The sequence below is a fragment of the Diorhabda sublineata genome, chromosome 9, assembly GCF_026230105.1.
Source record: "Diorhabda sublineata isolate icDioSubl1.1 chromosome 9, icDioSubl1.1, whole genome shotgun sequence".
Taxonomy (NCBI): domain Eukaryota; kingdom Metazoa; phylum Arthropoda; class Insecta; order Coleoptera; family Chrysomelidae; genus Diorhabda; species Diorhabda sublineata.
Window position 1 is genome coordinate 19,658,252 of NC_079482.1, and position 58,041 is coordinate 19,716,292.

Sequence of the window (58,041 nt, forward strand, 5' to 3'; positions counted from 1 at the left end):
TTGATAAAAGCCGGAACATTGAAGACCTATTAAAATCAAACAGAACATTTATTCCGAGAAATGAAATTTAAAAGGTCCAAGAACTGAGAAACCGAAAAATTTCACTAAAATTTTTAATGTATAGTTTAGAAATTATGTGTAGACATAAATTTTAATTTTGGAAACACATTATATTAAAGCAAAGTTTCTTATAATAATTTATTTGAACTTCTTATATTATTATATAATTTTAATATAATAAAACATATATCCTCTAGTTCTCCAGTTCCTTTGTAAATTTAATAGAATATTTGTGGAAAAATTACCTATACACTTATTTTATTTCAACTTCTTTTGTGGTGCTAAAAACTTAAGGATTCAACTTGTTTTTAGTATATGAAAAACTGGATTCCAAATGGCCGTTTGTGAGTAATATAGTAAATCAATAATTTATAACAAGTAATATCTGATTGGATTAATTTCGAAATTAGTTGGCTTGGTGTTTTTGTTATCATAGTATTAATTTAAATATTATGCCTATGAGTTATAATATTTATAAAAAGAAGTGAGTAGTATTTAAACGTTTAATTAGAATGGGAAAATTTGATAAAAATTCTTCAAAAATGAACAATTGATGATATTACTAAAATCCATACGAATTTAGTGAACGTTAACCTTTGTGTATAACACTAGAATAGACGAAAATTAACCTTGGGGTCTCGTGGACCACAATATAATTTTCTTTTTTCTGTTCATAAGGTTTTAAAAATGCTTATTAAGGTATATTCAAACAGGCTGAAATCATTTTTAATCAGTAACACATATTTTTAGAGAATTTTTGAAAAAGTTTTATATTTTGATTTGAAATACATCGATTAATTAATCCCGATTTAATTTTGAGATTTTTTAAACGGAATTAAAACTAATTATATATATTTTGGAAATGGAAATCCTTTAAATATTTGTAAACAGGAAGGTATTTAAGTGTTTTCTTATAAAACATCCTCAAAAATGTGAAACTTACTTACTTACTTACTGATATACCATTGACTCTGGCAATGAAAAAATATGTATAAAATGAGAATTAGTGAAATCTGTAATAAAAGTTTTTATGTACATGCTCTACACTACATTTATTTCATAAATATGATAGTAATTGAATTGTAAAACACATGACAGTAAATTTTTTAAATTCATAACAGAAAAATTGCTTTCACGTGGTTTATTCTATGCAGTATATTTGCATTCCCTTGAATAATTTTCTTCACACATTGTAGCCTTACTAATGAACAGCAGAGCTTTATTTTTTGATCCTTTGCTCGAGGACAGAAAGACCAACGCCGTTTCTTTGGAGGCTTGTCGCCTTGCTCAGCTGGCCAGAGATCTGCAGTATTTCTCTGATTACCAGTTTGATTCCTCTTCTCTTCATATTATTGTTATTTTTCATATTTATTCTGTCTGTTTGCGTTGTTTTGATATATTTTTTTAACAATTTCTATTCATTTTGTATTTTTGAAAATTGGTGTAAATTGTAACTCTCCAAAAAATAAATTTTCCTCCAGATACATGATACACAATAACCTTTTGGTTTCAGATTAATATGGCGTTGAATACTCACACCTATATATTCATTTTACAAGCTACTGTGAATTTGGTAACTGCTATTCATCCTTCATACAATATTTTCTTTCAGCGGCCAGGAAATAGAGTTCAAAATATACCTGGAGTGATCGGGTAAGTTTTAAAAAATATTAAAATCAGTTAGTTTACGTATGTTGAAAATTTTTCAGGAGATTGAATTACATACACCTTTAATCAAATTCAACGTTGACATCATATAAAAAAAACACTAAACGTTATGTTGAACGAAGTGACTACTTTTACTTTTAAGTCGTGGCTTAAATATTCTCTATGTTTAATAGTTTCACAACAGCTTTCTTGTGGAGGATTGAGGTAGAAGATGCCAGCTAGATTATGAGCGTTTTAATAGTGGGAATGTGGCAAAAATGAACTTTAATATATCGAATACTTATGTATTCATCATCTGGGAAATAATTATCTAAGATTTGCGGCGGTTTTAAAAAGTGTTATTTTGTGTAACAAGCATTGATTTCATGGGTTTCATGAATTAATCTTCAAATTTACATATATTTGACATAAAATAAAGTCGCTTCATCAATATCCATCCCTGTAACCACCAGCTTTGGAGACAAGAGAATATATGGAAGTGCTTTCTTGTATATTTACACCCTTACTCTTCCCACGTTTTTAATTACATCATTAACCAGTGAAAACTGATTTTTCATTTCCTACTAATAAATTACATCATTTGTTTTAACTAACTTTTTCTCGGCAACAAAACAAGCTTCATTGAAAAATGTTTAGTCAGAAAACCTATTAGTAAAATTGCTCTCTATTTAAATATTGAAAAATAATATATGTTCTATTTGTTAAAAACTGCCTACCACTTTACACTTTTCCTCCAGATAGGATCAAATTCAAACTCTTTCACATATACGTAAAATATCTATTATTGTGAAAATCTGTTTTGCGAAACCGTTCAAAGGAATTAGGACCGGCAGAGAATGGAACTAAGTTGTAGGGAAACTTGAAATTTCCAACTACTGATTTATAAGGATAAAAGATACCTGGCATGTCGTGCTATAAGCTTGAGAAACAAATTTAAACTGAGAAATATCATAAATATTTATAAATTTGAGTAACTATATTCAAAAACTAGAAAAAAAAGTACAAAAATTACTATTTTGACAAAATATGCCGTTAAATTTGAATAAATACGTCTGAATATGCAGGGCACTATAAATAAATGAAAAAATCTACAATATGAATACGTAAAATATACACCTTCATTTAATCATGATGCAGCAGTTTTTGGACAATAACGTCTGACCTAACGTAAACAAAGAAGCGAGTTTTTGTTTATTAATGTAACCATTCAACCATCCAAGTGAATATTCTCGTCTAAGAACTATACATTATTCAAGAAATCTGGGTGGTCTTCGTACAGCATAGCCAAAAATTGTCTAAAATACATAACCCTCTCATTTGTTCAAACGGTGTCCAACTTACATTCGGTACAGAAACCCAAGTACGTCTCTGAACAAAAGTTTAATCGACTATTCCTGTTATCCAACTTCAGTTACGTTGAAGGAAGACTTGAGTTTTGTGGACGACATGGTTTTCATCTGTTCTTACAGTTAATGGTATAACAGATCTGCCAGTCCGTTCCCGATACCTATTTTTACAAGTTACTAACTTCAAATTTGGTTCACCTTGCACCCAATTTTTGTAGGAGCGAAAATAATCCTCAACAAAAAACACTTTTTCCTCAATTGTAAGACTCATCATCCAACAGTGGTCCGCAATTGGGTATTGTATGTTCAGGGGTATAAATTTGAAGTTATTCTCCAAATAATTTCGAAAAAAATTGGATCGTGTAAAAGAACCGATTGCAAATGAAAAAATGTTAGTCTGAATGTTGCTAATATCCAATTTTGGTTTCGTTAGTTTACTTTTCCAATTGTCACCACTCTATTTCGGTGATCAATTTTCGTGGGAATTATCTTTATCTCAATTATTAATGTGTATCAATATATACCCTGTACCTAGGACAACTTCATAAAAAAGTGGGATTGCAAGAAGATATTAGGAAACCACAGTTCTGAAACAGTTGCTGTGATTTCTGTTTAATTCTACCAATTGGTTCCTAAGAGCCTTTTCATTGAGCACAAACAAGCTAAGAAGAATTAATGGTATGCTAACTATACACTGTCCGGTGAATTATTATCTGAACAACATCGAAAAAACTACCAGCAGCCCTCGTTGTTTCTGCAAAGAACCAAAGGCAACAGCTGAACACCTCCTCTGTGATTGCGAGGCTGTCCGTAGATAAAGGCTACGATTGTTACATTCAACCTTATTTAAGCCAGAATAGGTAAATTACATAGCCCTTATACAGGTAGCTCACGTTGCAAAGTTCTTACTACCTAGCTGGTAAACAGTCCGGGGTACCAAATAGATAAAAAGGTCAAAATGTTAGCGAGGTAGATTCTCGGCATGTACCTACTCATGTACCTCCAATTTGATTCGTTATGATACCTTCATAAATGGATATTTATTTTAGAGGCGACAGCTTTTTTAGAAGTTTCTCACCTTCTGGATCTCCATTCCAACCAACTATAGATCCTTCTACTCTAGGATGTGGAACCCCACCAGCTGATTGTCCTAACACAAGGTATAGATCTTTTGATGGTTCCTGTAACAATTTAATTAACCCGGTTTGGGGAACTCCGAATACTCCTTATACCAGGTTGCTGCCGCATAACTATGGAGACGGTGAGTAATTTTTACTTAGTTCTCGATCAGTCTTTGTGAATTTTACTTTTTATTATTTCTTGCAAAGTTTGGAGAAGTGGGATCATTTTTTCCATGCGTTTTACACCCGGTTACTATTTTTTTCACTTTCTTATTATGTCAACTATTTCGTTTTTTTTTTAGAAAATTTGAAAAAAGAAGAAACCAGTTAATATATAATTAAGATATATACACAAATTTTAAAATAATGTTATTCTAACAAGAAACTTTTACGAGTGTTTCAAACTATATATTAACTACATATTTGTTTCATAATATCTTATGCAAAGTAGCGGATAATCCGTATAATTAGATCAATATGTAGAAACACTGATATAGTTATATTTCGATGTCTTTTATTAACTATTAATTTTCATTGGGATGATAAAGAATGTATGCGCAATTTAAATTCATAGTTAATTTAATCTAATAGTTGTATAAAACTAAACAATCAACTATAAACATAAACGTTACTTATCGAAAATATAATTGTTTTATTAACGAGGTGATGAATTTTTTGCATTCTCGATTTGAAGGTATGTGATCGGATAAAGGTCGTTCAAACATTGAAAATGTGTGATAAGATAATATGTAGTTTCTCTAAGCTGTTCTTCTTTTCTTCTTCTTTTAGTACCGTGTTGGCGACCATCATTTGATAGACTCCTCTATTTTGCGCCGCATTAATTATATTCGAAGCTTCTGGTACTTGGAATCATTCGCGTTGGTTTTTCATCCTGGATTTTTTCTTTCTACCTAACCCTCTCCTACCTGCTATCTTGCCTTTCACGATAAGCTGTAGCAAACCGTATTTTTCATTCCGCAATATATGGCCTAGGTAGGACGCTTTTCTTTTATTAATAATTACAAGCAATTTTAAATCTTTAGCCATTCTTCACAGTACCTCCGTATTGGTTACTATATCATTCCAAGGTATTCTTATCTGTACAGCCACATTTAAAAATCTTCTAATTTTTGCATTGTTGCTACTTTTAGTGTCCACCCTTCCACACCGTACCAATGCTCAGGATGCGGTTGCTCAAGAGCTTTCTCATTTTAATGAATGCGGATCGCGCCATTTCAATTCTAATCTTAATCTCTAAGCCAGAGTTCCATTGATCATTTATTGTATATCTCAAGTATTTCAAGCGATGGGATCCGTTTCTATATACAGATCTACATTTTGTATTTTTCTCTTACTAATCAACATAAATTTGGTTTTCTTTCTGTTGATCTTAAGACCAGTTTTGTCGCCTATTGTAGTTACTCTATTGAGAAGAATCTGTCGATCTTCGACGTTATCTGCCAATAAGATAGTATCATCTGCATATCGTTGATAGAATGTAGCCCTGCCTAATTCCCCTAGCAAAGCTTATGTCCTGACTCTTAATTCCAATACAGATTTTTTATATTATACTTGGTGTCGAGGCCTGAACGATATAATAATATAATACTAATACTATAAGTTTGTCGTGGTTGATAGTGTCAAATGCTTTCTCGTAATCGATAAAGCAAGCATAAACATCTTTTTGTTGATCTAGGCATTTTTGAATCAAGATCTGTATCGCACCAATTACAATCTTTCACAACTAGAGATCTTGCTATTATTAGAACCTGGTCTGACTCTAACAGAACATGTCTATTATAATTAATTTTCAGGTATAAGTAATCCATCTACAGCCAAAAGCGGAAATGACTTACCTTTATCGAGATTAGTTAGTTTGGCTTTATATCCAGACGTTCCTGTTGAAGATCCACTGTTCACTTTGAATACTATGCAGTATGGTCAAATTATCACCCATGACATGAGTATGATTCTTGGAAGTACCCAAGCACGTAAGTTACAAAGTTTATGAAGAATATTTCATCAGTTACCAAAGCCATAGATTAAAGTAAATTATAGTAAATTAAAGTTACTTCTTAAGATATCAATAAAAAAGTATTTTCAATTCATGTTACTGATACATTTTGACCTATTAAAGAGCCCCACAGTACAAGATGCTGTTCAAGCGATGGACAGTTGTTGGAATTAGCCAATATTCCGGAACACTGCTTTCCAATTGTGCTACCCGATAATGATCTACAACATTCTAAAACCAATACCAGATGCCTTAACTTTGTAAGAACTATTACTAACCGTGATCGTAATTGTGTAGGAGGGAATCAACCAGCAGAACAAGTAAGTATTTACAATTATTATTAAATCACATGGTGTAATATTACATCAGTAGAACTAAATTTCTTATAATTATTTAAATGAACTATAAAATATTGTTATTGAATATTATAATTTTGTTATTGCTAATAGTTGCGCTGTTCTCATTCACTCACCATTCATTAATAAGTTTTTTATATTTGGAGAAACGGCGAAGAAATTTTTTGTTATTAAACGAAACCATGTCGATGAAATAGATGATAATTTACATCAACAATTTCATCATCAAAATTTATTTTTATTAGAATTCATTATAATTTTTTAGCCACGCATTATTGATTTGCGAAATATCAATACAGGATGGGTATCTATATACAGAGTGTATATAAAATAACCAAGATATAAATCTCGAAAATTTTGTTTCTAGATTCAACTATTTTTTAAAATAATATTAACAATTGAAAGATGATGCAAGCAAAATGACAAAACTTCACCGACGATAGCGCACAGATCATCATCATCCATACCGATCTTGAAAACATTCTGGAGTAGGGTGGAAGTAATAATGCAGCCAGGACGCAAGCTGCTGTTTTTTACAAAGAAGACTGGCACTACAGCTTAGGATTCGGTTTTGTCTGGACATAAAATATCACCAACACCGCAAATTAGCTTGGTGTTGAGGTTGGGAGCAATATGTCCTAGCATATTCCTGTAGCCAAATTAACTAAGGCAGCTTTACAAAAACTTGAAACCCGTTTAAGACCAAAAGCTATATACTTCGCAACAGCTAGCTTCTAAGCCTCTTCAAAGCCCAGATTCGTCTCTCTTTGGAACATTGCTCCCAATCATACTGAGCTGTTCAGCTTAGTTCCATCTAGAGCAGGATTTGCAAGACTTACTTGACTGGTAGACGTGGCGCATGAACACCGTATTTGCCTACAGACTCCCAGAACGTCACTTTTTTTGAACTCCTTTCTTTGGAGAAGTGCAAGCCTGTGGAATCAGCTACCAGAACAGTCTTTCCCGAATAATAGAGCCTACAGTAGCTCAAGATCAATATCCACAGTTTACCCTGTTGTGCTTGTTGATTACATAAAAAAAGAAATACCTCCATCTCTGGAATTGCGGATTTTAATTACCAAGTCCAAAATTCCTAGATGGAGAACGTAAAATTTGCTTTAAAAATCTATCATTCATAAAATAATAGAAAGAAAGTTGAATAAGAAAGAATTTCTTGATCTGTTAAGACTATTCACACTGATCTCTACCATTACACCAATTTCAAATACACTGTATGGTCTTTCGAGTCGGATATGATCCAACGATTAATACATACGATAACCACGTATTCCATTCTTAATAACATATTCAACTGCTCCGTAAATTTTGTTAGGGTCTTCAATGATTATGTTGCGTAATTAAACCGGTTTTTATATGGTTTTGAAGTTTGAGAATGGTAGTTTCTTTAATTCCTGTGATCTTGGTACATTTAGTAACTACCTTTGGTTCATTTATTCAAGTGTAAAAAATATCTCGTTACATTTTCAGTTAACTGCTGTGAATCATTATTTGGATCTATCGATTGTTTATGGAAATAATAATGAAGTTAGTCAACAAGTTAGAGAATTCCAAGGTGGTAGGCTGAGGGCCGATATCAGAAGAGGTCAGGAATGGCCTCCAAGATCATTAAACGCATCTGCAGTATGTACAACTAAGAATCCTTATGAAGCTTGTTATCTTGCGGGTAAGTGGAATTTACAATTTTGAAACATAATTGGATTAAATTATGAATAGTAAGAGATAAATGATAGAAAAATGATATGTGAAAACAATCTTCTCATATTCATAGAGCTGGATAACTAAGTGGAATTATTATAATCATCTGTCTTATATTCTATCATTTTATCGTATTTTTCCTCAGAAATTTACTCTTTGATTGTTTTTGTTGCATGTGATTTTTATTCCTACGGAATCTAGGATAGTTCAATTCCAATTTAAGTAGGTTTTACAAATTGATAAGGTATAAAATTTGGTTGTTGATAGATAGAACAAGGTACGTTATTTTTAGAACCAAAAAAGTAATAGAAAGGTGGATAATATAACAAAAAGGGAAGGAAAAATAATTTTCCGGCGATCTGAGGACGAGATTCACCGTAAAACTACATTTTCTTAGGAAGAGAAAAAGTTTCATAGCAAAGCCATAGGTGATAAAACGGTTTAGATTTTTTGTATTTAAACTTTTTTTACATAACCTCTAAATTTATGTTAAAAATTCGACCAAGCAAGTTTTTTATCACCTTATTTTGACTGGATTTTTATAAAGCACCTTAGTTATCAATCGAAATGCTCCACATCAACATAACTGCTTTAAAAAAAGTATTTTTGGTTTGTTGAAATCTCCTCTTTCTGATGGTGTGAAAAAAAATTTCATATATAATGGATAATGATTGTAAATTTTCTCAGAAAATACTAAAAGAGCGAAAATAGCTCGAATCCGAAAGATTTGTTTTCAATGATTATAAACAATTTTCGGCTATTTATTAAAATTTTACACTGTAATTAGTTATGTTTATAAATATAAAATGGAATCTCACATTTTTCCAGTAATTGAAGTATAATAAGGTACCTAATCAAAGTGCCAAATAAACAGCTAAAAATTGTATATAATTATTAACAATTTATATAATAGAGATTCCAACGAATAAAAAGTCTACCAATTTAAAAAACTATATTTTGACGTAAGAATTTTCTATATACTGAGTCAAAATAAGGTAAAAAAATAAATGTTTAAAAAAATACAGTATGTTTGGGACACGAAAAGGTAAGTTTTCACCGAATTTCACAAAAAGATAGAAATAAAATACCAAAAACTTGGTTATTTGAATTTTTCAAATATATATTTGAGGTTATATGAAAAATAATGAATACAATAGATTTTTTAATACCTACAACTTTCAGTTTAACTTTTTTTCAGAGGACGTGCAGCTTTGCTGCAAATTGAGATAAAACTTTTTTTCCCTTAAAACACACCCCTTTCACTTCTTGCCACCAGATCGTCCGTAAATTATTTTTTCTTCCGTTTTTGTTATAATCCCTTTCTTTTTCAATGGGGTTCATCATATTATATTCTTTCAGACAGATGAGATGATTTTTTGTATTTATAGACGTTTATTTAATTGTTTGATATACTTTGAGTGGTTAATATTATCATACCGAAAAAGAGTAATGTCTATATCTGATGATTATTTAGGCGAGCGGATCACCCCCAAAAAGTCGCTTAGGAAACGTGAAACCAACATCGTTCTAGTTGTTAAAAACCATTGATCTTTATATTTTCGAGAGTGCTGACATTTATTTTTTTCCCAAAGTTGGGGGAACATGGTCAAAGGCGAATTTTAAGTCGAAAATCTGGAAAAAATGAATTCGTGATTTTTGCTGTTCTACACGCTGTATTTTGGCGAATAATGAATATTTTTTCATGAAATTTTTTTGGCATACCCTTGAACCAATTCAAAAAGTAAATAAATACATCCGAATCCCCCCCAAAAATTTTCCCACTGTATAGAAAATTCCGGAAAATTTTTTTATGCTCTCCCGACTTTGTGCATGCGATTGACAAAGTTGAGTGAGGAAATTTAAAATTTATGGTATGAATAAGTTTTTGGGAATGTCTCACATCTTAATATGTAGAAGAAAAAAAGATGCAGCGATTTCAAGATGCGAGTTTCGACTCCGCGTCGCGACGCCACTCGAGTAGCGCATGCGGGAATTCTCTCATAGCGAATTATTTTATTTTGTTGACATACATGAAAGTTTATAATTTTCAATGTTGAATATTCATATAAAGTTTACTGAACGTATTTTAAATAACATTTATGCAATAAATTGAAATAGTTTTTTTAACATTAAACACAAAATATGATTTTTAAATGATACATCTGTTGAAAAATAACTCGAAATAGTTTCGAAATATACTTCCAAATAAAAATTCGAGGCATGTCGCTAGAAGGAATCGTTTTCTATATATGTTATGATTTGTGTGTTCACTTGTTTTCTTACGACAATGCCAACAATCGGCTGAGTGGAAGTTTAGAAAGTGAATGAAAGGTAAAAATGTCTTTAAGTTTGAATACGTTATAAACTTGTCTACAACTTACTTGTTGTCATAAAGTTACCAATAATTCGAAAACATATATTGAAATTTCAACTTGCAATGATGCGTGTGGTAAGTAAACTACTTTTTGCAGAAACTAACCTCTAAAAAATTTGTAAACATTGGCATAGAAAGACTGTTGTGTTTTTTCCAGATATTGATCATAAAAAATATATTTTTTGCTGTATTCTCACAAATGTCTGTGATGGCAAATTGTTTCATTCAATTTCGGGAGTATATCAAACATTGAAGAACGAAATGGAAAGCTCTCTCAAACGGAGCTCGGAAGCAAACGATGATGCGCCTCCGAAGAAAAAGATTCTCCGTTCGGAAACGTCACTGTCCTTTGATTGGTATACGAATTGTTTTTTCTGTGGGAAAGGAGCAAATCCGAAAAAAGGTATTATTTGTTTCCGCAGACAAAAGTAGTACAATTAAAACAACGACGCAGCAAAAATTAGAAAAGATACTGTCGTTGAAAATCGATTTAACTCTGAAGGTTTGAATTTTGATTTGCACACAGTATCACATAAACTGCTATCAAGATTATATTTCGGCAAAAGCACTCAATGCCTTCCAAAATAAATCGAATACAGACATGGGAGATTATGCTAGCTTAGCTCGCGAGACTTTTTCCTATTATGGAAAAAAATTGGATGACGGTCATTTGATTTTATTACCTAATATTTGTGATAAATTTCGCCAAAAAATTATCGAGAAAGGGCTAAAAAGTTACGAAGAAACACTGAATATTCGTTCAACGTTCTTCAAAGACAAACTGCGTGAAGTAGCAGGTGAAAAAATAAATTTTTATTCGCATACTGGTAAGCCAGACATTGTAGCTCCTTCCAAGTGGACTGTAGGATTGATTTTGCATAATTTTTTGGATGCTGAGAAAAATCACGCTGACACATACATTTCTCAAAGTACTGAACGTAATGAAATGAGTATTATTCATGAAGCGGTCGGCATCGTTCGAAAACGAATAAAAGAAATACCTAAATCAGTAGATTATCCTCTACCCGACGAAGTATCGCAACAACATTCTTCACATTTCGTTCCAGATATCTTGAAAAAATTAGTTTCGTGGCTAATTCATGATAAAACTTTTGCGAGAGCAGTTGAAATTCCCGAAACTCGCATCTTGAAATCGCTGTATCTTCTTTTCTTCTACATATTAAGATCTGAGACTTTCCCAAAAACTTATTCACATCATAAATTTTAGTACCATGCATTCAAAAGTAGTAAATTTTAAACTTCCATACTCAACTTTGTCAATCGCATGCACAAAGTCGAGAGAGCATAAAAAAAATTTTCGGGAATTTTCTATACAGCCCGAAAATTTTTGGGGGGATTCGGATGTATTTATTCACTTTCTGGATTGGTCAAGGGTATGCCAAAAAAAATTCATGAAAAAATATTCATTATTTGCGAAAATACGTAGAACAGCAAAAATCACGATTTAATTTTTTCTGGACTTTCGACTTAAAACTCGATTTAGATCATGTTCCTCCAACTTTGGAAGAAAATAAATGTCATATTCGTATTCAGCACCCTCGAAAATATAAATATCAATGGTTTTTAGCGACTAGAACGCTAAAATTGGTCGGTACATGAAAAAAATGCGGGTGATCCGCTCGCCTATTTGGTTTATCTAACCTAACCTATATTCAAATTTTGACTTATGTAATAAATTTATTTATCCACGACTGTTGTATAATGTAACAATTATATATCTGCTTGCTCGACTTTAATAAATCCTATTAATCACGGATGTATTTAATGAATCCATTAATCAATGCTCTCAGATGTTCTTGATTTAGCTGTATTATATTACCAAAAAATTGTTTTTATGATTTTAACATGTCAAACACTATTGAATATTTCTAATTCTAATTTAGTTCGGTACACTTGAAAAAGTGAATTTTCTTAAACTAGATTCGAGCCTGGAACCTTCAGTTTGAAGGCATGGAGCATTAACATTGAACTATCAGCGACATTAACGCGTTCGTCGTATATCTGTTTCTTAACTATGGTTTTTTGAAACAATTTATCAATTGAAGTAACTTTTGAAACAATATAAATTTGACTCAAACCTGTCAATATTATTGAGTGCTCAGATATCTCAATGTTTCAATATATTATGTTAAGTTATGTTAAAAAAAAAACAACTAAAAAGGATATAGAAAATAAAAGCGTCTTTTTTAATACAACCAGAAATTAGACAAGCTGCTGAAAGTACCATCCGTTTGTAACATTACATACCCAATAATTGTTTAACTAGTAAATAGCTTTTTAAATAGATTTTTATTATACGATGCCTAAAATATTTGTTAGAATATAATAATAGTGTCTCTAATAATGTAACAAAATTTTCCAATAAAAAAGCTTTCAACAAAAATATTTATTAGTCGTGGATACAGTTTAAAGAGTTTTTATTCACTCATTCTAATCAATTTTCTAGGTGATGCTCGAGTTAATCAGAATCCTCAGCTAACTCTTCTTCAGATTATTCTTCTTAGAGAACACAATAGAATCGCTGGAATTTTAGCAAAATTGAACCCTCATTGGGATGATGAAACGATTTTCCAAGAAGCAAGAATAATCAACATAGCACAACATCAACAAATCTCATATTACGAATGGTTGCCTCTCTTCATTGGCTTACATAATTCTTTGAAAAACAAAATCATATATAAAACGAACACATTTGTAAATGATTATGAGCCCACTGTGAATCCCACCGTTTTAAATGAACACGCAACAGCAGCTTTTCGGTATTTCCATTCTCAAATTGCTGGACGCTTAGAGTAAGTATTAAATTTTCCCGTGATTAAATTGGTTTTTTAAAACAAAAGGAATATTAGGACGGGTCAATAAATACTTGATAAAAAACACATGATTTTGGATAGAAAGTCATTTGGTTTTCCAACGCTTTATCCAACATATCTACTATATTTGTTTTATCTCTTCCAGAAAAATTAGATTTACCAAAGTCGTCTGAATATCTATTTGTTTAGCATGATTCCATCGTTTGAGTCAATTACATTCCGTAGCGTCATTTTTAAATGTCTGGATATAAAAGTTAGTTTTTCAGGGATATATGTGGACAAAGAAGAAAATGGAAGTTTAATTTCTACCATGGAAACTGCACTTTGCTCATTAACTTTTTTATCATTGTAATTGATAGCGTAGAGTTCTCAAGTTTTTTGTCATTTTCATAAGATACTCTGCATCAATTGCTGTGAAACATAAACTAAATGACGCAGCTCATAACAATAATCAAATGACAGATCCCAGAATCATTGCTGCCGTATCATTTAAGATGGAAGATTTATTAAAAATTAACCCCGTCTCAAAGTGTATTTATATGATTGATAAGTCTTGAGGAAATCAATATATTGCTGGTCAAAAGAATAAAAATAATAAGGAAATAATAAAACTGTATTAATTCATGACTTTACATTCAACCTAAGATTAGTGAATAGTAGTAGTTTATGCCTACTCAATTTAATTACTTATCCACAACCTTTTCTATCATACATGTAGAGATAATTTTTTTCTCCGATTGAATCTATAATTTCTTCCTCAAAGGAAAATCCACCAATATCACTTCTTTGTTATTGAGAGGTGAAAATCTAGACAAAAATCATCTATGGAGATGTCAGAGCTATCTGTTTAGAACAATATCAGTTATTTTTAAATGCAATTGATACGAATTTGAATAACTAATTATTAGATAAGTCGTGATACTTTGAAAAGCGTTTAGGTTCAGCTTAAATACCACTGGAAAACTCATTATATTTTTACAGATATAAGAAGTTTGATTTCATTGAATAGTAGGCGAACGGAGGGATGAAAACCTCGCATACTGTAATGGATGTACAGCATAATTGTGAGACCAATAATAAGCTTTTGGGCAATCGAATGGTAGAATAATCTTAAGCAACAGTCGACGAAGCGACACACAAGCATACAGAGACTCCACTACACATTTTAGTGGAGTCATTTAGCAAAATGGAAGGCATTCTTGACAAAAGTTCCCCTCAAGAAAATCCCAAAATTTATTTACAAAAATCAGGTAACTTTGAAAGAAGTTCTCAGAATTGTTAAGTGAAGAATTGGAAGAACGAGACGCTTCACTTAATCGAAAGTCATACCATGACATAGTAAACAGATGCCCTCAAAATCACATCAGAAACCCATTTTGGCACCTTCCAAGCAGAAGTCTTATCGATTCGAAAGTTGGGCAGAAGCTTTCGGAAAGGGAAAAAAGAATTTTCTTTCACAGCTACGCAGCTATTGAAGCCATTTACTCACGAATAATCCAGTCTAAATGGATCATGCATGTCTAGAAGTACTAAATTAATCCAGGAAATAAAACAATGTACCCAGACTATCTTCAGCGGACCACAGCTGTTCTATATACCGGGGAGAAACCACTTGGAATCAGAAATAAAGAAAATAGTAAACTGCATTCAAGCAAGTGAATGGATGGTGTAAATCGGCTCTTAGACATATGAGATTCGGAAACTGCAACCGTGAAATATCGAATAAATACATCGAGAAATAACTCAAGTATTCCTACAGAGTTTTAACGTCATTTGAATAAACACTCTCAAAGAATTTACGGAATACATAATAGTGCCCTGAGACAGTAGGAACCCGAGTGCAAGTGATTAGTTTGACCGAAATTAAAAGGAGGGGGGACTAACCTCTGAAGTTTCCTCAATATTAATCCATACTGTGGGATTGTATAAAATCTTTCACGTCGCAGTTCGCGTACATAACACATATCTTTCTCTGAGTCCAATTTATTGCTATCTATGATCTAATGTCAAGTGAAGAGAAAGATATATCGGACTGAAAGACGTGAAAACCATTCACACAAGTATGCTACAAATTTGTGATTCCGAACAACTTTGCTTCCAGTAAAATAAACTTGAATGGGTTTAACTGTAATTAATAAGTATTGTTTGAGAAAGTTGAAAAGTACCTGGATCTACCATAAAAAAGCAAAAAGTTAGAACAGTTGAGCACAATTTAAGTCATTTGCAAAAAATTTATATTATTTATAATCACTTAAGCATAATTTTCTCTTTAAATTGTAGTTTGGTAACTGAAAATAGAATAAGTTATGGTAGTTTGAGACTTAGCGATTGGTTCAATCGCCCTCAAGTGCTGGAAGAAGGGAACCATTTCGACGAACTTGCTAGAGGTCTCAATACTCAACCTGAACTTGCTACTGATGCTTACCATGATAGTGAAGTATGTTTAATGATTTGTATATTATTTTTATGTTCACCTTTTTTCAATTTTTAGATTACACAATTTCTCTTTAGAGCCGGAAGTCATTTCGGTTCTGATCTAAAATCCATAGATGTTCAAAGAAATAGAGATCATGGTTTGGCTCCTTACAACGATTACAGAGAATTCTGTGGTTTACCAAGAGCTTATACATTCGAAGGATTCCTAGATGTCATAAGTCCTGAGGTATCTATGTTATTTTTGAATACTGAAAACTATGAATTTATTTCATTTTAAAAATAGTTTGATTTGTTGTGTAATTTTATCATTCTCACAAGTTATACTTTTCATATAATTATGCAAATGTGTGTTATCGAGACAATAACATAGAAATTATTGATAGGTATTCGTAAAATAAGTCTTTGTAAAAAGTCTTTCCATTTCGAGGCCTCGAAGATGAGTCCCTATAGAGCAGCACTTTGCTTTAAAATTACAGAGCACTGGAAAAAACATTACAACACAATGATGGAAACTAATTTTAGCTACTACCAATATGTACTATCAAACATTACGATACTAATATGAGTTTCGTAATGAGATTCATCATCAAGAATTGATCATCATTGGCTTCTTTCAAAAATCTGTGTATATTTTCGTTTGAAAATATACTGGATTTTTTCTGCTTGTGACCTTCACTTTTCCGCTACAAAAAAATGCATAGCTGTGAATATTTACTTATGTCCACATTTTTCTTCACAGATATCATTGTTCTCAGCATACTACAATGTGTCCATATTGATGATTCCTTTTCTTTTTCAGTTTTCCCAGCAAAATAAACTAAAAAAATTTTCTCCGACATATCACGGACTTTTTTTGAACTGCACCAGTCTTCGAATCGCTCATATTTTTCTTCGTATCTATTGCGGGATTTAGCGGGTACTAGGGTTTGTATTGCGTTATTTGCAGCAAGTTCTATATCAGAATCCATTGTCGGAACTCGTGTCGATACAATTATACCAAACTGAAGTGAACGCGTCAAATTCGCAAAATAATTCAACAATTAGCGCAACGCTTGCTTCTTACATGATTCTAATATCATTAATTTTGACTATTGACTAATTTTGAGTAAATAATTAACATTATTTATAGTAGGTAAAATAATGGACTATATTCGTATCGTAAATTCATATTACGATATTCACAAATTTCCCATCTCATTTCCTAATATGAATCTTTACGACACTTATGTCTTTGTGATCCTGGAACTATTGCTTAACAGACATTTGGAGTTACTGGCGGTACCCCATGATTGTATGCCTCACATTTATATGGGTTCTAAAATGATATTGTGTCTTTATAAAATTTACTAAACATGTTTATGTCATACCCACATCTCATTTTCTCCTAGTCAGCCCAATTTTGTCTCATATTTTTCATTTTTTGTTCTTAACATCCTAATTCCTCATTTTTCGGTAGTAACCCTTTCAAATATGAAGCAATTCGCTAATAAATATAAAGTTTGTTTTTGTACCCTATTTTTACATTGAATAATACATACGCAGATTATTCAATTACTTATTTTCATGTTTACTTGTTTGCAGCATGTTCAGAAGCTTTCTACACTTTACGAAAGTCCGGATGATGTCGATTTGACGGTTGGTGGATCATTAGAAGCTCACGTGCCTGAAACTCTGGCTGGACCAACTTTCCTGTGTATTTTAACAGAACAATTTTATAGAACGAGAAAGGGCGATAGATTTTTCTTCGAAAATGAAGCTAGTGGATTGAATTTGGCTCAATTAAATGAAATTCGTAAGGCTAGTATTTCAAGATTATTATGTGATAATTCGCAGAATATACAAGCTATGCAACCAAGAGGATTTGAAAGGATTTCGGCAAGGTAAAGATTCTCAAACTCTTATTTATCGTTCACTTCATATACGAGGGTGAAGCTATATATTTTGAGATACAAGAATACAACAAATATTTTGAGAATGAATTAATGCACTTTTGTAACCTAAGCTTCTTTAACTTGGAAGCTTAAATACAGTCCTCTTCTGGAATTTTCTTAATAATTTGATGATTTCCTTCAACCAACTTTTCTTCGTAGTATACCACGTAAATAACTCTTTAGACTAAATAGTAGCAACCAACCAGAAATCATGCATAGTCAAATTAGGTGTGTAGGATGGATGTTTAATGACAGTTCAATTGTCTATTGCGCAGTACGAGAGAATTTATTTTCGTGATACAGCATTATGACTAACTCAATAACAGCTGTATCAGTTAATTACTTTCACTAATCCTGTATCATAAAAGAAAATTACGTATGTACAACTTTCATGGTAAACCTTTAATTTTTCGTCATTGTTGGTGTTAGTGAATCTTCGTGAACTCAAACATGGCTCTCCTGGAGGGTAGGAAAATCATAAAATGTATGTCTTCTATCACCTGTTACATGGTGCAAAATTTCTGTTCCGTTAAGGTTAAGCGTATGTAGGTGACACCCAACTAGTAACCTTTTTCTTATTGTTTCGTATAATATTTGACTACCCGGCAACGCTGCATAATTTAGTTGTTATGACTATGAATAAAATTAACATTATTTTTATTATTTTAACCCGTGAGAAAGCTATATACCGATGTTATACTATGATTCTTCGTAACGAATTTATTGGAAAATAAAATAAATCAAGTGCAAAAATTCCTACTTAATTAAAATAAATTATTGAACAAGTGTAAATATCAATCAAAAATTCGAACCAGTGGCAATACAGTAGCCCAAACCAATAATCGTCGATACTGCAAGATATTCAAGAATCAAAAACACCTTCATAGGCAAACTATTCGGAGCTCCTGAGAATCAAGTTAAATAAAACCATTTGTCCTAATTCTTTTATCCATTTTAAAGAAATTATATTAAAAGTTACGTATTCCTATATATTATGGTGATTTTCTTTAAATTTATAACGCCTGGCAGCGTTCAAAAAGATAATCGATTTTAACGAAATCGAATTCAAAGTTTTAGTAAAAAACGAACCGTTAGAACGCAAACTCAGTCCAAAACATTCGTTAAGAGTTTTTTTTTTGATATAATAAGAGACCGGCCGTTAAATGAAGTCGATAAGACAAAATAGATTTGGAAGCACATTTAGAACAGTTTCGAACTATTTTAGGGGAATTTGCTAATACAGAGGGAAAAATCGAATTAACAAAAGAAAATGGGCAATTTTTAGACATTCAATGTCCGGAAAGAGAACAATTTGAAAATGTATATTTTGAAAATTTGAGCAGATGCAAGTTTTATCGCAAATTATTATAATTATTTCAATGAATCGAAAGATCTGATAAATCTGTTGATAATACGAATAATCATTCATCCATAAACAATTTAGCAAATACAGATAGGAACATTGTTTCGAATTCAGTGATACATTGGATTATTCAGTTTTAAGCGATATTCAAAGGTTTCACTACTTACGTTCGGCCTTAGAGGGTAGCGCAGCTCAAGTTATACATGCTATTGAATTTTTCCCAGACAACTATGCAGATGCTTGGTGCACCGTATTATCTATTTTCGATATACCAAAAATGACACATGAATATTCCACAAAATTGAGACGTATGATGGATACAGTGTCCAAACACATGCGTCCATTAATGAAAATCTAAAACAACCGACTAAAAGGTGGGATACATTATAAAATTCATACTAACCAACAAACTCTATGAAAAGACAGCTGATGAGTGAAAAGAGAGTTAGAATCTCTAATAAATCAAATATGCAAAATAGGGATGAAATTACATTAGCATCGTTTGACGATTTTTCGAATCATATTATGTGTTATTGGTAAAAACTTTTTCACGAGTTGATTAACTCAATTCACAACTTTGTAAAAAACCAATATAGCGGTTCCAATAATCTGACTAAGCTATCTAACTAAACTATTAAGAGCCCAGTATCAGTGTATAAACTGCATTAAAAACTAAATCTTATCGTAAACAATAATAACTATAAATAATTATAAATTTAATAGACAAGGATATTTATGGTCGTTTAGAATCACCTTAATGTAAGATAAAAACAAGTAATTGGAGTAAATGGGGTTTGAGGCCATAGTTTTAAATAAGGGACACTTTGAATCACTTAACTATATGTGTAACAGATCTTAAGGAGAAAAGAGAGTTAGAATCTTTAGAAACTTTTTCACGAGTTGATTAACTCAATTCACAACTTTGTAAAAAACCAATATAGAGGTTCCAATATTCTGACTAAGCTATCTAACTATACTATTAAGAGCCCAGTATCAGTGTACAAACCGCCTTAAATACTAAATCTTATCGTAAACAATAATAACTATAAATAATTATAAATTTAATAGACAAGGATATTTATGGTCGTTTAGAATCACCTTAATGTAAGATAAAAACAAGTAATTGGAGTAAATGGGGTTTGAGGCCATAGTTTTAAATAAGGGACACTTTGAATCACTTAACTATATGTGTAACAGATCATAAGGAGAAAAGAGAGTTAGAATCTTTAGAAACTTTTTCACGAGTTGATTAACTCAATTCACAACTTTGTAAAAACCATTATAGTGGTTCCAATAATCTGACTAACGTATTCGACAAATATCAAACTATTAAGAGCCCAGTATCAGTGTACAAACTGCCTTAAATACTAAATCTTACGTAAACAATAATAACTATAAATAATTATAAATTTAATAGACAAGGATATTTATGGTCGTTTAGAATCACCTTAATGTAAGATAAAAACAAGTAATTGGAGTAAATGGGGTTTGAGGCCATAGTTTTAAATAAGGGACACTTTGAATCACTTAACTATATGTGTAACAGATCATAAGGAGAAAAAGAGTTAGAATCTTTAGAAACTTTTTCACGAGTTGATTAACTCAATTCACAACTTTGTAAAAAACCAATATAGCGGTTCCAATAATCTGACTAAGCTATCTAACTAAACTATTAAGAGCCCAGTATCAGTGTACAAACTGCCTTAAATACTAAATCTTATCGTAAACAATAATAACTATGAATAATTATAAATTCAATAGACAAGGATATTTATGGTCGTTTAGAATCACCTTAATGTAAGATAAAAACAAGTAATTGGAGTAAATGGGGTTTGAGGCCATAGTTTTAAATAAGGGACACTTTGAATCACTTAACTATATGTGTAACAGATCATAAGGAGAAAAGAGAGTTAGAATCTTTAGAAACTTTTTCACGAGTTGATTAACTCAATTCACAACTTTGTAAAAAACCAATATAGCGGTTCCAATAATCTGACTAAGCTATCTAACTAAACTATTAAGAGCCCAGTATCAGTGTACAAACTGCCTTAAATACTAAATCTTATCGTAAACAATAATAACTATGAATAATTATAAATTCAATAGACAAGGATATTTATGTTCGTTTAGAATCACCTTAACAAGTAATTGGAGTTAATGGGGTTTGAGGCCATAGTTTTAAATAAGGGACACTTTGAATCACTTAACTATATGTGTAACAGATCATAAGGAGTGGTGAGATTCACGGGTTAAAATAATAGAACCTTTTCGTCGATTGACGTAGAAGTCAGTGCAACAAATTTATGTAGCGTTGCCAGGTTGCCATTGATTTCACTGATACGGATTCAACAACAAAAGTAGCTTCAATCTTTCGTGAAAGACTTTCCTCATTAAATGCGTATTGCAACGGTTCAGTTAAGCCGAACTTAAAATGATATTAGATCATAGAACATGATAACAGCAATTAAATACAGTCAGAGATATGAACTTAGGAATGGGGGTCCTTAAAAATGCGGTATTGACACCTAGAACTCCTTGTTTCAATTCAAAATCTATAGAGTGGCTCTCGTATAATTGTTTGTATTCTGGAAACATTATTGTGAACGAGCATCAAGTTTCCAAAACACTGATGCATAGTAGAAATAGATGGAATGAAACAATTTTTTTTGTTTTCAGTAATTCTGTTGTGAATTGCGAGTCTTTGCCATTTGTGGACTTATCTTTGTGGAAAGATTACGGTGGGGAACGTAATCCTTCACATTTTGATTCGCATCTTTTATTCAAGAAATAGGTGGGCCATATTAGGAGTTTTTTTAAATGTTATGATTTTAAATGTTAGGTGTCATTCATAAGTAATTGAAATAAATCTGTGAAATAATAGCTGGTACAATTGTATTAACTTTATTATCAGTGTCAGTCAAATAAAAATTTTTGTTTGTTAATCGTTTTAAAGGTTATTTGGTATCTACATATACTCAATTCTAAAACTGTTTTATATTATGATCCTCCAAAATATTCTAATGTAACTATTTTTTTAACTACAATTGCATTTTATTTGTTTTAAATGTTATTTATTTATACTGCACTTAATAGGTTGTAAAAATCATTGTTGTATATTTTTTTATAATAATAATCTTTTATTTGAGAATTTCGTTTTATTTCTATATTCTAAAGTACAGCTTGAAACCGATGGAATCAAATGAGAAGTCCCAAGTTCATTCAAAGGTACAAAAAGTTTGATTTGAAGAGATAAAAAAGCTTGGGCGACGACATTTGTCGTATACTGAATTTACAATCCACCTCCTAAGATTTTGGGCTTCTATTTCCCGCTGCTGGCTTCTTTTTTGCATCGGTATACAAATATTCTCTAAAAATAAACATGTCAAACAAAAGTGTTTGACTAGAAACCTCGCTAGAAAGCACATTTACATTCTCAATAACTAACCGGCCTCGATGGCAATGAACCCTATTGGAGTACACGTCCAAGTTATGGTGGTAGTGTGCACCAACTCTAAAAGTACTAGATGACAGAATAAAAGTAACCATACTGTGGCTATCAGGTCACCAGGATATACCAGGCAATGAAGAACAAAAAACGGGCAACTAGACTATATTTTGGATAACAGCCCTAATGTCAGATCAACACCGAACTGATAATTGAAAGATCAGGTCACCAGGGTATACCAGGCAATTAAGAAGCACACAACCTTGACAAAAAACGGGCAACGAGACCCTATTTTGGATAAGAGCTCTAAGGTCAGATGGAGTCTCACTGTAGAAACACTCCAGCTCTAAAATAATCCAAAATATTAATAACCATATTAACTAAGAAGTCTGAAGATCTTGTATTCTTTTTATTTTTGAAGTGATTTTTAATAATTTTCAATTTACTTCTTTCGATTGAATCCACGAGGTTTTTTCTCAATGCCAGAGCAAAATCTGGACAATAAGATAATTTTTGACTATAATATCCAAAATTTGAGTTTTTGAACTTTGTATGAAGTTATTTGACTAAACATTTGATAACATTAGAAATATTATGAAACAGAAAGAAGAATATTCAATACCACTCAGATACTAAGGTAAATCTTTCACCGAGGAAGCCGCCTGATCAAAAATTGCAAAATAGAAAGTAGGAAGGAATTTGAAACTGGTACATCACCTTATGGTAAGAAAAAATGCTTCACGTTTTGATGTTTAGTTTCCTTTTTGTTTTTTTTTGGTTCTGCTATCTATTTACACTTTCTAGATTATGTTATTAATCATTTTTCAGGATAATTATTTTCTTTTTGAATAGCCAAACATCTCACTTTAGGATCTGATAGTTGGTTAGCATAATATTTGGCTTGTTTTACAATTCGTACTATTACGAATAGATTCGGGTAAAATACTGAAGCGTTCCCAATTACATGGATCAAATTTGGCCCACGTCTCCATTTCCGTCAAAAAATAACCATTATCTTTATAATAGTACTTCGAACTAGTTTCTGTAAGTCAAAATTTTCACTCACTAAAAATTGTATGACTGCTAAGATAAAATTAGATGCGGCAGCTCATTGTTTTTGTCACCACACCTGCTAGGATCGGCACTGATTAATATTCATGTATGGAGCTCCATTCTTTTGACAAAAATTATAGCGATCATTTTCATCATTTTTCAAAATAATATCTATTCCGTCAATCATTGGTATGTGAGAGATCGACTTTATACAAAAGCAATCATTTTAGGATGGTTAATTCAAAACTGGTTATGAAAGGCTTATGAGCTAGTTGAATAAGATTGATAGCAGAGATGTGTTTTTGTAAACGTTTCAAATTGATTGAGTTATCTTGATGTACCTGTTCAAGTATCAAACACTAATAATTCCATTATCTGAAATATGAATAAATATTTCAATCAATACGATGATAATAATTTATAACATAAAATATACACTATCGATCAAATCGTCAGCAGTTAAAAACTTTTTATCAATATGGCGGTCGCACCAACTGCTTTGCCTACTTTGTACGAATACTACACCGGAAATGGCATTTCAGCAGGTCTATCGGATCAACAGCCGTATTTTACCCTTAATAATAAAAATATCACGTTATATAGTGGTGCTTTCCATTACTTTAGGATGCCGAGGGGGCATTGGCGAGATAGATTGCGAAAAATGAGAGCTGCCGGATTGAACGCTGTAGCTACTTACATACCATGGAATTTGCACGAGCCACAAGAAGGTATATATCAAATTACATTATTATTCAATTATTTTTGTAACGTGTTTCGATACTTATAACTAGTGTACTCAGTGCAATACCTCTTACTCTATTACATGCTCAAATTAAAAGCAGTTTTTTTGGTGGTTTGGGTAGTATCCATTCATATGCAGCAAATAGATGACGAAACCAGAAAAATGTTTAGTAATGAAGTTTGTGCGAAGTTAGACGAAAAAAGTAAAAGATAGAACAAAAAACTTTTTTGTGAGGTGCCGAATCGACCAGAGACGTTCATAAAAGTGCTAATATGAATTAATCATTAGAATTTATAGAGAGAGTCGGTGAAAATACTTCTCAATTGCATTTGGAAAATGAAACAATAATAAATTTATGGATTCTCACCTTCTGCTAATTAGAAAATCAAAAATTAATAGATTAACAGTTATTCAACCGTATAAAAATTAGAGTGTATCATAAGATATGTCTTTTTTCGTATGTGGCCTCAATTTAAACATTGTTAAGACTAGCCTCCAATTCTGTGAAGAGTACAATTGTTTTACGTTCTTTTAATCTATCTCTGTTTATTGATGATTTGGTACGTTTTGTCTGAACCATGACGAGAAGACACAGTTGAAGAAATGACGGCACAGCGGTGGTTTAATAGTTTTAATAGCGGTGATTTGATCCTCAGGTTATCGAATAGCAAGGAAATTGAGTTTACAAGGGAAGCAGTAGAAAACCAAACTAGTACCAGCTTTTGCCGATTATCGAACTCCCTTGAACTTCTAAATATTCCATACATCAACATACATCTATAACAGTTGTCGAATTGTACTACACGAATTAATTGAAATTTAAGAGAAGTAGAGGTGTAGATATAAAATATGAGTGATTAGACAAAAGAACAGTTACAAAAATCCGTCATAAAGAAAAATCTATTCGATCGGAAAATCTTGTGTATCTGGTGGAAATATGAATGTTTAGTGTACTTCGAAATCATTCCAGATGGTCGAGCTATCACCCCCAGTATTGGCAAGCAGCGTGGCAGAACTTTCCGAAAACAGTGACCCGTGTATATTTCGGGATTTAGTTATCTGAGATGCTTGGCAATCACACTAGGCATTTTCCCAATGGTGTGCACTCCAACAACTTTCCGTTTAAGTATCTCAAGAATATACGACGATTATTAACAATATGTTTTGGTCTAAGACCTGCATATTTACGATTAATTTTTATGAAATCAATATTAGTAACAGTGAAAACACGCTTTTTATCCGTCTTGATATCAGGAACGGTTACTATTAATATAATATTCTCTTCCTGAATATCTTCAATGACCATTTTTACTAACTAATCTCGTCACAAGGCACTAGATATTCCCATTATCAAAACTACCTACAAAAATAAGTACAATAAATAAAAAAAATGTAAATGACATCATTAGCTTCTCTCAGGAATGTCTCAATTTGCTCACACGTGAAAACTTTAAACTTTTTCGCTCGATAACCTACTTTCTTTTCATAAATAGTACAAATTTTTAAAACTGCTTGATATCGTCTTATATGTTTAACATGCACTTCAGCATGGAATAAATTCTCCATAAATTTGAACTTTTTATATTTGATTTCTGCATCAAATAAGCCAATAAAATGTTTCCCGACATCGTCTTAACATTCTGTTTGCCACACCAATCTTTAAACTAGCCGTAATTTTCCGTACTGCCGTTTCGATTTTCCGGGTATTAAAACGGAAAGTGCCGAATTTACAACACTTTTGAGTTCGGGAGGAGTAGAAGGTACTGAATTATCGCTATCAGTATCAGCGTTTTGTCAAGAACTGTCAAAATATTTTGTATATATTGAAACATACCATTTCCAAAGCACACGGTGAGATTGTTAAATAAATTGAACTGCTGTTGATTTTAGAGCAATAATATATGTATTTGCAATTAACTAGTTTAATAATTTTAACGATTGTACGAAAAATAGTGTGTATGCCTTGGCCGCGAAACTTCTAAACGACCTCAAGATTATCTTGCCTCGGCCGCTGTCGGCCTCGGCGATAACTGTTCTTTCGGTGCGTTAAAAAGGTATTTCACGGCCTAAGCTTACAAATAACTATTGTTTGGTTATAGACTTGGATTATTGCATTTTTTGTAGGCGTTTTCGATTTTGGTAGCGGAGGAACAGATTTTGAAGATTTTCTTCACTTAGAAGAATTTTTAAGAACTGCAAAAGAAGAAGATCTATTCGTTCTTGTCCGACCCGGACCATACATAAACTCTGAATTTGATTTTGGTGGTCTTCCTAGTTGGATAACTAAAACGGTGAAGACTGTTAGACGATCAACTGACGAGTATTTTCTGAAGCATGTAAGAAATTATTTCAACGTTTTGATGCCCATTCTGGCTCTATTGCAATTCCAAAAAGGTGGTCCGATAATAGGTGTTCAAATTGAAAATGAATATGGAAGCAAACACGTACACGATACCGATTATTTACAAGCCCTTAAGGATATGATGACAGATAACGGCATATCAGAATTATTCTTCACATCAGATCCTCCGAGAAATGGACAATATGGTGCTATACCAGGAGTGCTACAAATGGCTAATTTTAATGGGGACCCCAAAGAGATGTTTGATTTACTTAATACCTTCCAACATAATAAGCCTAACATGGCTATGGAGTCATATACCGGTTGGTTTGATCACTGGACTGAAAACCATCATCACAAAAGACCAAGCGAATACCAAACCCAATTACAAAATATTCTGGATTACCCTGGATCAGTGAACATGTACATGTTTATAGGTAAGTATAGTAACGTAAATATGATGATGAAAACTTTATAAATATTGTTTAGTTTAGGGTATTTTAGAGTAACAAACTGGGTTTATGTATATTCACAGAAATCAAGCATAACAGAAATTGATGTTTATAACTTTCAACAAATTGCTAATCACTATCAACTTTCTTGTGTCGGCATTCGAACAGTACTGAACACTATATGGTAACTATATAATAATGTAAGGAAAATGAAAAAATTACAGAAGAAAGGAGTATAACCTAACTTTTTTAGACTATCTCACTCTTAGTTCACCAACTGCGTTATAATATGGTATAAAAACAAGTTAAGAAAATGTAACCTAACTAACTGGATTTTCTATCTTCCTCGCTAATAACTGATAATCAAATTTCTCAAAATAAAAAAAAAATGTTTTGATATCTAGTATGCAACTTTTCAAAAGAGAACTGATAAAAATCAAGTGATTCTTGAGTGACATATCTCGAGATATCATTTTCGACATAATCTGAGTTTTTTCCCAGAAAAAGTTGTAGTGATCAGAATAAATGGAAATATAAGGCCTATATAGTGAGTGGGGCAGTAACTCCCACCCCAATTCATTAATTTTTCCGTTTCACTTGCACATTGCGGTGTCGCACTATAACGCCTTTTCTCTTGACGAACGCTGAATACTTTTCCATTAAAAATTAATTCACTCGATCCAATTTTTCACAATAAGGATGTGTTTTAACAGTTCGACCAAGTTTTAGTTCCGAATATATCTACTTCAATAACAGAAGCGTACATAGAAAAGGTTTGGTTTGGTGCTATTAAAGCAGAGATTCCCAAACCATTTTAGGCAAGAGACCCCTTTTCCTTCCTTACTTTACAATAAATTAAAAAATTCTATCTCTATTTTTTTCTATTGAAACAAAATATTTACCAATTTAGAAACTTTGCGGTTGGTTAAGTGAGAGAGCTTAACATTCTTTAGTCATCAAAATTTATCAAAATAAATACAATAAAACTCTGCAAATATCAAGTGTTTTATAATAATTATTAATACAAGTTATGTAAGAATACTTAAGTAGGAATTATTTTTTGAAAAAACATTTAAGTTCAAAGTGAAGATAAAAAAATTCAGTGCGATGGATGATTCTGGTGACTTTCTACCAATCTAGCTAAATTCGGTTCAATATTGGTGAGTTGCAGCCTTAAATTGATTCATTGATTTTCAAACGGTACCTTTGTTTTGTCAAAATGTTTGTAACCACACTGAAGCCTTTTCCGACGAGGTAAGTTGATGGAAAAGCGACTGGGTTTTAATCGATAAGGTATTTTTCAGCAATTTTCCACAATGTAGGATACTCTGTTTTAATGTTGCGTTGCAACCAGAATGTCTGCTAGCCTTGGTTGAACTTCTCCTTAAGCTCCTCGTCTGTGCTGATGGTAATCATATCATTTTTTTTGCAAGTTAAATGAAAAAAAGGCAGAAGTTCGAAAGATATTTGCGGAGTGGAGACAGCGAGGCTGAGTTTTTTTTTTTGGAAAAATCGCGGCGGTAGTTTCGATTCGCTTTTTTAGAAGCTCTTTACGACTTTTTTTGCCCGAGAAACCTACAATGTTATCATTCAAGTTCCGACGAAATTGAAAACGCAAATGCACTTTTAACATAAGTGCAAGTGTGTCCTATAGTTAAGTATCCGAAGCATTTTTGGACATCAACTTCATCATAATCTCGTTCCGGTTAAATTGCATATATATGCGCCTAAAACAGTGCAAGTCAAAACATGCCTGGAAGATTTATACGTTTGAACACATTATATTATCTTACAGGAATTTTTCACGCTTTTTAACTAGTCAAGTTATTCATCTTATTCGAACGTGTGCACGATTATCGATAGTTAAGTTTTTTTAAAAGGAAAAAATGATACTTCCTACTAAACTATTAGTCATTCTCATAACAAGTCGGTACTCCTAGAACAAGTTATATAGTATCTAAACATTTTTAAATAAGGACTGGGGTTAGTTAATACATGCCGATTTTTAGACGTCGTCGACCCCCCAAAAACAGTTTTCGTTTATGTCGACCCCTTGGAAACCGATGTCGATCCCAAGGGGTCAATATGTCAATATCGATCACTTTGGGAATCTCTGTATTAAAGCAATACGTTGCATGTGATGGATCGATTGGCTTTATTGTCTTCGAATAGATTATGGGAGACCCAAATACCTGCTCTACTTATTTTTCCAACCTGTTACAAATGTTCTTTGGGATTAAGTTGGTTAAGAGTGTTTGGTAATTCATAGATTGATTTGCTTCCACGTCTTCCCACAGAATGTCGTTGTCTCCTGCCGGACTTCGTGATCGATAGAAGTTACAAATATTGGACTAAAAAGTTCATCTTTTTAAACGTTTAATGCTTTTTAGCAAATATTTTTGGTCACAACTGTTGTGTTACGAAACTCAAAATGCATAAAATGTCAGGTATAATTTAGTTTTTAATTGGCCATTCAATTCCAAATTGCAAAAAATAATTTTATTATCGCAGAGAGAATTGACAATTGACAAGTCAAATATCGATATGTGAAGGAGCAATATTACTTCCTAAGCCTCAAAAATTGTTGTTCATGATAGTGATGATGGATTCAATTAGTAAATAGTCAAATTCACCTTCAACAAAATCAGAACTCTAAGTCTACCTCTGGGTTGGTTGGAAATTATTATAATTCTATTGTTTTTGGTTTAGTAGGCAATATATTGTCGTTAGTCACACAATTAAGTATTTCAAAAATCTGTTTCTGTGGCACACAGTGTTCGACGCAATGCTGTTCGTAGAAAAAATTATGGTCCGGCCTACATTTAAAATGTTGTAAGACTAAGACAGTTACGTCATTTGTTATCACTAGTAAATATTCCAAAGATACGAAGGGAAACTTGTGAATTGTGGTCTATCATTGTGATTATTCACTTCTTCTTTTGCAGGTAGTACAAGTTATGGTTTTACAAGTGGTGCAACTTTATACAAAGATAATGATAATTCGGGTTATCAACCAGACACTACAAGTTATGATTATGACTCTCCTGTAACCGAACATGGCACAACAACTTCAAAATACGATCTCATAAAACAGGTTATAGCATCTCACAATCAAGTTCAAACTAGTTTACCAGAGCTTCCTGATATAAAACCTCTTGTGGCCTATGGCACTTTAACGCCAATAGGTCAGTTACCTATTTCTGAAGCTATTAATCAAGTTGGATATAAAATCGACAGTCAGAATATAGTTCCCATGGAAAAACTGGATATTAATAATGGCAATGGGCAAAGTTTTGGATACATTGTATATAGAAAGATAAATATTGATATTCCTGCAAATGCAGAATTGAAAATTTCTGGTTATGTCAGAGATACAGTATTAGTTTTAATTAACGGACAATTAGTTTCTCCTGCTCCAACAAGTGCCGATGACTTAAATGGTTTTGGTTTTTGGAAAGTACCAGATACTACTTTAACTCTCACTACAACTGAAATTGAAGGGGCAACTCTAGAATTGATTGTTGAAAATTTTGGTAGAAGCGCTGCTGCAGCTTTATCATTCAAAGGATTAACTGGAGATGTGTTGATTAATAACGAGGTACTTTATAATTGGGAAATTGTACCATTGGAGTTTAGAAAGTCTTATAGTTTAGCTCTATATAACTGGCAACCAGTTACACAGAGGTCAAATAATGCAGCACTTTATAAATTTAATCTTCACATCGATGGGGAGCCAAGCGATACATACTTGGACATGAGGAAATGGACTAAGGGTATCACAATAGTTAATGGATTTGTACTGGGAAGACACTTCTTTGTAGGACCACAACAAACTTCGTATTTAGCTGCACCTCTGCTTAGATCTGGAGACAACGACATCATTGTATTTGAACACTATAATGCCCCTGACGCATTAAGTTTTCTTACAGAGCCCATATTTGAAGTACCTACATACAAAAATTGAAAACATGTAAAAATATTCAAATAAAGAAAATAGAATCATACTTGTTTTCCTAATCCTTTGTTAATGGACAGACGTGGAATAATTCTTGTTCTGTTTATTATTTTAATTTTTAGTTGATAAAAGCTTAGTATATCTAAGAGATTTATTATTAGTTACAGAATTTAATTCACATGACAATAACGAGAAACTATTTATCGAAAATTGAAATTACTTTTTTATCTACCAATGCTGTTTTTTTTTATATAGGCGATAGGCTATAAATAAAAGATAAGTTCATATAAAATAATAATTTTATTACCAAAAAGTTGGTACATTTACGGTTACTTTTCGACATAATAACCGACAAGCATTTCAATACCCTCTTTAAAGGAAGTTGACACCAATGAATTCAAGTGAGATACAAAACAGACCTTAAAACTTCTGGAAATTCCGTAGACAAAGCATTAATAGTTTTCTTCACCCTCAAACTTTCTACACCATTCATGCACAACACCATCACTCATGAAGTTTTCCCCATACCCACGACCCATTCTCCGATGGATTTCTGCAGCATTATCGCCTTCAGCCTATAAAAAACGAATGACACTTCACAATACACACTTGGCTGACATGTTTACGTGGCATAACGCCGACTGACGCCTGAATGTCAACATTGGCTGAGTGTGTAGTGCCAGAGCTTTGAAGTCGCCTGCAGCGCATGTCGGCTATTTTCTGCCCGCGTAGCGTCTGCAAGGAGCGATCGGAGGTTGGAAAAAAACGAGAAATATATCTATATTAAACTTTATAAGCTTAATATTCTGTGTAAATTGAAAAGATTGTTGCAGCCTGCAAGTCGGGACCGTTTGGAACCCGTTTCTCTATTGCGCAGAATCGTCACCGTACCAAAGACGGTTTTTTGATGGGTTGGAACTAATCTATTGTAATCAGTTTCATTTGGCGCCATTTATCATTGCTTCTTGGTGAAAAAAATTCTGTACAAGCTTAGTAATAGCTAACCAGTAACGTTGTGGTGTTGTTTAAAATAAGAATTGAACAGTGTGACGGTTGTCCACACCATTACTATCGATTAAAACGGTGTTTTCGTGAGTAACATCATGGTGGTCACCGGACCTCGCATTTTTGCATATTTTTTATATAATGGTATATAAAATCGAAGGATCACCCCACAGAACTTTACAATATTGGTGTTCAAAACAACACATTGCTGAATCAAGGATTATTTTCGCAGATATAGTTGAAAACTTATTTCTCAATAGAATGTATAAAATATTGAGAAAAGTGAAGAAGTTACAACAGTTTTTTCCTTCAATAATTAATTACATTAGAAAAAATCTCATTTATACTTAACAACGATACAGATTTTTCAAATACAAAAAGGACCTTCTTATAATTTGTCCTTGAAAACAGATAGATTTGGAGGCAGGAAATAAATAATTTTTTGAATTACAGACATAATATCGTCCTTGGCAATCTGAAAGTCTTCGTGAAACTAGAAGCAAAAGAAATGTCAACCACAAGATTTCTTAGCTTCCAGATCGCCCTTCTTAAAGACCACTTCGTTTAGGGCGCTTCAAAAACATTTTAAATCGAATAAAATAATGTGTAAGAATTTGTCGATTGTATCCCAATTTATTAAGAAACTCAATAATGATAAATACATTTTATTTAGTAATTATTGTAGACATGATGGTTCTGGAAATCAACAGTAGTGGACGGTCGAAAATGTTCAAATACTACTATCTCATTATTCCCTTGTCGCAATAACGGAGCTGGCAAATATAGTGTTTGTATGGGTCCCATTCTAGCATATCTACCAATAACAAATCCGTTTACTATAACGATTCCTTTAATCCATTTCTCCATATAGACAAAAGTATCTAAAGGATTTTCACTGATATGCAGATTTCCTTTATACATAGCTGGACCGATAGAGTTGGACAAGAAGTTACTCCAGCCGGTTAAACTGGTAGTCCAGGCTGATTTGAATTCCAAGGGATAAATAGTCCAATCGTAGATGTATTCATCGTTCAGTTTGACACCATTGCCTTGCCATATGCCTTTGAATTGCTTATAAACCCCTACATTGACTCTGCCCCAATTTTCCACCACTATATCCAATGTTGCTCCTTGAATAGCTTCTTTTGTTAAAAGTAGTGTGGAATCTACAATTCGAGATGTACCGAATCCATTTAAATCAGCAGCTTTTTGCAACCATGGAGATACTAATATGCCATTTATAAGCACCATGGCTGTATCGCATATTCTACCTTCAATTTTCAGGTAAGCGTTTTCTGGAATATTGAGATTTGTTTTCCTATATACAACGTACCCGTAACTTTGTCCATTTCCATTATTCGCCTCTATTTTTTCCATTGCAATTACGTTTTTGGCGTAAACTGGTTGTATAGTTTGTAACATATCATATAAAAATAGCTCTTGTTCCATGGTTATGCTAGCGTAAGCAGTTTTTTGGGGCGCTTCAGGTACACTAGGTAGAGCAGTCTTGATAGGATTATATTTTTCTAATAATTCTTTCGTTGCCCAATATTTATCGGTGTAATCACCAGCTTCATCAAGTGGTGCGACATATTCGTAGCTTGACGTTATCGAGTTGTAATCTGAAGTCATAGAAATAAGAAATAAAATCATAAAAAAAATGAAGACATCACCTATTTTGTTATATTTTGTCATTTCGATCTAACTTTTGATTAAGAACTTTCATTCACCTGGGTTATAGACTGCTCGCACATTATTTTTGAATATTTAAAACGTAAAAACAAATGCAATAATGAGCAATTTGTCACAAGTTAGTACATTTAACAAAAAAGATGGTTTTCAAATATAGAGAGCGGTTTGGAGCTCGTTGTACTGAGAGTGTTGGGGTGGGAGATAATCGTGGGGGAAGTAGATCTTCTTTACACGAAGCGCCATGGATCATTCATCATGGATTGGTGTACAACGTCGATTGTTTCCCGAAGACGGTTTAAGGAGAAGGAAAATTCAAGGTACAGTTTACTTTCAGGTACAATTTAATATCAGCCGACTCCGAATCGTAACACAATGCTCAGATTCATGAAAACCTTCAGATCAACTGAAAACACACTGAATAAAAAGCTTTTGTCCCAAAATGAGATGTAACGATACCAGAGAATAATGAAAGGGTAAGGAAAACGCTAGTCAGAAGTCCAGAACGATCAAACAGATGTCATGCTAGTGGGATAAGAATGAATCATGTATTAGTTAGACAAATTTAGCAAAAGAGAACTAGAATTCCATACGTATAAAATGCTCATTGTCTAACAATTTAAGTCAACTGATTTAGCTGTGCGCAAAGACTTTGCTCACTGAATTATTTTGGAATTAATTGAATAAGCAATTTTATTGATAAACGATATTACATCCTCTACACCTTATTACATTATTTTTTCGAAGCCACCATTACTGTTAATTCGGTTCTAAAGTGTCTTACTTTTGAATTGTTCTTGAACCCAAAACTAAGAAGATTTCGAGTCAGATTAAAATGTATTTGATCCCAACATGAAACATCACTCATAGCGAACAATTCAATGACAATTTCTCAGACTCAAGTTTCCCGGAAAGATTATTTCACGTTTTGGGAGTATTCCTTGGTCTTCCACACTTCCAGACTTTGCTCACTGAACTATTTTGAAATTAACTGAAAAAGCAATTTTATTGATAAACGACAAAACGTCCTCTACACCTTATTAGATTAGCCACAATTACTGTTAATTCGGTTCTAAAATGTCGTACTCTTGAATTGTTCTTGAAACCAGATTTAAGAAGATGTCGAATCAGATTAAAATGTATTTGATCCCAGGTCCTTCCACTTATCAGTGTGTGACTTTTTTCTGTGAGGGTATCTTAAGAATAATATTTAATATCCCAAAAAACCAATTTTGGATCAGTTTAAGATTGCAATCATTCAAGTAATTGCATTTACTCTACAGAGATGTAAGTATGTGTGTTTAATATAATGAAGTCCTGCATTTGAAATGATTGTCGATATTATTTTTCACAAATATCTAAAATTGCAGATAATGAACTCCGTTAATTAAATGTCAAGTACCGAGCTTTAATTATGTGTAAATAAACATCAGTGCGACGTACCTGTTTCCCATTCATCAAAATTTAAATTTTCTGCACCATTCAAAAATCCAAAGTTAGTACCACCGTGGAACATATAAATATTAACTGAAGAAGGATATTTCAGAATTTCTTCGTAGTTATATTGAAATTCAGCTAAAGTTTTATTTTTATTATGTTCATCGCCCCAGTAGTCAAACCATCCTCCCCAAAATTCCATGGTCATGGTAGGTCGACCTGGTTGTATCGCTTTAAGCCGATCCAAATTTGTTTTAACTTGTTGATCGAAATTGCCAGTCATCAGAAATAGCTCTGGTAACGTACCGTAAGTACCTTTGTTCGGATTGTCTGCCGTAACCAAAAGTTCCACTATACCTATAATAATTCGAGCGAATATAGTCACAAATATAGCATCAAAAACGATCTCAATTTTTTAGTAAAATAGAAAGACGATTATGGTTTGTACAAGAAAATCTAGAGCAGGGATTTGACGTAGTGGGCGGAAGAGTTATTCAGGAAAATTTTAATATTGAGTTTCACGTGACAAAAAAGGATAAGTGTCTCCAGTTGTTGTGGACGACCATTGACACTGTCGGCAAGGCTATAAAACAAAATTATATCAGGTAGAAGAAAAAAATCACTTATATTATCATTTTATTTAAAATGAATCAAAGATACACAAAACTGACCCTGTCTCTTTATGCGTTAATTAGTTTCAAATACACCTCATAGCAACCATCATGTAAGTTCATCGAAACCATCTAAATTAACTTTTTACTTACTGGGCATACATATATGCTGGTAAATTCAAATAGAAATTCAATTATTTGGGCTCCATCTCAGTGGTATACAGTTTTTGCCAATGCAAGGCAAGATCTACGGCCTCACAATGTTGAACATATTGCTCCAAAGATTTCAATAAGCTGGACGTTTTAGAAGAGAAACATTTGAAAGCGAACCTGATTGAAAGAATTCGTAAAATTGGAGTTTGTACCTTCAAGAAGAAAGACCCGCATGAATTACTCAAAAAAAAGTTGATCAATGACAAAGCGTCCAGCTATGAAATAAAAGCCAACAGAAAGTAAAATCTGCACACACTAGTTGTTATAAATCACTTCTTTCAATTTCCAATCAAAAATACGATGATTTTAACAAACTTTACTAAGTGGTTTGATTGTTTTACCTAGTAACTATCATTGATTGTAGGGTCTGAAGATCAATCTTTTTACAAGTTAAAAAATATACGTGGTGCTATTCCATTTTAAACAAATAAAGTTTTCTGTTTACGGTGTCTTTTGTTATTCTTATACTTACCGTTATTAAGCATCAAGGTCCTCAGTATCTTCAAATATTCTAAATCGTGCTTTCCAGAAATTGAATACTCATTTTCTACTTGAAACATTATAATGGATCCCCCGTTGGTAAATTGGAACGCCGCTAGAATCGGTAAAAGGACATTGAAAAAGTTGGTAACATGTTTTACATAAGTAGGATTGCTGGTTCTGAATTCTATATCATTATCCCGTAATAACCAACTGGGATGTCCGCCAAATTCGAATTCAGCACAAATGAATGGTCCGGATCGGATAATTGTGAATAAATCTTCCTCTTGGGCGATCTTAAGGAACTCTTCTAAATGTAAAAAGTCTGACATGTCATTTTCACCATTACCGAAATCGAATTCACCTTAAAAACAAAATATTAAGCTTAATTTAGAGAAGTTGCACAAACACATCGATCAATGTCGCAGGTGTAGTACGCAAACACATTTTATACTCAATTCAAGGCTCTCCCGGGCTCTTTGCTTTGCAACGCAGCTATCCCTTTGTGATATTTTTTTTTTTAATTTGTTCAATATTGGACGATAACGGTTACTATTAATTATTTTTTCCCTTTTCCTAATATTGCACATAGGAGCGCGGTGCAGGAACTTCACCTAGCTACTCCACGTTCAGAACTAATTCATGGCTCAATATTTTACAATGCAAAAAAAGTACTATCACTTGCCAATTGAAATCAAATCGATATAATCTTTTTCCGCATTCCGTAATAATTTGAGGGCATATTTACTGGAAAGTTATTTTTATGTTTGTTTTTTAGCTTTTACAAGCTTTTGTCTACAAATTGTAACAATTTTTTGACAATAAAGCATTTTTTTCTCTTTCTCTGTTTGATGAACAACTCATCGTGTGATTTCCAAAATCTAAAAGCCATAACTTTGATGATTGCTAGTTTTTGTATGCTTTGAATGGTTTTCACCAGGTCCAGCCCGAATATATAACCGCCGTTTTGATTCAGGTTTAATTCATGGTAACATATCGAGTCAAAAAAAAATTATTTGGCAATCTAATCCCAAACAAACCATCCTTTAGTTATAGCTTTTGTTCCATTGTGAGAGCCACCCATTCGAGCTTTCTCATGGTAAAATGATATTTTCAGTCACGACTTCCAGAACCGACTCTTGAACTGAAGCTCCTGAGCATTATTGGTGCTTGTACCTCCACGTTTACACTCCGTATTTCAGTCAATGGATGGTTGATTTGGTTTCAAAAGAATCGTCTCCATAATTTTAAGCCTTTGTCAGGAAATCGGCATACATGTAAATAGATTTCTATTACACTGAAAAAAATTGACAAAGCTCATAAATATTGTTTTTTAGAATATACTTTATAACATAAGGATATTTGCCACTTTGACCATTGAATGAGTTGAAAAAATAGATTTTTCAGTGCATAGAAACGATTATGTCAATCTAAAATTTCTTATATATCAAATAATGAAGAATCTTATTTACATATTTCAAAAATTTTGTAACAACAAGGACGGGCCCTAAGACAACGTCATTTACAAATCTCAAATAAAAAAATGTCAATTATGATAAGTTTTTTCTTAATTAGGAACCATTTTGATCCCAAGTGGGAGAACTCAACCTTAAAATGAACACTTATATTCACTTATTCCCATTTGGAACCCACCTAGGCCTTTAGTGAGATACCCCAACTCACTCTAAAATAAAAAATTATAGCAACTTTTTTCCCGATTGGACCCTAAGTGGAAAAACACAACCTCAAAATACAAAAAAAATATTGCCACTTTATGAATATTAATTGCAATTACATAAAGTACCTCTAGTATTATAATTTGTCACATAATTTGAAGATGTGCGGTTCTAAAGAGGGATCTCCACGTGAATCCAATTGGTGCTATTAACAAATTTCTATTCGAAAAGAACAAGGAAATAGAAATTTAAAATATTATTATACGTACCAGCTCGCGGTTCGTGGAGGTTCCATGGGACGTAAGTCTCTACGGTATTAAGACCTGCAGCTCTCATTTTTCTCAATCTGTCTCTCCAATACGCTCTTGGTACTCTAAAATAATGCATAGCTCCACTGTAAACAAAAATTTCTTTGTTATTGAGGTAAAAGTTCGGCTTATCTGCGGTAAGCCCTTGCTGAATTCCTCCAGATGTATAGTACCCATAATTAGTAGGTAAATCTGTTACGTTAACTCCCGCTAACGCCATTTTAATTCACTGTTACTGAGAAGCACACAAGAAATTTAATTAATATAATTCATAGATATTCATAGTTAGTAGCGTTTTATCTTATCTTTCAGATGACAAATCAGAAGTATCCACATTATTTGAATATTTCAAATCTGTTACTGATCAAAATATATACTTCTAATATTATTCACAATTACTTATGATGTGATTTTGGGGGACTGATAAAATGATTCCATGATTACTTGATGCAGGGATTGGAAATAATCCACAATTTTACTTCACTATTGTCGCGAAAAAGTAAATTCGAAACACGAGATGACTCCACTATTAAAATTCATGATAAGAGATTTTTCATGAAAATAGAAAGGGTAGGAAAACGGATAAGTCAACTTATAGGTGCGTGCAAGTGAAGCCTGTGGTGTAGTAAGGGTACCTGTCAGCGACTTCTACCTACCGAAGACAGAAATAAAAATAAGATTGATCATTTAATACATTTATTCTATTTAAATGTATAGATCAAAACATGTTTTATATTTAATAAAATAAATAAATCAAATCTTTGTCCCTTATAAAAAGAATAATTTCATTATATAATTGTTTTTTTGTTTCTATAAAATTGGTTTGTTTTGCAATAAAATGTAATCTAGTATTGCTCTTATTAGATGATGGGGTGTGAAGAGCGCACAGGCACATTTACAAAACATTACGTGCATCTAGCGCACACTACCTGTGCCTAATCCGAAAGATCGTTCGACGAGCGCTCAAGAAAATTTGATCTGCTGGAATGAGTGAATAATTATTATTAATTTTTTTCAGATGAATTGCTTATTGAACTAGTAAAAAGTAAAACAGGCTTATACGATTCGCAATCACCTCATTATAGTGGTAATAATTAGGAAAAGAAAATGTAGGGTGAATGTGAACAAATAGTAGAGCTAAAAAAAGTTTACGTGAAAATTATGATAATCAAATTTGAGAGTTTTTTTTTTCATTTCTATCAAGCTATTATATTTCGCTACCAGAGCACCGATATTTCCACAGAATTAAAAAAATTCTTGAAAATTTCCCTCGTTTCGAATGCTTCCCTCAGTTTGTTTTCTCCTAGTATTCTTAAATTCTGCATATTGTTATTCCTATTTTTTGTATCTTTTGAATAACGAAAACACGTTGTGATGTTGTCTAAGAGATTTATCATACTAGCGAATTGCGAGCGTCTTCAAAGCGGAGCGGGTGCGCAACGATCACGCAACGCAGATCGCTGCGAATAGCAGCGTGGACGCCATGTTCTACTGTCGCGCACGTCTCACTTCAGTTCGTACAAACACGCTAATAACACGTTACTAAAACGTTGCATTTCTGCAACTCAACCGCGACGTCTTCGAGTCGCAGCCACGAGGTATTCGCGGCGCATTCATTGCGCGCTCGCTCCGCCCTGCAGCCTCTTGCAAACCGCTGGTATGGTAAAACTGTAAGAGTAACTTGCCTCATATTTCAATACAAATTTCAAGTTACTACTTTGACTTTACCCAAGTCCCAAGAGTAAAACTTAGTTTCTAATGAATATACATTTTTGTTGAATTTTGAGATAAATCGTGAGTCCCCGCTGGATGAGGGATGTCACTAAAAATTATTGTTTGGGAAAATTTTGTAGAAAATTAAATAATAGGACCAATATTCATCGACTAAACTCTCAATGGAGTACGATATTTCTATTTCTCGTAAGAAATATTTACGCATTTGGATTATTTGGTGTCAATAAGATGATGTGTTTTCCTATTTAATAAGAGCTCTCCGTGAGTAAATTTCCAGGCAGATGGGTAGGTAGTGTATTGATTCGCTACCTGGATTTCCGGATCTCCATCCTTTAGATTTCTTTATATGACAAATGTTGAGCATCTCAAAACACGAATAAGAAATGCGTGTGAATCAATTTCGTCCCAACTAACTAAATATAAATGTTCACAACAAATTTCGATAGCATTTAGGATATTTTCAAAATGTAAATGGACAACTGTGTGAAGGTTTTCTTGATTGAAATAATCAAATTCAATGAATTTATTACTCGAATTTTATTACTTTATATTTTATAAAAATGACAATATTGACATTTTACGTAATTCCAAATTGCGAAGCCCTATATTGTGATTGTGTGTGTAAAATATTCTTTTTCCTCTTAAGGTATTTCAAAGGGTACATCAATTATCATAATTTTTTTGTAAAATTGGTACCCTTGTTTTTGTATTCTGTCACCAACAGTCTTCAAACATTCGATATACAGTGTGTTTACTTAAGTTGGAACCATATGGAAAGCTTTTTATTAGTGGTTTTATAAGAAGTTCTACATGGTCCAAAAGTTAAAATTCAACCATCAGATATTATTTTTTTAAAGTAGTATCCGAGGTTTGTCAAAAAATTTTAATCTTGTGCAAAAGTAAAGTATCTTTATTTTTTACAATTCAAATGTTATAAAGTAAAGTTGTTTTGAATTAAAAATTATATTCAAATATGTAATTACAAACATTTATTATGAAAATTCATGTGATTTGTGATTATTTACCAATCATTCTGTATTAATTATTCTGGCGGAATAAAATTTAACGCAATCTTGTTTATAACATAACAATAATAATGGCAAATTTACTAAATCATGTGTTAATTGTTGGAAACAATTACAAAACACATAGAGAGGCCGCAAATATTTTTAATAATAGACATTCGCATAGAAACATCAGGCATTCAACAAAACAACAAAAATTTTAAATAAACTTAAGGCTTGTGGAAGTATAAAAAATAAATTTAAGAATAAACGGGTTGCGAAAGAAGTGATGTGTTCTGTCGTAGAAGACCCAAAAATGCAATCCTAACTACTTCAGTAAGTAAAGATACAGTGGCAAATTTTTTGAAAGGTAATAAATATCATGTATACAAACCCCAATTTGTACACACGTTACTACCAAGGGATTACGATATTCGTTTTGAATTCTGCGCTCTGATCCAAGGAAAGCTGGATCAAAACCCGATTTTTACAAGAACTATAATATTTTCCGATGAGGCAACATTTTCTTCAAACGGAACCGTTTCATTACAAAATTGTCGCTAGTAGTCTAACAGTAATCGAAACTTTGTAATAAAAACTCGGAACCAATATTCTTTTAAAACGAACGTATGGTGTGGTGTGTACAAAAATTAATTGGACCTTTTTTTTTCGACATTCCTTAAATGCCGCACAATACTTACAATTATTAGAAAATCAAGTAAGTGATTTTTTGCACGACCTTCCGTTGCAATAACGTATGACAATATGGTTCCAACAAAACGGTGCTTCCATCCATAGTACACTAAACGTTAGAGAACTCTTTGAAAATATGTTTAATGGCAAGACGATTCACAGGTATTCAGATATTTTTTGGCCTCTTAGGTCTGCTGATTTGTCTCCCCTTGACTTTTTTATGGGGTTACTTAAAGCAGGTTTATCAGCAAGGACCATTTGTTGATGCAGACCATTTGGAGAGAGGATTCTATCTGAAGAATGCCAAAAAATTACTCCAAATATGATACGGAAAGTAATACAAGAGTTGGACAAAAGAACAATTAAATGTTTACAACGAGAAGGTGAATATGTCGAAGCTGTAGAACAATTATTGAATTAAAATTTAATTATGTTTGTTTCTGTTTAATAAATATTGTTTGTATGGATTGTACAATTTCTACAATAAATAATTATTCTGCATTCATTACGTTTGTAAATTGCAAGGTTATTCATAAACAGTGATGAATAGAAAGGTTACCATATTTTTAACAGGTAAGAGAGATAAATTGAATGATTAGTAAATAATCACAAAACCTGAATTTTCATAATAAATGGCTGTAATTGCATATTTGAATATAACTTTTAATTTTAAACAACCTTACTTCATAACATTTCTCTTAAATTTATCGTATACTGCTTTAAATAATTAATATCTGACGATTGCATTTTAACTTTTGAACCATGCAGAACTTTTTAACAAGAATAACTTTTTCTCATAAAAACACTAATAAAAAAGTTTTCCATATGGTTCCAGCTTAAGTAGACACAATGTACAGTATATTCACTTTCAATTTAATACTATTCAATTGGGAAACAAGTAGATATTATAAATGTAGATTGTATCATATTGCTAGATACTCTTGGAAACGAATATTTCTTTGTATCCCTCGTATTATTTAACCTAGATAATATAAATTCCTGCACTTATATTGCCGAGTATAGTTATTATTTTACACACGTCACATCACGAATGCGTCTTGCGCATTGTTTACTGAGTTTATTTTTATTTGTAGTCAGTTTACGATAACAACCATGTCGAAAGGTACTTTAAAATTACGAACGTTATATGAATATTTCACAGAAGGGGGAATAAAAACCGGTCTTAGTGATAGTAAACCTCAATTCACATTAAACAACAAAGATATTGTCATCTATAGTGGTGCTTTACATTATTTTCGAGTACCCAGAGAATATTGGAAAGATAGGTTAAGAAAATACCGGGCCGCCGGCTTAAACGCTGTTGAAACATACGTACCGTGGAATTTACATGAATATCAAGATGGTGTTTACGACTTCGGCAAAGGGGGAAGTGATTTTCAAGATTTCCTTGATATAGGAGAGTTTATTAACTTAGCTAAAGAAGAAGATCTGTTCGTTATACTTCGACCGGGTCCGTATATTTGTGCCGAATGGGACTTTGGTGGATTACCTTCGTGGTTACTGAGATATGAGGGAATAAAGTTGAGAACAAGCGAACCACAATATATTAAGCTCGTAGAAAGATATTTCAAAAAACTTCTGAATATAGTATGTCCTCTTCAATTTACTAGAGGTGGAGCCATAATAGCTTTTCAAATTGAAAATGAATATGGTAATGTATATGATGGGGTAAATGAAATTGATAGAAAATATTTAGAAAAATTGAAAGATATTTTACACCAAAACGGTGTAGTAGAATTACTTTTTACATCGGATACGCCTTCTAATGGATTTCACGGCACATTGTCTGACGTACTAGCTACTGCTAACTTCCAAAATGAACCATCCAAAGAACTTTCTCTTCTAAAGAAATTCCAACCCAATAAACCCTTAATGGTGATGGAATATTGGACTGGGTGGTTTGATCACTGGGCAGAGAAGCATCATACTAGAACAGTTGAAAATTTTGGCTCTGTTCTGGAAGATATCCTAAATTTCGGAGCGTCTATCAATTTTTATATGTTTCATGGTGGTACTAACTGGGGTTTTTTGAATGGAGCTAACTTGGAAGACAAGTCCCTCACAGCTATTGACAATGGAGGTAAGTAATTCAAACTTTTAATCGAACAATTTAAGACTTCGACTTAGGAAGACAGAATGACAACGATTTCTCTATCCTCCGAGGTTCCAACTCGGCTCTGCGCATTCTCAAGCATGCGCAGTATAGATAAAGCGTATCGATCGAGAGAAAATGAATATTGTCGGCACCCCAACGGAGAGGCGTTTTTTCCCCAACCAATTGTCCATATAGGAGTATTAAATATATGGTAAAAGTATCTTGTATGTCGGATACGGCAACAAATAATTTGTGACATGTTTTCAAATTTGACACTTGACATAAAACTAACCAAAGTTTGTTCCAATTGATTCTTGTGTACAAGCTCATGAGCGTCGAAACCTTAGACAAGGAAAGAATTCTAATGGGTTTTGTGCACAAGGTACTTAATACATTGGAAAGCCACTATTTGTAACGTGTTTTTTTGGCGCAAGCAGTTAGTTGATTATTCTATTATATATAATTCTCCTATATCCAGTAAAGATATTACTCTTATATTTAAGTATATTCACCCAAAAACTAGAGCTATTAAAGTTGATAACATCGTTTTTTGACTGATTTTGCAATTTTTTTATTCGTGTTGTACTTACTAACAAAGAAAAATATCAGTTTCGTTTTATGCTTTATTTATCATTAAATTTTTCATTTTTAGGTTTCCAACCAGATGTTACCAGTTATGATTATGACGCCCCATTGTCAGAAGCAGGAGATTACACGGATAAATATAATAAAACCAAAGAAATAATTAGTAAATACAATAAATTGCCTATAAAACAACCCATGATGCCTGAAATATGTAAAAGAATAGCCTATCCCAATATAGAAATTATTGGAGAAATATCTCTAAATGATATTATAAAACAAAACCAGGCAGTACAAATTGAAAAAATGGTACCTATGGAGTTATTAAATATAAATAATAATTCTGGTCAGAGTTACGGTTATATAGTCTACAGAAAAACAAATATTGATATTTCTAAAAATTCAATTTTGAAAATCGAAGGACGTGTGTGTGACACTGTTTTGGTTTTGATAAACGGAGAACTAAAAAATAAAATTATTACCACCAAAGATGATTTGAATGGATTTGGCTATTGGAGAGTGAAAGACTCAACACTTGAACTAGGTGATCGGGATTACAAAAATGCAACATTGGATCTCGTTGTTGAAAACTGGGGAAGGGTTAATTATGGATACTTACAACAATTTAACCAATTTAAAGGAATATGGCAGGGTAATGTACTGATAAACAAGGAAGTAATACAATTCAATGAAGCCATACCACTACAATTTGATAAAAAGTCTACAAAAAAATTGATCGATTGGCAAAAACCGAGTTTTACTGTTGGACCTAAATTATACAAAGGTGTGTTAAATATAGACGAACCAAAAGATACATATATAGATATGAGAGATTGGATTAAAGGGTTTGTGATTGTTAATAATTTTGTATTGGCTCGATATTTAACACTAGGTCCCCAACAAAGTGCATATTTACCTGCGCCTTTATTGAAAAAGGGATCAAATGATATTTTTATATTTGAACATTTTACACCTGCTAAATTGATCAAATTTACTCAAGATTTAATACATGAAGTACGCGAATGATTGTTATCTGTATTTTTTTTATGAATAAAGATATATATTTTAGTAGTTTCAATATACATACACAAAGAGTCCTCCTGAAATCCCATTTCAGCTTGCCAATGATCTGAAGACTAACTTCAAAAACCTCATTCCAAAATCTTGGCAGCATTACATAACATTCACCCATCTACTTCTCACCTTTCCCCTTAACTTTTTGAATAGGAGAGAAGCTGTGACAATAAGAAGACTCCCCATCAACCACCCAAAACTTACGGCTATTTGATATCTTCAAAAAGTCGTCCTGTCTGCCAAAGTTGTCACGTTCCTGTGTCTTTTAAGCACATCCTCACCGACTGTAGAGAATACTCTACTGCATACCAGCAGTTTGATATGAAAACCAGCCTCAAGGAAATATTTAACTACCCGACAAAAATGAAGAAAATCATGGAGTTTTTTAAAGCCACCAAGATGTATGAGAAAATATAAATAATTCACGTAATAGATTTTGTAACAGTCATTTATTTAACTTTGTATCATATGATTGTTTACTTGTGCCAATGACTAGCGCTGTACAGGCAGCCATTTCAGCCAAGAAACAGAAGTGTGTGCACTTGAATTGTTTTGTTATTGTATCCTTTTTAATTCAAGTTCATTCACTGTACCTTTTAAAAATATTAATATGGGACATATGTGTCCCATCGGTTTTTATTATTGGGATATTATTGTTCCACTGGTACTTCAAAAATATCTATGCCCAATTCTCAAGAAATGTCATTTTTATTAATATTAATAGAATTTTTGAACGAACCAGATCGGAGGATACAGATGCAGATGTGCCTGGCTTCTCTGGCAGTGATAATTATGAAGAATTGGGACAAAATCCTGGAACTTCAAAACAAACCAGGGTTCCTAAACGAAAGCTGTCTTATCTATCATATATGTCCCACCCTCGAAAATGACCCTACATTTAAAGTTTTTACAGGAGGGGTAGAATATTGTTATTTCTACTTTATTTGACACTTTAAAGTCATGATTTACCCTTTTTTGGAAAGGAAAAACTGGTATTGAGAAGGTTAGATAACTGCTTAAGATTAGTGATTTTACGAAAGTTATTAAAACCAAATATGAAATGGTGGTTGCGTACCTGGTAGAGGTATCTGTCAACTGTTAGAAATAAAACCGACAAGGTCTCTGATGCTAGACGATAAAAAACGAAGTCAGTATCCTCATAAGTTGATAGATAACTATCTTGTTATGTTATTCAAGTCATCAATTATTGATTTCTTCATTCAATTATTTCGTTTTATATGTTCTTGTATAAAAATAAGTGTATAAAGCAACTCGATGACTATGTTCATATGAATCCTTGGATTATACCTCTTGTCGCGAAAAGAGAGAGATTTGCTGGAAAAATTTTTTGGTAGATAAGGGAAGTTTGGAACAGAAAATGCGATTACTGGAGTTAGCCCTGACATAGGATTTGCTCCTCTGCAGGGCTGGAGTTGTGAAGGTAGTGTGGGGTTGTGTTTGCTGTCCTGGATGGAAAGGGAGTAAAGCTGCGACTATTGGCCGGAAGAGAACGAAAAGACAGTAAAAAACGTCCTTCTCGGTTTGGGACTTTTTTTTGTTTTTTGAAACATCTTTGTTTTGATTTTTTTAAAAATTCAATTTGAATGCGGGGCGGGCTTTAAACAAGGATAGTATGAGCATTTTTTCAATAATTGGGAAAAATTTGAAATAAAAGCTTGTGCTATGATTTCTCTAAACGCCGTCAGCCGCGTACAGCGTCACGCCTTACGCCGCGTCACTATGCTTACTATAAAAAAGTATTGATGACGTTGACGGGAATCCGTAGGCGCCTTTAAAACTGTTTGCACCGCATCTCTAGTCATTTCAAACTATTGTAGCGGAAACTTGAAACTCGATGAAGAAAAAAACGAATTATTAATGGAATCAGTCCAATGTTATTATGCATTATAAATTAAAAGTGATAAGCACCAACTTCTTCTGATGTAGGCTTAAGATGCCTTTTTGATGCCAGTTGTGTTATGTATTCCCGCACAAGTTTTACGATATATGTGAATTTTTCTTGATTGACACGAAAATATTCAATAAATTTCGTATTGTTGTCTTTTAAGTGTTCCATTATCAAATTTAGAACCATCCTTCTTCCTTCCTCTTCATAAATATGTAATCGGTGCCTTGTTACTCTGATTTTTCTTCGTATGCGGTCATTTTGTATTTCCTCTTTAAAATCGCCAAAAGTGGAATTTGTATCCAATTTATATCACACGACTACACACTAACAGCCGTCGATCGGAAGGAGCATAGGATAAGCGGCCTTAGTAGCTCAATAAATTTACAATATCCAATATATTATTATCAGCGAAATTTAAGCATAATTTGAATAATTATAATGAACTCGGCGTCAGTTTATTTGAATGCCTTTTATAACCTTTAGTCTTATCGTAAAATGAATAAGTGTTTCTGGTGATATTTATCAAATGATTGCTACGGGGGTTGTCTGAGAAGTTTCCAGTCTTAACCTAAAGTTGCCAGCAATCACCAAAATATACAGAGTGAGTTTTATATATGAAACGCCTCAATTATCACAGAGCGGCTTTTACGATTTTTATAATGATTTATAATTATTATTATTGAAAATCGGTGAATGTCACAATGGATCGTTTATCTGGAAAAGAAAGAATTGATATTTGAATGATATAAGGATATGGTGATAGAAGGCGTAGAAGTCAACAAGAAACGTGTAATATCTTTAATAATTTATATTTTAACCGAAATCCCATACCAAGATCTAGTATCAGTAAATTAGTATTTAAGTTCAGTAAAATATTATCTAAATTAGGGCGCAGATCAACTGAAAACAAATCTTTAGGTGTTTGTGTCGAGTTAGAAGACGATCTACACTTCAGTACTAGACAAATATCCAGGGAACTTGAAATTCCATCCATACAAAGTAATTTTGTTCAAGAGTTGTTAGAAGACGATTTTGATTGACCTAATGATGGAAAAATGTTACAATCCAAACGATCCAAATAAATAATGTTATGTTTTGCGATGAGGCCACTTTTTATATTAATGGAAACGTAAATCGGGATAATTGTAGTTACTGGTCACGTAACAATCCTCGTTGGATGTGTGAATCCAATACCCAATATCCCGAAAAACTGAATATATAGGCTGAAATAATAGGCGACAAAATAATTGGTCCCTTTTTCATTGATGGTCACTTAAATGGTCCGGCGTATTTAGATTTATTGGAAAATAGTATTATACCTGAATTGGCTAGGATATTTCCAAATCCAAGTTTTCAATTCCATTAAAAAACTTCATTATTAGAAATTTTGAGGCAATAACACTATCCCAAACGACAATATTTGGCTACAACAAGATGGTGCTCCACCTCATTATACGTGGGTGGTGAGGCAATACCTAAATAATGTGTTTTCCAGAAGATGGATTGGAAGGCGTGCTTTGATCGAATGGCTCCCGCGATCACCCGACTTGAATATTTTAGACTATTTCCTGTGGGGTCACTTAAAAAACATCGTTTATAAAACATAACCTGCCCATATTCATGTATTGCAAAGTTTCAAAAATTGCATGGCTTGTTTTACTGAAGTAAATGGACAACATTTTGAGCATCTGCTGTAATCGCCTTTACTGTATATTTTCTAAAATTCGTAATTTTTCTACTTCTTAAATGTAGATTTACTTCTTTCATGATACAAAAATTTAAAGATTTGTCTTCAGTTATTGTAGGCTTACTGCGCCATGATTTGGATAAATATTTTACTGCACTAGTTTCATTAAACTTACTGACACTAGACGTTGTTACGAGATTTGTATTAGCACATAAATTATTAAAGATTATTCAAATTAAACGAGTTTAATCAATCGTAGCCATCTCAATGTACAACATTTATTGTGGAGATACTGTACATGTAGCTATAGCTCCGAAATTATGGCATTTAGGTATAGAAAATGTGAAACAAAAAATAATCAGTATTTCTTGAAGATATCTAAAAACATAAAATATACAGAGTGATCCTTTTGAAATAACAAAATTCATTGTTTTTCCAGAGAGAGGAAAGATCTGACAACAATGTAGATACCACCATAATTCTGGTCGTATCACAAGACAACAAGTTGTTTCCGAGATAATTGAGGTGTTCCATATATAAAACTCACTCTGTTATATAAATGAAAGAGGAGCTGGACACTGTGTACCGAAATTCTGCACCATCATTTATTATTGTAAAATTTTCGGCAGTTGTTTCTTGATGGCTAAAAAAATGCATAATTACATACAAATTACGTACAATCAATTGTACGGATTTTTTTTGTCCTCACGCCTATAGTTCCATACTTAGATACTTGGAAGAATGTTTATTTTGGAAAACTTACGCTTCACTGTGATCTATAAAGGCCGCTTGACATAATGTAAGTAAGTCTCTGTAAACAGTAAAAGTAAACAAATTCCTAACCTCAAATTTTTACAAATATTTTGTGCCTAGTTTAATAACGAAACTAAGTTTTACGAAACTTGCATGAAATAAAAACAGCACAAAACCGATAATGTCAAGATCTTACATGAAATAATCAGCTGAACTTCATCTGCGCATGCTTTTGATCAAGAAATATTGCGGCTTGCATTGCAATGCACGTTGTATTGCATCGTGCGAAGCGGCCTTAAAAATCCATAGTTCGATTATTCTTTCACTATAAAACATTTTTAATAGCAGAGTAAAATACGCAAGTTCTCATTTAAAATAGATAGAAACTATAAGAAAATACTTATTTTAATCACTTTTGCCGTTTTATTACCTACAAATTGTTCATCGTGCAGAATATTTCTCTTTAATAGCTGCTGTTTTACATACCCACACTTTATTTTAACCCTCGTAATTTGATGAATTTTAATATAATCTGTTAGTTCCTATATATATCAGATTTGTATTTAAAAGAAGGAAATGGGCAACAGGATTGATAATATTTATCTATTACACAGCATTTTATTTCCGAAACAATTATACATATATCAGCCACAAGTCATGTTTAACATACTAATTTTTGTTTTTTTACTTGTATTTACGGATAGTTCAGTGTCAGAATTACCTACTTTATATGAATATTTCACAAAAGACGGAATCAAAACGGGATTAAGTGATAGCCATACTTATTTTACGCTTAATAATAAAAACATAACAATATTTAGCGGAGCCTTACACTATTTTCGAATGCCAAAATTGTATTGGAGAGATAGATTGAAGAAATATAGAGCAGCTGGTTTAATAGCTGTGGAAACTTACGTGCCTTGGAATCTTCACGAGTATCAAATTGGTCGTTTTGACTTTGGTTCTGAAGGGAGTGATTTTGAGGAGTTTTTAAATATAGTCGATTTTTTAACATTAGCTAAAGAAGAAGATTTGTTTGTTATTTTACGTCCTGGTCCTTTCATTGATTCTGAGTGGGATTTTGGGGGCTTGCCTAGCTGGTTACTGAGATATGAAGGAATCAAGGTAAATGCTTTTTCATTGTATACATTAAACATCAGCTACTGTTTAGCTGGAATCGCTGCATTCATTAGTGATATTCATACTGAACATACTCTTTACATTACCACTACATCAACATCACAATTACATAGTATAAGGCGCGATTTGAGAACCAAATTATTATCTTCAGTCACAGTTATACTTTACAGTCCACTATCTTATTAGATAGGTATTGGAATTTCTAGACCTAGTGGACATTCTTTGCCGCCAATAATATACAGAGAATGAGTTTTTTAAGTGACCCCACAGGAAATAGACTAAAGAAACAGGTGAACAAAACAATCCAGATCTGAATGTCAATCACAATCACAAGGGTACGAGATGAACGAAATCAACAGAGACAATTATAACGGAGAAAAACGCGTAGATTCATAGTAAACAGACAAATTGTCCAACAAGTTCTTCGAGCATTTACATCAGATTTATTTCTTCGACTAGCATTCCAGTTCCAGCTCATTTCAAAGTGGTTATTGGACAACTATATGTGGCGTATTCTCGCCTAATTAATAGTGAAAATATGAATAATTATTTTTGATGTCTTGACAGCTATCAAGAATATTAATTTGAAATATACTCGTTACTTTAATAAATAATAGTTTATCAAGTACATCCCTAGACACTTATAGTAAGTTAGTTATTTCGTAGATATAATTTAAATAGCAGAACAACGTTTGCCGGGTCAGTAGTTACATATAAATCGCATCTTACAAATTGAAATTAGGACAAAAGAACATACCAAACATACCGGTACTGAAACTTTATAATGAAGACATAAAAATGGAAACAACAATGAAATTTCTCGGAATACTATTCGACCACACACTAAGCTGGAACTACCATATTAGAAACCTTCTCCTAGCTTGCAACAAACGACTGAACTTACTGAAAACGCTAACGAACAAAGAATGGATGCAGATCGACAAACATTACTAACATTGTACCGAACACTTATTCGATCAAAACTAGATTATGGATCAATTGTATATTCAACAGCAAACAAATCGCTACTGAAAAAACTCGACAGCTTTCACAACTCAGCCTTACGTTTGATAACAGATGCATTCAAAACAACACCAGTGGAAAGTCTGTACTGCGAATCAGGGGAACCATCCTTGGGAGACAGAAGAATATATTTGAGCCTCACATATGCAGCCAAACTAAAATCCAGTCCTCCCAATCCGATCCTCCAAAACTGCTTCTCCAAGAAATTCCCAAATCTTCTTTCAAATAAACCCAGAACCCCCAAACTTTTTTATGCTAGAATTCGATCATATCTAAGCGAATTAAATTTCTTTATTCCTGAATGCCTTCCTATCGAATCTTCTCAAACTCCACCATAGACAATAGGAAGCACGAAATTCATTACCCATCTCACCTCTTTCGACAAACACCACACCAACCATAAGCTAATCGAAGGACACTTAAATAACATACTCAATGAGTACAAAAACTTTGTACATATTTACACAGACGCATCAACATATCAAGACGTTACGGGGATCGCAATCATTACACCAACCTCCAAATATATGATAAAAACTCCTCAAACCCTATCCACTTTCACTGCTGAATTATACGCAATATATCGAGCTACCCACTTCCCCGCTTCATCAAACGAGCCTAATCATGTCATACTCACAGACTCTCTTAGCTCAATCCAAATTCTTCAAAAAATTCACACCACAAATCCATTAGTAATCAAAATCAAGCAAAAACTAAAATACATACAAGACAACAACAAAAAAATAGTATTCTGTTGGATCCCCTCACACATTGGAATAAAAGGAAACGAAGAGGCAGACCTGGCCGTTAATGAAGCAGTAATTAGTGATAGTGCGGAGTGCGTGAACTTTTTAACTACTACCGATATTAAAACAATCTTAAAGCGTAAAGTGTTTAATGAATGGGAGATCAAATGGTCAACATCCACACACAAACTTCGTGAAGTGAAAGACTCAATAAAACCATGGTCAATACTATCGAAAAATCGCAGAGATAAAGTTCTTCTAACACGTCTGCGTCTAGACCATACGCGACTGACGCACAGCTACTTATTTGATGCGAAACCCGAACCAAAATGTAGCCACTGCAATTGCAAATTAACTATAAAACACATAATCGTAGAATGTCCATCTCTTAACAAATCTACCACTCGGAACAGTACGTGAAATTTTAGGACCAAAATACAACATTACTTACCTTAAACAAATCTCTATCATACAATTAATTTAACAATTAATCATAGATTAAATACTTAATCTTTACTAAATCGCTAATAACCAGTATACGGTTGATGCGAATTTTGTAATAAAAAAAAAACGTGAAATTAGATTAGAGAAGTTTTTTACCAATACTTACCATTACATTGTCTGACACGTATAGTTAAACCTTCAGTTTCTGTAAACGTTCACTTGGTTATTGAAACACGCATCAGACAGTGAAATTTTGTAATGATGAGTGCTGTCAATAATGTCTTTAGTTCGAGAAGAATGTTTAAAAGAACTATCAAATGCGATCAAAAAAGGATGATTCCTCCTAATGGTGTTTTATTTACAAGACCTTTTTGATTCAACCTGTATTCCAATTTTCTAGATTTGCTAAACACTTGCAGCGTTTATAAACGAACACATTGTAATTATCTAGTACATCTAATTTTTTATAGGTGAGAACGAGCGATAGTGTTTATATAAAATTTGTGGAAAGGTACTTTAAGAAGCTTCTTGAATTGATCAAACCGCTACAATTCACTAAAGGTGGACCGATAATTGCACTACAAATTGAAAATGAATATGGGAACACAAACGATCATATACATCCAGTAGACATCAACTATCTCGAAATTTTAAAACGAATTTTACGTAAAAACGGAATAGTCGAACTACTATTTACTTCTGACACTCCCTCTAATGGATTTTCTGGTACCATTCCGGGAGTTTTGGCCACAGCTAATTTTCAAACACAACCAATCAAAGAATTGAGCCTTTTAAAGAAATTTCAACCGAATAAACCTTTAATGGTGATGGAATATTGGACGGGTTGGTTTGATCATTGGACAGATAAGCACCATACTAGATCTGCTGAAGAATTTGGAATTGTTTTAGAGAAAATATTGAGTTACAATGCTTCTGTAAACTTTTATATGTTCCATGGGGGCACTAACTGGGGATTTATGAACGGTGCTGAACTAAACAACAAATCTGTATCAGAGATTGACAATAAAGGTATGTAGTATGTCAGGTACATCAACATTGAATCTATTCGATTACAAAAATATAATAAATTAATAATATATTTTTCTTATAGGCTTCCAACCTATAGTTACTACATACGATTACGTTGCACCTCTTTCAGAAGCAGGAGATTACACAGATAAATATTTTAAAGTGAAAGAATTGATTTCAACATACAATACCCTAAAAATCAAGCAGCCTTCTATGCCAGAGCTACATCGCCGTATAAAATACCCTCAGGTTGAAATTATTGGAGAATTATCACTAGAAGACATTATAAATCAGAGTTTTCACTTGAACATCGATAATTTATTGTCCATGGAATTATTACCAATTAACAATAACTCAGGACAAAGTCATGGCTATATTATTTACAGAAAATCGAATGTGTATATCCCATCAAATTCGACTTTACAAATCGAGGGTAGAGTTTGTGATACGGCGCTGGTATTAATAAACGGAATATTGAAGAATAAAATCCTGGATTCGAAGGAAGATCTTAACAATTTTGGTTTTTGGAAAATGAAAGACTCTTTTCTTCATCTTGGACAAGACTCGTACCATAATGTTACTCTGGACATAATAGTAGAAAATTGGGGGAGAGTCAATTACGGATTTTTAGAACAATTTAACCAGTTTAAAGGATTATGGCAAGGTATTTTCCATTTAATATTCAATCAGAAAATTAGACCTTATGTTTAATCGCTATAACAATCTGGAGAATAGATAAAGTTTATGAATAGTAAATTTTACCATGAGAGGCAATATTTCGAATTACAAGGTAAACAAGTTAGTCCTGGAAAGCTGGGGAAGCCGCATCATTTTACACTACCACTACATCAACGCTCACAATTACACTATTTTATTCGCGTTTCGATAACAAAGTTATCGTCTTCAGAGTCAAAAGTGGAGTATGCCTTTAGCCCCAAAGATTTTCCCGAATTTTCTAACAAATTCCCCTAAAGCTTGCAAGCTTAGCAAAGGGCACTCAAAGTTTGAGTCTTACGCTGATATCTCCTTCATTTTTGCTTGTACAAAAAAATTGTGTGAAATTATAAACCCTATAAGTAACATAATAAAGATGATGTTTGTAAATTTTGAAATTTCACAATTTAGATTTTTATTTTAAGCAAATTCCAAAGCCGAGAACCGGCCGCTAAAAAAGGCACACATATATTATTGGAAAAGGTAGTATTCAAATATACGAAAACAATGATATAGGAGTTATAGTCACCAGTCAGTCACTTGACTAGGCAACCATTTTTTGATTTTTCAAATTTTGGTATAGTTCACCTTTTTACCATTAGAGGCCACATTTAAATTAGGCAATAAGACAGGCCGCATAAGCTGATTGACCTAAGAAAGTGACTTTTGTGAAATTATTATAGTTTTTCTATAGATTTAACAATTTATTGCATTATATAGAAAAAATAAGATATAATACTACAAAATTTTAAATATAATATACATATAAAATATTATAGAAAAATAAAATAAAAAATATTTTTTTATTCACTAAGTTAGTGACTTATTTGGCTTTGTTTTTTGTTTGACAGTAATTGTATATTTGGATCAAGCTTCGTAACACACAGCTTTAATTGATCCTCTAAATGTGCATCTGTAATTTGCGTTCTTAAATTTGTTTTTATTTTTGACATGAGAGAAAATGTTGTCTGGCAACTGTAGCTACTTCCGAAGCCGGAAAGTAAACGGCGAGCATGTTCTCGAAGGCATGGATATTCAACAGCCTTTTTCCAGATTTCTATGGGATACTATCATCCCCTAAATCAATTAACTCCATTCGTAGTTCTGCAGGAGTAAACAGTATATTCAGCTTTAGACTGCTGCGGAAGAGTGAGACTCATACACATTTCGATTTTGAATATGTTTGAAATATCCAGCAATATTTAGTTAAACTTACGTTGATTGGTTACATATTTTGATTGAGTAAGTGTAAAGAAACATCAGATTAATGTTATATAATTTTAGCTTTTACTTTGATTTTCTTTTTGAGAATGTTAAGACACGTCTAATATTTTCCACAAAATTCTAAGAAGTTTTTGTTTCTTTTTTCACTTTTAAAAAACACCTTCAGCTTCTGTTATAAGAATATTTTTACAGGTAACGTGACTATTAACAAAAAAAATGTTCATTTCAATGAAATTATACCGTTACAATTCCAAAAGAAATGGATACAAAAATTGCAAAATTGGTATAAACCTAAGTTTGGAGGGGGACCAAAATTATATAGAGCTATCATAGAAATTGATGATCCTAGTGATACTTATATTGACATGAGAGACTGGAATAAAGGAATTATTATTGTGAACGGCTTCGTATTAGCAAGATATTTGAAACTAGGACCTCAATTAAGTAGTTACTTTCCTGCTGCTCTTATGCATAAAGGACCAAATGAAATATTAATATTTGAGCATTTTGTACCTGCAAAAACGATAAAATTTGTAGAGAATTTGATTTTTAAGGATATGTAGTGTTGGATTACTCAAATATATTAAATTGATCATATTTTGATTAATTGATCTTATTTTTTATTTCTCCTATCATTTTTACTACCACGTATTGTGCTCATATACACTCAATATTGTTACGAACGTGTCTCCGCCCTAGAGCCGGTCCTGCCTATATGTATTGATTCGGCGAAGGAGCGCGTGGCGCCTTTGACTTACTTTTTATAAACCGCGGAATCCGTTAGATGTTTATTTCTTTTATTTGTTCCTTTTGAATAATTTCTAGAAAGGTCTATTTATTTGTTTATTTCTTTATATTCTAGAAGTTTGGAGAATTCTATTGATGGTATATAAATAAATAAATTTATGTAGCGCAGTTTAGTTCAGTTTATAATAAATAGTCGTAGTGAACAGAACGAACTAGAAAGTAATCGAAGAATTTAAATAAATGATTTAAGTTAGTTAACTGATAGTGATAAGTGTATTATTATAAGTTAGTGTAGTGTATAGTGATTAAATAAGTTAAGAATGTAAAATACATGTAAAAAACATTACATTGGTGTCAGAAGTGGGATATTGTACATAAATAGTAAAATAAACATGGCGAAGTTACTTTGTAACCTGAAATTGACGGAACAGGAAGACGAACTGTATATCGATGATTCCAACGGATTCATCATAAATATATTGGGAGCTGTACACACAGTATGATGTAATAACTCAAAGAAATAGTCATTTCTCCTATACATAATACATAAAAACAATTTAGTGTTCAAATATTGCAAATAGTATAATATCTAATGTCACTATAGTTTACAACTATACAGGACGGCTCAAACTAAAATCGATTATTTGCTACAGCTAGTTTAATTTCCAAGGCGTCGAGTCTCGCGTAGATAATATTTTAGATACCGCTGTGGTTGTATACAACTCGATTGTGAAAACATTCATATAAAAAACATTTAAATTTGCCAAATCGCAGTATCACTCAATACGGTATAAAC

General features: G+C 32.6%; 5 protein-coding genes across 6 annotated transcripts; 4 read left to right on the top strand and 1 right to left on the bottom strand.

Annotated features, from left to right (window-relative positions):
• Positions 1–402: 402 nt before the first annotated feature.
• On the top strand, positions 403–22,364 carry LOC130448818 (peroxidase). 2 transcript variants are annotated; one of them, XM_056786357.1, is made up of 11 exons: positions 403–544; positions 1,574–1,713; positions 4,124–4,335; positions 6,010–6,186; positions 6,333–6,529; positions 8,054–8,249; positions 13,123–13,468; positions 15,770–15,926; positions 15,981–16,151; positions 17,507–17,805; positions 21,896–22,364. In XM_056786357.1, exons 2-11 carry the CDS (start codon positions 1,580–1,582, stop codon positions 22,008–22,010), a joined length of 2,004 nt encoding a protein of 667 aa, XP_056642335.1. In that variant the 5' UTR covers positions 403–544; positions 1,574–1,579; the 3' UTR covers positions 22,011–22,364. The 2 variants fall into 2 exon arrangements, with proteins under 2 accessions (XP_056642335.1, XP_056642334.1); XM_056786356.1 differs by having other exon boundaries at positions 529–759.
• A 1,750-nt stretch (positions 22,365–24,114) lies between these two features.
• LOC130448819 (beta-galactosidase-1-like protein 2) lies at positions 24,115–31,256 on the top strand. The gene is made up of 3 exons (XM_056786358.1): positions 24,115–24,445; positions 26,584–27,237; positions 30,198–31,256. The coding sequence occupies exons 1-3, from the start codon at positions 24,196–24,198 to the stop codon at positions 31,214–31,216; spliced, it is 1,923 nt and encodes a 640-aa protein (XP_056642336.1). The 5' UTR covers positions 24,115–24,195; the 3' UTR covers positions 31,217–31,256.
• A 1,569-nt stretch (positions 31,257–32,825) lies between these two features.
• Positions 32,826–38,988, bottom strand: LOC130448820 (beta-galactosidase-1-like protein 2). Its single transcript, XM_056786359.1, has 4 exons — positions 38,588–38,988; positions 36,635–37,006; positions 35,345–35,695; positions 32,826–33,834 (listed from the first exon to the last, which is right to left on the bottom strand). The coding sequence occupies exons 1-4, from the start codon at positions 38,844–38,846 to the stop codon at positions 32,882–32,884; spliced, it is 1,935 nt and encodes a 644-aa protein (XP_056642337.1). The 5' UTR covers positions 38,847–38,988; the 3' UTR covers positions 32,826–32,881.
• Positions 38,989–43,130: 4,142 nt separating this feature from the next.
• Positions 43,131–45,823, top strand: LOC130448821 (beta-galactosidase-1-like protein 3). The gene is made up of 2 exons (XM_056786361.1): positions 43,131–44,158; positions 44,826–45,823. The coding sequence occupies exons 1-2, from the start codon at positions 43,171–43,173 to the stop codon at positions 45,779–45,781; spliced, it is 1,944 nt and encodes a 647-aa protein (XP_056642339.1). The 5' UTR covers positions 43,131–43,170; the 3' UTR covers positions 45,782–45,823.
• A 4,992-nt stretch (positions 45,824–50,815) lies between these two features.
• On the top strand, positions 50,816–57,105 carry LOC130448822 (beta-galactosidase-1-like protein 3). Its single transcript, XM_056786362.1, has 4 exons — positions 50,816–51,303; positions 54,002–54,560; positions 54,643–55,224; positions 56,691–57,105. Exons 1-4 carry the CDS (start codon positions 50,836–50,838, stop codon positions 57,059–57,061), a joined length of 1,980 nt encoding a protein of 659 aa, XP_056642340.1. The 5' UTR covers positions 50,816–50,835; the 3' UTR covers positions 57,062–57,105.
• Positions 57,106–58,041: the final 936 nt, after the last annotated feature.

What these genes read in the sequence shown, in the direction of transcription:
- LOC130448820 (XM_056786359.1), bottom strand. Translation starts at nt 38,846, where the DNA reads ATGGCGTTAGCGGGAGTTAACGTAACAGATTTACCTACTAATTATGGG. An exon ending in GACCTTGATGCTTAATAACG is followed by an intron (nt 35,696 to 36,634) that starts GTAAGTATAAGA and finishes GAATTATTATAG; the next exon opens with GTATAGTGGAACTTTTGGTT. An exon ending in TTTTGATGAATGGGAAACAG is followed by an intron (nt 33,835 to 35,344) that starts GTACGTCGCACT and finishes CTATGACTTCAG; the next exon opens with ATTACAACTCGATAACGTCA.
- LOC130448819 (XM_056786358.1), top strand. Translation starts at nt 24,196, where the DNA reads ATGGCGGTCGCACCAACTGCTTTGCCTACTTTGTACGAATACTACACC. An exon ending in TTTGCACGAGCCACAAGAAG is followed by an intron (nt 24,446 to 26,583) that starts GTATATATCAAA and finishes CATTTTTTGTAG; the next exon opens with GCGTTTTCGATTTTGGTAGC. An exon ending in GAACATGTACATGTTTATAG is followed by an intron (nt 27,238 to 30,197) that starts GTAAGTATAGTA and finishes CTTCTTTTGCAG; the next exon opens with GTAGTACAAGTTATGGTTTT.
- LOC130448821 (XM_056786361.1), top strand. Translation starts at nt 43,171, where the DNA reads ATGTCGAAAGGTACTTTAAAATTACGAACGTTATATGAATATTTCACA. An exon ending in CACAGCTATTGACAATGGAG is followed by an intron (nt 44,159 to 44,825) that starts GTAAGTAATTCA and finishes TTTCATTTTTAG; the next exon opens with GTTTCCAACCAGATGTTACC.
- LOC130448822 (XM_056786362.1), top strand. Translation starts at nt 50,836, where the DNA reads ATGTTTAACATACTAATTTTTGTTTTTTTACTTGTATTTACGGATAGT. An exon ending in TGAGATATGAAGGAATCAAG is followed by an intron (nt 51,304 to 54,001) that starts GTAAATGCTTTT and finishes AATTTTTTATAG; the next exon opens with GTGAGAACGAGCGATAGTGT. An exon ending in GTTTAAAGGATTATGGCAAG is followed by an intron (nt 55,225 to 56,690) that starts GTATTTTCCATT and finishes ATATTTTTACAG; the next exon opens with GTAACGTGACTATTAACAAA.
- LOC130448818 (XM_056786356.1), top strand. An exon ending in GGAATCAACCAGCAGAACAA is followed by an intron (nt 6,530 to 8,053) that starts GTAAGTATTTAC and finishes TTACATTTTCAG; the next exon opens with TTAACTGCTGTGAATCATTA. An exon ending in TAGATGTCATAAGTCCTGAG is followed by an intron (nt 16,152 to 17,506) that starts GTATCTATGTTA and finishes ACTTGTTTGCAG; the next exon opens with CATGTTCAGAAGCTTTCTAC.